Source organism: Urocitellus parryii, chromosome 2, assembly GCF_045843805.1.
Source record: "Urocitellus parryii isolate mUroPar1 chromosome 2, mUroPar1.hap1, whole genome shotgun sequence".
In the NCBI taxonomy this organism is placed as follows: Eukaryota; Metazoa; Chordata; class Mammalia; order Rodentia; family Sciuridae; genus Urocitellus; species Urocitellus parryii.
The window spans coordinates 174378693-174450781 of NC_135532.1; the positions used below are offsets into that span (position 1 = coordinate 174378693).

At 38.3% G+C, this 72089-nt stretch overlaps 2 pseudogenes; one reads left to right on the forward strand and one right to left on the reverse strand.

Annotated features, from left to right (window-relative positions):
* Positions 1–1261: 1261 nt before the first annotated feature.
* On the reverse strand, positions 1262–23511 carry LOC113187564 (sentrin-specific protease 5 pseudogene; annotated as a pseudogene).
* A 3566-nt stretch (positions 23512–27077) lies between these two features.
* On the forward strand, positions 27078–49501 carry LOC113187569 (TBC1 domain family member 9-like; annotated as a pseudogene).
* The last annotated feature ends 22588 nt before the right edge of the window (positions 49502–72089 follow it).

The following is a 72089-nucleotide window of genomic DNA, read 5'->3' on the forward strand; positions in this document are numbered from 1 at the left end:
GGGTCTCACTGAGTTGCTTAGGACCTTGCTAAGTTGCTGAGGCTGGCTTTGAACTTGTGATCCTCCTGCCTGAGCCTCTTGAGTTGCTGGGTTTCAGGTATGTGCCACCACGCCCAGCTTTTGGTTGTTTTCAGTTTTAAAATGTATGTTTATATAGTGGTATAACTAATACAATACAATTAATACATTTATATAAACATATTAGTACTCTTTTATATCCAGGATAAATTTCAAGCAGGGGGATGGATCAAAGACTGCCAAATGCCATATTGTCTTTTAAAAATGTTTATGCCAATTTACTGCCTGATGTAAACTTTGACAAGAAGGCTTTTTAAGACATGATGAAAACCTAGAAGCCATAAAGTTAAAGACAATTTTTACTACTAAAAATTTCTTTGAAGCAAAAATACAAATAATTTGGGCTACTGAAGAATTTGAACCTTTGAAGGTACAATTCTTATGACATTTACAATTAGTCATTAATTTAACACCTTTACAACTAAAATGATGCTGTGGTTTACGAAGGCAGAATTCTATATATCCTGCCAGATGTAGTGGCACTCCCAACTACTTGGGAGGCTGAGGCAGGGGGACTGCAAGCTTGAAGCCAGGCTTGGCAACTTAGCATGACTCTGTTTCAAAATAAAAATAAAAAGGGCTGGGGATGTAGCTCAGTATTTGAGCACCGCTAGATTCAATCCCAGTGTCAGGAAGGTTGGAGAGGAGTGAAATCAGTGTATCCTGCTTGTTGCTACACCCTTAAAAATCAGCATAGTGGCTGGTATAGGACCTTCTTATAGATTAAATAAATAAAATAGGAACATTCTGATAGAAAAACAGGCACAGAAAAACTAGGCAAAAAATAATAAAATGTTCAAAACATAAAAGATGATCAAACTTAAAAATGCCAAATTAAAACTCTCTTGTAATCCATAAAACTGGCAAAGCTGACTGGTTTAACTTCTTGGAAGGTAACTGAACAATTTTCTTAAAATTTTAAGCGTGAATACTCTTTCACTGGCCATTCTAATATCAGGAATTAACTTACAGAAACAAATATGTAAGTATCAAGAATTTCATTGCACTGTTATAAACAATTGGAAATCTTAAGTATCTATCACACAGTCAATCCATCACCAATCAAAATAATTTGTGGAGCTCTACATAATACAGCAATATAAAAGGTCTCAAGAAAAACATCCAAGTGGTTAAAGGGAAAGCCATGTGTGGGAGGGAAAAATAGGACTCATTATAAGAAAAGTTAATGGACAGCAAGTGTGGGCCAGAGGTTGGGGAGAATAAAGGAAGAGTGCATACCAGAAAGGCAGACTGAAAGCTGTTCATCGTCCACTGGAGATGCTTTTGAGTTGTTCTTCCCCCCTCCCAGTTGATTTTCTAGTTTGAGTTCACTGCATGCCAGGGGAGCTTCCAGTGGACTTTTACAGTAAGGGTGGTCCAGCAACTTAGAACTAAGAATGTTCTGCTTGAAAGATCCATCCTCTTCCATCTGGTAGGAGTTCTCATTGTGAACATTCTCTTCAGACACAGGCCCATCTACACTACTCACAGATTTATCTGCTGCGGTCACTAACAGCGCTTTTCTAATTTTCCTGATCCAGAGTCATAATTTCTTTTTCAGTTTCTGAAGTAAACGTTTTACTAGAATGATATTCTGACAAGGGCATGTCATATATCAGCTCTGTATATTCCCACTTAGGAGGGGAACAAGGTGATTGGTCCCAAGTGTATGTGGCACTGCCATTCTGTTGGTCAGGGAATGCTTCATCTAAATTAAGCTCCTTGTCCAAGAAAGGACTTCCTTTAGGGTGGCCATCAGGCATATGGGAGTTCTTTCCCTTCACCACAACATTGCTGTCCATATCTGGGAAGTATGGCTGATGCTGACAAGAAGGATCTTTAGGTTCTGGGGAAGAAAATGGGCTGCAACTGCCATCCTTTGTATTATCCCTAAGGGTCTCCTGGTGGTCCCCAGTGATCTTTTGTATTCATCTTCGCTGGATCTTTCCTGGCTGGAGAACTTTGCTTTTCTTTCTGAAGTGCTGGGATGTGAGAATCGTAGATTGAAATTTAATCATGGATAATTTCTCATATATCATAAGAAGAGACATTTTATTCTTCGATGTTGGTTAAGCTGGAACTTTTTTTAATCTGGGGTCTCCCACTCCTGTGGTGCTCTAGCCCTTAATAGCAGCCATGACAAAAGTGATTTCTCTTACAATTGCTCAGGGTGACCACAGTCTTGCCATTCTCACCTGGACTATGGCTTTTCCCAGTGAACTTCATGGGAAACTCAGAAGTCTGCGGCTCTGTCCTAGACATATGAACATAGGTCTGACCTAATGCTGGCAGGCTAAAAAATGCCTTCAAGTGACTCTCCACAATGTTTGTGGTCCGAGTTCTTTATGATGATAGCAACTTCTCTGTTCAGAGTTTCAGGAGACTTCTTGAAGAAGAAATGATGGGTTTAGTGTGCTTTCTCTTCACTTTAGAGGACAAAATACTAGCACTGAGTAGCCACACTAGAATTGGTCTTAGCACAAAAGGTTTCATTCTGACCATGATTTCTGGATTTGAAGAGGCTTCTTTCTATACTGGAAATGACTCAATTGTCTATTCCAAGTAAATGGCCATCTCAACTTAGCATTCAGAATGTGTAAGTGTTGGTGAAAGTAGAGTTTCTTAAAGCCTCCAAACCCAGTATTCCATTTTTCAGAAAAGGCTAAGTGGATTCCTTTCCTCTATAGAATTTTTTTCTTTTCATTTTTCTGATGTATAATGAGAACTTGATGTAGCTACAAAAAAGAAAATGTAAAGAAATGTTACATATTAATCTAAAAGTAAGGTCATGAAGGCATTCACAGAAATGAAGGCAAAATTTTGAAAGGAGAGCATATATATTATAATTTAGGACTACAAATAATAAAATGCTTCATGATCAAAGTTTTATTCACAATGAAAATTGAGGAAGAAGGAAGACATGAGCATTCTAACAACCCCATTTGCCATATATCTGCCTTGGGTATATATCAGTTTCAAAAATCATTTCTCAGGATGGAGTCAGTTTCTAAAGGAGTACATAGGATAGGGAGTCAGAAAAAGAGTTTCTAAGTGTTGGCTCTGCTTCTCATTAAGTGACATTTAATAAATCATCTAAATTTTGTGTTCTCATTTATAAAATGAACAGAGAAGGGAAAGGGAATTAAATACCATTTAAGACTAATTTAATATCCTTTTCTGTTTGTTTTTCTGTCACAGTGGGGATTGAACCCAGGGTCTCTAAAGGCCAGGTATGTGCTCCACCACTGAGCTACAGATCCCAGCCCCCATAGCTATTTATTTGTAACTTGCTCATAGCAAAATAACTTGTTTCCTTCAGTAAAGTTTTAAAAAGGCAAGTACTTTTGCTCTGTAGGGTCATCAACAGATAGATACTTCATCAATCATGATATCAGCATCTCAAGAGAGACCAGGCTCCTTCTTGCCAAACAAAGATCCTCTGAGTGACTGTGCAGGAAAAGGATTCCGTCAGGTGCTCTTACCAAATTATTCTGGCTCTCAAGTGAATATAAGGAAGAAGAACCAACACAACCATACACACACGAACTTAAGAAAATACATTGATAAGAGATGGGAGATGGGAATGAACGGCAATTAAAAGCAAACATGATTTACCCTCAATTTAATGAGATTGAATATTACTGAAAGTTTTAGACATCAGCCACTACATGTGGAGTGAAAGAAACACAAGACTACAAATAGAAACCAATGTTCTAATTTCAGCTGCTAACAACTTATTAAAATTTTCCCCAGACTGGGAGTGGGGGAAATATTTCCTTATTGTGTATCAGTTTTCTCTCAGAATAAATGGTGGGGATACAGGTATGCACCATTGCACCCAGCTGTACCCAGATTTTATATATGTGTGTATATATGTACGTATATACATACATAAATGCAATATATATGTATATATACATTTAGTTCCTGATACACCTTTATTTATTTATATGTGGTGCTGTGAATTGAACCCAGTGCCTCCTCATACATGCTAGGCAAGCGCTCTACCACTGAGCTACAAATCCATCCCTGTACTTAGCTTTTAAAAACACTTTTCCTCCCCTCTTCTCTCTCTACCCCCACTACTGTAATTCATTCCTCCCCCTTGTATTATTTTTCCCTTTCCCCTCACTTCCTCTTGTATGTAATTTTGTATAACCCTGAGGGTCTCCTTCCATTTCCATGTAATGTTTTGAACAACCAACAATTAAAAAAAAAAAAAACCACTTTTCCTCAGAGTGTTTTGCTGCAGTGTGGTTCCAGGTGAAAATTCTGACCAATGGGACTGCAATTGAGGGTTTCTGGAAAAGTTTCTGCTTTTTTTTTTTTACATAAGAATTATTCTTTCCTGCTTTCCTCTTTGTCTCTTGCACATCTTTGCTTTCCCTGCCTTACACTTGAATTAGAGGCTGGAGGTATGGCAATAGGCAGAAGGATATAGGCCTACACGCTAAGTATGGACAGAGCCACGTTCCTGTGGCCTTGCTAGACTATAAGACAACCAGAGGTGCAAGAGAAAATCCAGAGAATGCTGCCTCAGAAATGGAGGCACTCATTTGAAGAAGGCAGATTAACAGTGCCTAGTGTCACAGAAGTCATTTAGCAGGACTGAAAAGGGCTCATTGAATTTAGTAGCAGGGTGTTGAAAAGGGTAGTTAATGACATGTTGAAAAGATAGACACAGGGGCTGGGGTTGTGGCTCAGTGGTAGAGTGCTCACCTAGCATGCATGAGGCACCGGGTTCGATTCTCAGCACCACATAAATGTAAAATAAAGATATTGTATCTACCTAAAACTTAAGAATAAATTTTTTTTAAAAAGAAAAGACAGACACATTATGACAATGAAGAGAAAATAGTACATATAGTAGGTATAGTCTCCTCTTTCTAGAACTTGAGTTAAGAAAAGTCCAAGAAGTTGGTTTTAAATGCATGATTTGTGAACATGCTTTGGTTTTGCTGAGGGTTAGAGAGAGCATAGGGACAAATGGCTGGTGCAGCAGAGCCAGGATAAGCCTGTGTGGCCTGAGAACCTAGGAGGTTATAGAATATGAAGGGCAGGTCCTTGGTAACTTAGCTGTTGAGAGGAAGAACATCTTCCACTGACTGAAAAATGGCAAAGATGGAAACCAGAAAATTCTGGCAGTAGGGTAGAAGAAATTCAGTGTTGAGATGGAGGGATACAGGAATTGGGAGTCATGAGATAGCTTTGGAGAAAAAGGAAAGGAATAAAGACCTAGAAGCAAAATCAACAATTGTTAGTATCAAGAGCTTAATGTTTATCTGAGTCAGGAGCAGAGGCTCAAGCCTGTAATCCTAGTGGCTTTGAAGGCTGAAGCAATAGAATCATAAGTTCAAAGCCAGGCTCAGCAACTGAGGTCCTAAGAAACTTAGCAGAGGTCTCTCCTCTGGGTCCAGCCGTAAGAAGTTGGAAGAAGGACAAATTGAACATTCCTCAGCTGTTAAGGTTTTGCTTAGTACATAAATAAGGTTTTTATTCATTTTCATTTTAAAATTAAAAATTCCAAATTTGTATACAGTGTCCAAGGCTGACAATAAACTTCCCTATGTAAGTAAATAAACAAACCAATACTAACAGCTTAGAGGGTGTGGAATTTTTTTTTTCCTAAGACAAAATAAAAACCAGGTGATTAAAACTTGGCAAAATTCTTTTTTCTCTTTCTTTCATTTTATTTTTTATTTTTTGCAGCACTGGGGATGAAACCCAGGGCCTTGCTCAGATTAGGCAACTGTTCTTCCACTGAGCTATAGCCCTAGCCCTCAAAAGTTTTAAAACATCATACAGTATATATGACTAAAAGAAAAAGAATTTTGGTAAATCATTACATTTGGTAAGTTAAGTGAATTGGTCATTTGGCAATATTGCCTAAGAATACTTACAAAAAATGACAAACTACAGGGAAAACAATTTAATTTTAAAATATATTCAAAGTTTGATCACTATAAGCTAAGAAATTTCTATTTTGATTATATTGATCAGGATACAATCATAAGAAAATAAAACCATACTAAGATCCTTGCTTATTTTTTAGACATTTGAATCTAGAGAAAGTTGCAAACATAGTACAATGAATACTCACTTACTCTTCACTTATATTTACAAATGATTAAAGCTTTGCCACATTTGCTTTGTCTACATATAGATAGGGAGACAGAGATAATTATTGTTACTGTTTATTTGAGAGGAGGTTATAGAAATCATGATTCTTTACAATGTATCTCTAAAGATAGTCTTTAATATAAACATGCTAAAATTATTTTTATATTTTATAATATTTCCATGCTTTGGCTACAAATTCAATCTCAAAGGTCAAAACAAATGGAACTTATGTAATTATTATGGAAACATGGTTAATTGCAGTAGCAAATAAGACAATTCTTTTCTTATGGTTTCTAGTGTCATACATTCTGTACTTAAGAATGCTGCCAGCATTAGGCTCAAATAGTCTTCTTTCCTATACTTTGATTGCTCAAAATCATGCCCTATTATACTTAGTGTCATATTTGGACCATCACCACATTTTATGTTTCATTTTCCAAAAAATAGCCATAACTTTTAATAGTTTTATCTCAAAACCTGATATTTGGAGTGTTATAACTCACATTTGAGGCATGTAATTGTAACAGAAACAGCTTCTCTGATACAGGGGAAAAAATATTATGGTGAAGGAAAAATGTTCTAGTGTTTTCAAAGTTTGACAAATTTTATAAAAGTTCTACTAGATTTTCTTCTATTCATACAAAAGCAGTTACAGGGGGGAAAGAAGCAAAAAACAATTTAATTAATGTGAAATAAAAGGCAATGAAAAATAAATATGCTAATTTACCTGGTGCTAACACTACTACAACAATGATATGTGAAAACTCAAAAGCATGTTTAGGGAAAAAACCAAAAATAAAATAGGACTTATTTGGGCTTAACTTCATTTTGGGTCTCATTTAATTTCTTTCAGACTGGGGAACATGGTAAATGGTGTAGCCAGTGTTCTGTGAATTTTAAAATGACATCTTGAAAGACAAATTGAAACTTACAGACGAGTTCTCTTTGCTACTATATCTTGTAGCAGTGTTCTGTGTTCAACGTGGCCTGAACCTAAACGGAAAAAAAGAAAGCAGTAGATCTCAAAAGAATTTGAATCCAAGCAGCTATCATGCACTATAAAACTTTATAACCCAGTATGGCATGTATGTGAGTGCAGGAGAGGGGTCTGTGCTATTCTGCCAACACTTCTCTGTTGGGGTTACTGTATTAGAACAAGTGGCAAATATAAATTTATTACTAAATAACCAATTAAATTCTTATAAGAAGTTTGGGGCAAGAAAAGAAAAAATGTAACAAAGAACTAACCTAAAGTTGTTTCCCATATCACAGATGTAATCCCTGCCTCAACCAAGAGCTGTCTATGATTAAAGGGTAAAGGATTCTCTTTGGATAAAAAGAAAACACCATTGAGGCTTTTTAAATACCTTCAGGCCTCTTCTGAAAAGAAAAGTCACCTGATGAATGTCTTTCTGATGGCTTAATTTTTTTCCACTCCTGGTAAAATTAGCTGGGATGTTATTTCTGCAACAAAAACAAATGTATCATGGGTAATCTTATACCTTACTTTCAAACATCTTGGAAAAAATAAACAAAAATAGTAAAATTCATAGACTGAAAACATGATGAACATATAATAGACTTTAAATTGTTTACTTATTTACATGAAGGTATTGAGATTTGATTTACAATTATCTCCTTCTGCAGCATATCACATAACAAATTGGCTAATTTTGACTAATTAATCTTCCAAATATTCAATTCTCCAATATTCTACCTGTCTTCTGAAGACATTTACAAGATTACATTTTAATGCTATTTCCTGTTTATAAATTTGGTGAAAACATAAATTGACAGATTTGCTTGTAGGATTAGTAAAAGATAATCATACCTAGACACATGTCAAACTAAAAACCAAACATACAACTTGAAAATAACTTTTCCTTCAACTTTCTCTTCCTTACTAACTCAGAAACCTTTATATATTAGTATGAACCACAGAGATATACTCTTCCACTTTTTTATCATTTCATGCACAGAATAATGCACTTCATAAATTATATTTAACTTGACTTTCACCATTTCCTTTCTATTTTCTATATAAAGTTGAAGTATAGGAAGATAAAAATTCTTATTTATCTACTTCATAAACAGGTGCTTAATAGGCTACCTAATCCTACTTCCAGTGTTATAGATGATCAAAGGCAAAATTTCCCTAGTTAGCCTAATTAATATGTAAGTCTCATAAACAACAGATTCTTATTTGAGAAGGTCCCCTTTCACAAAACATACTACCAGATGATTCTCCAAAATGAAAATTCAGTGAAACTGCCCTTCTAGCCTTTCCATTTATACAAAGACCTCATTCTAGAATGTGTTGTTATGAGTTATCTTTATGAGATAAATAAATGGTATTGGACACTGAAATAATAAGGTAACTACATAGCTTGTCAGCTTCCTTTCAGCCTACTTTTATCCTTACAGAGAATAGAATGCCACAATAGGTATAACTTTTAGGTTTGTGTTATACCTTTTAAATTAGTATAAAACAATTTCAGCCTAAGAAACATTCATGCAGAATTTTTTCTTCCTAGTTTGCTTTTTGCTCAAAAAAATTTACATTATGATACAGTGTTTTAGTAAGAGACACAAGACTAAATAATCAATTCAACTTTCATAATTTCCAGTTTTGAATAATTCTAATTGAGGTGTTAGAAATTTTATCAGTTTTACAATTTTATTCTATTTGACAAGGCGGGTAAAAAAGAGGGATACTTAAGAAGTATTTATTAATTCAGGACAATGCATTATTGACTTATATCTGAGAAACTGGTTAGGGCTCTTGAGAACTGCTACAGGTTTCCTTTGCACTTCATTTTGTTGAGAAGGTTTTCCTTCCTTTTTTTTTTAATCTTTCTTTATTTATTTTTATGTGGTGTTGAGGATCCAACCAGTGCCTCACTCATGCTAGGCAAGCACTTTACCACTGAACTACAACCCCAGCACTTTCCTTCCTTTTTAACACTGGAAAGTATCATTCTATATTCTTTCAGAAGGAAAGAAAATATAATAATTAGATTGATTTTCATTAATAAATCCTACTACAGTAAACATTTCTGATGCAGAATGGACAAGAGAGTGACCACTGCTTGGATCTATAAATAAGGGTGATGAAGAAATTAAAATGACTTAAACATTTTCAAAGTGATTTTTGAAAAGACAACAGCCACATTATACTTAAAATCTGCGTGGTATTCTATGGGATGTGTAGGTGATTGGGAAATGTGATTCTGGAGCTCCAGAAAAGAATAAAAAACAGAGATGAAAATTATGGAATAATTTATATAAGTGTGAGTCTGATTCTAAGTGCTATGGTTTGGATAAGTGTCCTTCCCAAAGTCCATGTGTTACAGATGTCCCCAGGGTATTGCTACTGAGAGGTCAAAGAAGTTTCAGGAGTTAGGGCTTATTGAGAAGTCCTTAAATCATTGGAGGTGTGCCCTTGAGGGGTACTATGGGACCTCAGCCCTTTTTTCTTTGCCTTTTTGGTCATGAGGAAGGCAATTTGCTCTGCTATATGCTGTTGCAAAGGCCCAAAGCTACGAGTCCTGCCCTTCCCAGTCTTGGACTAGAACTTCCAAACTGTAAGCCAAAATATACCTTCTTTATTTATAAGTTACTTATCTCAAGATATTTTGTTATAATAACAAAAAGCTAACACATTAAGGGATAAGAGAGCTAAGTTCCAAAACAAATATGTGAAAAAGAAAGAACAGAGGTTATAGTAGCAAAGAAGTTGGAGTCAAAATAGAAGGGAAAAGAGGAAGAATCCATATCATAAAAATACAAGCAAATCTTGTTCCTTCACACATTAAATTAATCCACCATTAAAGCCTAATTCAGGTTTCGCACTTCTCTAAAGTCCTTGACCATGTGGATCATATCTTACATATTACTAAAATCCCCTGTTATATTAAGCATATGAGAATGCTTCATAAACATCCACTGACTACACAAGGTAAACAACAAATTCTTAATTTTCATAAACATTTAAAGGAAGTAAATGTAAAATCAAGGATAAAGACTATCAAGAACACAAGAGAAAAGCCACAGATCAGACTGATGGCCTATTCCAAGCTTTGTATTTTGTCTTTAAAGATAACCCCAAGGACCATCTTCCATGATGCTGTTGCTTTCCTTCAAGTACCTGGCACATTATCATCATATAATTGTGACAACTTTATATCTTGAGTTTACTAAACATAAACACTTATTTTTCTTGTCCTGTTTTCCTAAATAATACAGTAAAACAATTATTAAAATTACCATTTATAATATATTAGGGATTACAAAGCAATTTTAGATTATTTAACGTATATAGGAGGATATAAATAAGTTACCTGCAAGCACTACACATTTGATATAAGGGACTTAAGCATCTACAGTTTGGTATTTGAGGGGTGTCCTGAACCAATTCTCCACATCTGGAGGAATGACTATTTGAGGCTGTGGAAACTTAGATATTTTTCATGACTTGAAATTATTTTTATTTAGTTATTAAAATTTTTATATAACTCCCAAAATACTGCATAAAAAATAAAAATTAGCCAAGCATGGTGGTGCATGCCTGTAATTCCAGTGATTTGGGAGGCCGGGGCAGGAGGATTGCAGGTTCAAGGTCAGCCTCAGCAATTCAGCAAGGCCTTGAGAAACTTAGTGAGACCCTGCTTCAAAATTTAAAAAATAAAAATAAGAGCTGTGTATTAGTGCTTAAGTGCCTCTGGGTTCAATCTTAGATACCAAAAAGGAAAAAAAGTCTTCTCAAGTTTATTCACAAAAATGTAAGTACAAATAAAGGAAAAGGGTTTCTAACTCAGGATTAAGTCATCATTCTACTTGATCACATAGAGGTAGATAATTCATAAGACTAATCTCTTTTTAAATTCCAGTTGCCTTCCTAGCTGCAAGACCAGTGATAACTCCACAAGGATATCTTTTTCCACGTGTTACTCTTCCTATATGGTTCAAACTAGTTTAACCAAAACTTGTAGAAGGAAAAGAAGACACAATTGCATGATGTGGTGGCGTGCCCGTAATCTCAGCTACTTGGGAGACTAAGGCAGAAGGATCACAAATTCACAGCCAGCCTGAGCAATTTCGTGAAAACCTATTTCAAAGTAAAAGAAATAAAAATGGATGGGGATGTAGTTCAATAAAGAATGCCCTTAGGTTCAGTCTCCAATTCCTCAAAAAAAGAGAAAAGGAGAAGAAACAATATCAATTTAGGAATGCAGTTGTAAGGGTCACAGGATACTTTATTGCTCATAAGAGTAGATGAATATTTTATTACTTATTAATTCCATATTTTTTTAAATGTTTATTTTTTTGTTGTAGTTGGACACAATATCTTTATTTTATTTATTAGTTTTATGTGGTCCTGAGGATAAAACCCAGGGCCTCACACGTGCTAGGCAAGTGCTCCACTGCTGAGCCACAATCCAAGCGCCTAGTTCCACATTCTTTTGAATCACACAAAATATTTGATTTCTTAAACAGAGAATAAAATTTGATTGGGAAGGGTTCTGCGATAAATATTGAACTGCAAAGGAATAGATGATTTTCACACATTTCCTTTTGCCTTCTCTTCCGTCACTACTTTCTCAACAGGACAATCTAGACTGTATCTGGTAGACACTAAACACAAAGCCACTAAGCTCTGTGTGTGTGATGGGGGGGCGGGGGCGGGCGGGGTGCAGGGATGCTGGGAATCTAACCCAGGACCTGGTGCAATCTAGGCAAGTCCTGTATCACTAAGCCAAATCCCTAGCCCTATATGTGGCTACTGAATGCTTGAACTACTACTAGACAAAATTGAGATGTTACAAATAATGTAAAACATTTCATTAATGGTTTTATATTAATTATATATTAATATTTTGAATATACTGAGCTATATAAAATCTATAACTATGTAATTCACATTTTGTTTCTATTTGATAGTGCTCATCTAGAGTAGAATCATTCTCTCATCTCCCATTTACTTATTACTGCATTTGAATCTGTCTTCTTTATTTTCTGCCTCACTCTATTTAAATGCTTTATATCAAGTCTCCAATGAGTATCAATGTACATTACTTTAATTTTTGAGGCAGATAATATTACTGTGTTTTCCATCATGTATCTTATTGATTTAAACACTTTTTTCCTAATTACTAAAGACACATGCTCACTGTAAGAATTCTACAAATATATAACATTAGTTTCAACTATATTTAAGCAACTCAAAATTGACGAGTTCATGGCCAATACTATCAATATTACCATGAATATTACACTATACTACCATTTTGTAATAGTAAATATCTAGAAAGTGAACCAAATCAATCTTGTAGCAACTATAATTTTATATTCGATGTACTGTCTTATAGCCTTCATTAATATTATGCTATGAATATGATTCTGTTTTTATATTCTTTTATTGCATTATTTTTTAATATATATTTGATCCAAGACATTTCTTACTACTTGAGTCATTTGTTTTGTACATTTTTACACACATCTATGACTCTTTCTTCACATAAATTTCAAGAAGGTGAAATACCAGGTGAAAGAGTAAAGCAAACTCCTAAAGATTTTTACTTATATTGCAAAAATCTCTTCCAAAATGAGTGCATATATTTATATTCTGAAGAAATTAAGGGTGCTACTTTTTCTGTATCACTGACAAGTATAAACATTACCATTCTTAATCTTTATCACTTAGTCTTTGAAAAAAATCTGCCTTGTTTGATAGTTTGATTACTAGTGAGAATAAACATTTTCCATGTGTTTTTATGGCCATCTGTATTCTTCCATTCATGAACTGTCATGTTCATGAATCAGTTTCCTGTGGCTAAATTCTAAATTCCTTCAATATTTGGGCAGGGGGGATTAACTTTTCAAGAATTGATATCTTTACAGCACTGTATCATTCAGGAACATGGCATATCCTCCTATCTATAGGTCGTTATTTTGTCACTAATTGGTTCAGCATAGCTCCTTTAAATCTTGAATATTTCTTGTTAAACTTGTTACTATTTTATACATCTTGTTGTCAGTTATAAAGATTCTTTTCCAATTTTCATATTGTAATTCCTGGCATTACAAAGAAAGCTATTGAGGTTTTAATTCCTATTTTATAATTAGCTGTTCCACTGAAGTCAATTATTAATTTTTATAGTCCGTTTTCAAACTTTTCTTGGGTTCCCTGTTCCCCACCCCTGTTGGTGCTGGAGATTGAACCCAGAGTGTCATAAATACTAAACAAATACTGTACCACTGAGCTATACTCTCCAACCTGAAATTATTTTTTCCTTTAATATTCTTTGGATTTTGGGTGATAGTTATATTACCCACAATGATATGGTCTTCCCTCTTCCAAGATATACCTCAGTTTTTAAAAAATTTCTTGATGAAACATCCAGAAACTTCAGAGGATCATGCCAAATAATAATTGTGATAGAGGACATTCCCATCTTATTTTGGGGGGGGATATATTTAGAATGTTATCTGATACTATATATCTGCAATAATAATAAGTTTTGCAATTAGAAAGTTTCATAGTTAAAAATAGAGTTAAAATATTTTCTTTACTATAGGATCTTGTAGGGCTAATGTAGAGGATGGTTGCATATGTCAACTCTATAAACTTTTTGTGTGATGTCTCTATTAGTAATTTTGAGACCAGAGTTCAATAAGGCAGTTACAAATGCCTATGTTAAGATGACTGAACCATTTATCAATTTATTGCCTTTTAGCTTCCAATTTACCTATTACTGCCCTGCCTCTGATATCGGAAAATTATTTTCTTATCACCTAGCATAATGTTAAGGTTTGTCAGTACAGGGTGCCGAAGAAATTCGAGGATAAAAGGGCTTTTCTTCCTCCAGTGTGCTTCTCAAGGTGTATTCCTGTGGCACAGGACACCAAGTGATACCAACCCTGCCAAAATGAGTCAGACTAATACTAGGTGAGGTCAGAGAGTCACTGATGGCACAAACTTTGAGTGATGCTTTAAATTTTGTGCCTTAGGCATCTGCCTAGTTCTTGGCCCTATTTATTCTTTCAGTGAATTTAAGCTGGTCATCCCCATAGGCAGCCTTCCAGTGAGTTCCATCAACATGGGAATTCAAAAACTTCTTTCTAACCAGAGGGCCATGGCCTCACCCTCTCCAACAAGGTCAGGAACTCAGAAGGAGGAAGTGGGGAATCTTCAAGATTTATTCCTTTCTCAGGGGCTGGGGTTGTAGCTTAGTGATAAAGTGCTTGCCTAGCATGGGTGAAGCATTGAGTTTGATTCTCAGCACCCACATATAAATAAATAAAGGTCCATCAATAACGTGTACACACAATAACGTGTGTGTGTGTGTGTGTGTACCTTTTTCAGGTGTTCTGCCTCAGTCCTATTGTTATTAATTTTATAATTAGAAAAAAAGCAACAAAGACATAAATTCTTTAAAATTTTTAACAAATAACTGCTATTTTGTGTATGAGTAAACCATGTTGGAAAACTTGTATATTAAACTTGTATATTAAATTTGCTATTTTTATTTGTATTAAAATAAAGTGCAAATTTTTAGGCACTGTGCTAAATACTTTATATGGCTTAAGAACCTGAGGTTGATACTAAAATCTTAATCTTGCAGTTGAGCAATGTGAGGCAAAGAACAATGATTACTGAGAGGTCACAGTTAGAAAAGAACAAAGTCATGATCTAAGTGCAGGTGGGTATGGCTCCAAAACTGAATGTATCTCCAAACTGAGATATAAAAATTAAAGGGGAATAAAAGGCAGAATATAATCAATAATATACTTCTAAGGAGAAAAAAAAAACAATTATTATAGAAAAAGTAGGCTCTAAATTTGGTATTACAAAATGGGCAATATGAATAGGGAGACAGACATGAAGATTCCAGGTTGTCGTGATTAAGTACAAAGATATGGGCAACCACAGCATATTGAGAGACAGTCTAGGGAAAAGAATAAAAAGTGAATGGACATGTAGAGCTCAAATCACAAAGGGCTTTAAATAGGGATAAAGATTACTGTGACAAGGAACAAGGAGATCACTGTATTCACACTCAGGCTACAATAACCTAAAAGGAGTACTTTGGAATTACTGAGAGACAGAAACAGAAGGTGGTAAGACCGTTTCAGTTGCTACTGTACCACTCAAACATAACATGATCAAAAACCATGAGGGAAATAGAGAAATTTGAAGATACTTCAAAAGAATGAATTAATAGGGCAAAGAGAAAGATTAAAGGGAGAAGGAATATGTTATGATACTACAGTATTAAATGAGACTGATGAGAAAGTCTCATTAACAGGAATAAAATTGATTAAAACAATAAAAGTAAGTGGTAGAATACTATCCCTTTGTGCCTTCTATTTCTATTTGTTTATAGTACATCATTCCCGTACATATCATTCTGTTCACTGTCTTTTATTTCTCTCTGAAATAGAAGAGAGAAAGTTTCCTCTTTTATATCCCTAGACTAATTACTCCCATGAATTTCTTTCAGACATTCATCCTTTGCTTCAATTGTTTCAGGAGCTTTTGGGAGGTAATTAAAGCCACAAGGTGGAGCCCTAATGAATGGGAATGGTAACCTTATAAAAGGATCCCCAGAGAGTTCTCTATCCCTCTTTCTTCCCTGTGAGGCTGTCAAAAGACACCCATAATCTGCAACCCAAAACAAGCCCTTACCAGAACCCAATATTGCTGGCATCCTAATTCAGGTCCAACCTATAGAACTGAGAAATAAAACTTCCCAGGTTTACAAGACACCTAATTTTAGCAGCCTAAACTAAGTCACTACTTCTGCTTCAATCTATTTAAATTTTCACATCATATAGATTCAGGAAAAGTCTACTGTATGTTCATGAGAGAATAAAAACACTAGTAAGGTCTTGTGGACCTTTGAGTTTTGGGGATTCCATTGAGGTGCCCAGAAAACATTTTGAAAACAATTGCTTGCGCTTGCTTTTACTTATAAAGGTACAGATCAAGGGGGGTTGGTAGGTACAAGATTTCAGTGTGGGAGGAGTCTTATTTTAGTGCTTGCTTCTTGGTGTGGCAGGGGTTTTGCAGTAGACAGTTTATTTGGCTCTTGGCAGGTTATGCCCATCTCTGGGTGGCTGATTGATCTTAAGGTTGTGAGTTAAACCTGGCCAGTATGATCTGGGCATTCTCAAACTGGGGGAATTTCACCCAGGAGTTCCCAAAAAGAGTAGTCTTCCTGCCTTAATGGCTCAAACAAACCATAATTTATATGTATATGGCCTCCAATATATTCCCCTTTCTTTACTTTTTAAATGCAAGTGGTAGGCAGTAACTTGGGTTCCCAGATATTGGACTGAGGGTACAACAAACTTTTATCACAATATAAAAAAGAATTAGCAGCACACATATCATTCCAATAATATACCATGCAGAATGTTTCAACATGTTTCTAGAATTAAAGCCAATTAATTCATGAAGTCTTTTTGAAAGACATATTTTAACTTTTTAATTAATTTATTTTTTAAATTAATTTTTTAAACAAATGGAACAAAACTTTTCATTTCTCTGGTTGTGCATGATATAGAGTCACACCATTTGTGCACTCATACCCATATATAGGGGTAATAATGTCCATCTCATTCCACCATCCCCCACCCCACAAACCCTCTTTTTCCCTCCCTCTTCCCTCTGCTCAATCCAAATCTATTCTTCCCTTGCCCCCTCCCTATTATGGATCAGCATCCACTTATCAGAGAAAACATTCAGCCTTTGGTTTTTTGGGGATTGGCTTACTTGGCTTAGCATGATATTCCCCAACTCCGTCTATTTCCCTGTAAATGCCATGATTTCATTTTTCTGTAAGGCTGAGTAATATTTCATTGGGTATATATACCAGTTTCTTTATCCATTCATCTATTGAAGGGCATCTAGACTGTTTCCATAGTTTAGCTACTGGGAATTGAGCTGCTATAAACATTGAGGTGGTTGCATCGCTGTAGGATGCTGCTTTTAAGTCCTTTGGGTAGAGACCTAGGAGTGGGCTAGCTGGGTCAAATGGTGGTTCCATTATAAGTTTTCGACGGTATCTCCATACTGCTTTCCAAAGTGGTTGTACCATTTTGTAATCCCACCAGCAATGAATCAGTGTACATTTTTCTTCCCACCATTGCCAGCACTTATTGTTGCATGACTTTTTGATAATTACCATTCTGACTGGAAATAAAATCTTAAGAGTAGTTTTGATTTACATTTCTCTAATTGCTAGAGATGTTGAACATTTTTTCATGTTTGTTGATTAATTGTATATCCTCTTCTGAGAAATATCTGCTCATTTCCTTAGCACATTTGGATTATTTGGTTTTTTGGGGGGGTATTAATTTTTTGAGTTCTTTATATATCGTGGAGATTAGTGCTCTGATGTGCATGTGGTAAAAATTTGCTCTGATTCTCTAGGCTCTCTCTTCATTAATTGTTTCTTTTGCTGAGAATAAGCTTTTTACTTTGAATCCATCCCATTTATTGATTCTTGATTTTACATCTTGTGCTTTAGGAGTCTTGTTAAGGAACTCAGGACCTAAGCTGACATGATGAAGATTTGGGCCTGCTTTTTTTTTCTATTAGGTGTAGAGTCTCTGGCCTAATTCCTAAGTCCTAGATCCACTTTGAGTTGATTTTTGTGCAAGATGAAGTTTCATTTCTTTTTGCTACGTATGGATTTCCAGTTTTTCTTGCACCATTAGTTTGAAGAGGCTATCTTTTCTCCAATGTATATTTTTGGAACCTTTGTTTAGAATATACAATTATAGAGATAATTGTATTTATGTGGTTTGTCACTGTGTCTTTTATTCTGTACCATTGATCTACATGTCTATTTTGGTGCATACCATGCCATTTTTGTTACTATTGCTCTGTAGTAAAGCTTAAGGTCTGGTATTGATGCCTCCTGCTTCACCCTTCTTGCTAATAATTGCTTTGGCTATTGTGGGTCTCTTATTTTTCCAAATGAATTTCATGATTGTTTTTTCTATTTCTATGAAAAATATCACTGGGATTTTGATTAGAATTGTATTAATTCTGTTCTGTGCTTTTGGAATATTAATTCTATCTATCCAAGAGCAAGTTAGATCTTTCCATCTTCTAAAGTCTTCTTCAATTTCTTTCTTTAGTATTCAGTAGGTTGTTGTTAGGTTAATTCCCAAGTATTTTATTTTCTGGCTATCGTAAAGGGGTTGGATTTCCTAATTTCTCTTTCAGAAGATTGGTCACTGATGTAAAGAAATGCATTTGATTTATGGTTGTTGATTTTATATTCTGCTATTTTGCTGAATTCATTTATTCTAGAAGTTTTCTGGTGGAATATTTTGGGTCTTCTAAGTATAGAATCATGTCATCAGCAAATAGTGATAGTTTGAGTTCTTCTTTTCCAACTCTATCCCTTTAATTTCTTTCATCTAATTGCTCTAACTAGAGTTTCTAGAACTATGTCAAATAGAAGCGATGAAAGAGGGTATCCCTCTCTTGTTCCAGTTTTTAGAGGGGAATGCTTTCAATCTTTCTCCATTTAGAATGATATTGGCATTGGACTTAGTATAGCTTTTACAATGTTGAGATATGTTCCTGTTGTCCCTAGTTTTTAATAGTGTCTATTTGAACATGAAGGGGTGCTGGATTTTGTTGAATGCTTTTTATGCATCTATTGAGATGATCATGTGGTTCTTATCTTTTAAGTCTATTGATGTGATGAATTACATTTATTGATTTCTGTATGTTTAACCAACCTTGCACCCCTGGCATGAACACTACTTGATTGTGATGCACTATCTTTTTGATATATTGTTGAGATTTCAATTTGCCAGAATTTTATTGAGAATATTTGCATCTATGTTAATTAGAGATATTTATCTGAAGTTTTGTTTTTTTGATGTGTCTTTGTCTGGTGTTTGGTATCAGGCTAATATTGGCTTCATATAATGAGAGTTCCCTCCTTTTCTATTTCATGGAATAATTTGAGGAGTATTGGTATTAGTTCTTCTTTGAAGGTCTTGTAGAACTTGACTGAGAATCCATCTGGTCCTGGGCTTTTTTTTGTTGCTAGACTTTTGATGGCATCTTCTTTTTATTTGCTTGAAATTGCTGTTTAAACTGTGTATATCCTCTAATTCAGTTTTGGTAGATCACATGACTAGAAATTTGTTGATGTCTTCCAGATTTTCTATTGGAGTATAAATTTTTAAAATAGTTTCTAATTATCTTCTGTATTTTAATAGTGTCTGTTGTGATATTTCCCTTTTCATCATGAATTTTAGTAATTTGAGTTTTCTTTCTCTTCATTAGCCAAAGTTTTATCAATTTTATTTATTCTTTCAAAAACTAACATTTCATTTTGTAAATTTTTAGAAATGTTTCTTTTGTTTCAATTTCATTGATTTCAGCTCTGACTTTAATTATTTCGTGTCTTCTATTACTTTTGGTATTAATTTGTTCTTTTTCTAGGGCTTTGAAGTGTAATGTTAGGTCATTTATTTATTGATTTCTTATACTTTTAAGGAATGAACTCAATGCAATAAACTTTCCTCTTGGCACTGCCTTCATAGTGTCCCAGAGATTTTGATGTTGTATCAGTATTCTCATTTCCCTCTAATAATTTTTTTTAAAATTTCTACTCTAATGTCTTTTGCTACTCATTGTTCATTCAATAGCATGGATGTCTTTAGTCTCCAGGTGTTGGGAGTAGCTTCCATCATTTATCTTATCATTAATTTCTAATTTCAATCCATTATGATCAGATAGAATGCAGGGTAGTGATGGAGTTGTCTGAGATCTCAAGGGCTGTGGTGGAGCTGCAGATGTTAAGGGGTTAATGTACTCCGAGCTCTTGACAGGCCAGAGCAAGCAAGAACAGCAGACTGTTCTTAGGACCTGCCCAGTTGACATGGTCAGACTTGCCATAAGTTCCTCTTGAGACTGTGGACTTGCTTCATGTTTTTTCCTTGTGGTGATGTTATCTGGGGAATGTTCCTGTTTATGCTTAGCTGCTAGTATAGATCCAGGATAGAGATTAAGGAAATAAATGTAAACATAGCATTGTTTTTAAAAAGATATTTTGGTACTTTGTCCGCCTAACCGCAAGATTGCATTCCATGTTTGGAAAACCACTGCAAACTATAAAATGCTGTACTTGCCAATAATAAATGTCCTTAGCTGCACCAAGCTTTGGATCCCCTGTGTCCCTTCTTTCATCTTGCTTGGCTCTTCAGTCCCCATCAACAGGGTAGTATCTCTACATTTTTGTATTTGCTGAGAGTAGCTTTGTGGGATAATATATGATCTATTGTAGAGAAGTACTCATGTGCTACTGAGAAGAAAGTATATTCACTTGCCGATGGATGAAATATTCTATATATGTCTGTTAAGTCTAAATTATTGATTTTATTATTGAATTCTGTAGTTTGTTTAGTTTTTATTTGGAAGATCTATCCAGTAGTGAAAGAGGTGTTTAAAGTCATCCAGGATTTGTGTTGCGGTATGTCTGATTCTTGAAATTGAAAAGTGTTTGCTTGTTGTATGTAGATGCTCCATTGTTTGGGGCATATATATTTACAATTGTTATGTCTTGCTGATGTATATGGTTCCCTTAAGCAGTATGAGATGTTCTTCTTTATCCCTTCTGACTTTGGCTTGAAGTCTACTTTATCTGAGGTTGGAAACAACTGCTTGTTTACACAGTCCACTCAAGTGGGATGTTTTCCCCCAACCTTTCACCTTCAGTCTATGGATGTCTGGATGTCTTTTCCTGTGAGATGAGTCTCTTGAAGGCAGCATATTGTTAGGTCTTTAAAAAAAATACAATCTGCTAGTCTATATCTTTTGATTGATGAGCTTGGATCATTAATATTTAGGGTTATTACTGAGACGTGTTTTGTATTCCTGGTCATTTTGGTTTATTTTTGGTTTTAAAGTTGACTTGGTTTCTCTCGATTGGCTTTTCTTTTAGTGTACTTCCTCCTTTTTTTTTTTTTTTTAAATTTCAGGACCTTCTAGTTTTAAAGCTGTGTTGAAAAATCTGTTGATCCTAACTGATCTCTCCCTATATGTAATCTGATTCCTTTTTCTTGCAGCCTTTAAAATTCTCTTTATTCTATATGTTAGGCATTTTCACTATAATGTGCTCTGGTGTAGGTTTGTTGTGATTTTGTACAATTGGTGTCCTATAAGCCTGTTGTATTTGATTTTCTAATTCATTCTTCAGGTTTGGGAAATTTTCTATTATTCCATTGAATAGATTAGATTGTTCATTCCTTTAGTTTGTATCTATATACCTTCCTCTATCCCAATAATATTTCTAAAATGATTTTTTAGTTGTCAATGGACCTTTATTTATTTATATGTGGTGCTGAGAATCGAACCTGGTGCCTCACAAGTGGTAGGCTGAGCTACAAACCCAGCCACCCAATTAATTCTTAAATTTGGTCTTCTGATGTTATCCTATAATTTTGGATGTTCTGTTCATGGTTTCTTACCATCTTTACTGATTGGTCAACTTTATTTTCAAGATTATATATTTTATCTTCATTGAGGTTCCATCTTCCAAGTGATCTAGTCTTTTGGTGATGCTTTCTATTGTTTTAAATTTGGTTGTTTCCTTCATTTCAAAGATTGTTTTTTTTTTCCCCAGAATCTCTTTATTGAAGTAATCTTTTGCTTCCTGAATTTGGCCACATAGCTCTTTATTGAAGTGATCTTTTGTATCCTGTTTGCTTGCTTATATCATCCTTTAGTTTGCAGAACATTTTAATCATGTACATCCTGAACTTCTTCCCTGACATTTCTTCTACTGTACTGGCCATGGATTCTAATAACATATTATCTTGGCTTGTTTGGGGTACTTTCTTCCCTTGTTTCTTTTATATTGTTTGTGTGTCTTCCCTTCTAGCAGTGAGGTCCCTAAGTTTTACAGTTTCTATAAACTTATAGTATCCCTGCAGGTATACCTATAGACTATAGGTAGACTTATAGTATCCCTGCAGGTTTCGAATACCTCACCTTCAAGGGAGACATCAATATTAACAGGTCCCAATGCAAACAATATGGAGCCTTAAACCAAATATCTCTTAAGACATTTACAATTTTGTTGCAATAAGACAGAAATGATGTGTTTTATTATTATCTACAATATAATAATAGGTTTCTGAAAGCGTCTATTGTTTCTAATGGTGGACAAAAAGAGAACTGGCACAGGATGAGATGTTAAGGAGGTAGGAGGTGATGACATAGAGGTTTTAGATCTTACGAAGTGAGTGTGAGGGATCAGAAGTTGGCTGAGAGCAGGAGAAAACAGAGAGATTCTTAAATGACAGAAAAGTGGGAAGAGATTAGACAGAGTAATCTACTCTTCAGACATCTCAGTCCTCAGTAGCTGATTGCATGGAAAGTAATTATTTGCTTCACAAATGTTGGGGATGCTAGGGCGGGAAAAGAGAGAGGAAGAAAGAGAAAAATCTTAAAGGAAAATTGAATGAATGTTTCTGTTGGAGTTCAGTATTTCCCTGTTTCCTTTCTCATCCAGTAGGTGGGGTTGTCTGTTGTTTGCTGGAATCTCCACCTACAGGGGGATGAAAGTTATTAGTGTGGGAGGGTTGGTCCTGGATGCAGAGCTCCTGGAGGTGGTACTTTCCTCCCTTGTTTCTTGGTCCTCACTGGATCCACTGGAAGTATACCCCAAGGATCTCCTCTGGGGTACATCTCCACTTGCATGATGTGGGCACCTAGCCTGAGCCCCTAAGATTGCCTGTAGACCCCACAATTCCTGGTCTCTAATTTGTATCTCACATGTCCCCCTACCCCACCAGGCTTTGAGACCTGATGATCGAGATCATCTTTGAGAGCTACAGGCCGGCCACATACCTGCAGGTGCTGTGCTGGGTTAGTGGCTGGTGTGGTGGTGGTGGTGGTTAGGGTACTATAGGTACCTTGATATTGCTTCTAGGTCCCAGCCAGTGTCACAACATGGGAATTGCCCCAACTAAAGATAGCAATGGTGGCAGCAGAGGTAACCCAAGATGGCGATGGAGATGTCTTAAGATGGAGGCAAATTTTTCTAGAGATGGGGCTGCAAGGATTGGCTGTGCGGTGGCATTGTGTGGTGTGTTTGGGGAAGCAGCACTGTGCTGTGTAGTAGGCAACTATCTCCAGACCTTGTCCAGGGTCCCCAGGTGCAGGAATGGGACTATGGATGGGACTACAGCAGTAGTAGCAGTATCCCAAAATGGAGGCAGCCAGGGGAGCCCCACATTGGTTGAGGAGGAGCTGGAGAGTGGCGGGGTTGACATGGGCGCGGGCAGGAGTCTGGCTTGGCCTCATGAAGTCTTTTTTTTTTTTTTTTTTTACTTTATTTATTTATTTATTTTATTTCTTACATACATGACAATAGTGGAATGCATTACAATCATAATTATCCATTCACAGCACAATTTTTCATAACTCTGTATATAAAGTATGTTCATGAAGTATTTATTCAGCTAGAGATGCAGAGTCCATGAGATTGTTCCTGCTTTTCTGAATATCCTGGATGTTAAGATGTAACTCTATAAGGTTCAAACTATTATTACTGCTATGTAAAATACCCATTAGATGATTTGTAATTTTTTCCCAATCCCATTAGGAAGTATTATATTTGGCTGTAGTAACAGACATATTTATAGTCAACATGGCATTTAAGCCTTTGTTCAAATTAAAGGGCAGAAAGCTCATAACTGATGTTTATGATAGTAGCTCTCAAAGCATTTTAGTCACAATCTTTTCATTAATGTTCACTTAATTATACAGGGCTTTGGAATTATTTAGAGCCAAGTTATTTTTAAAAATGAGCTTAGATTACATTACTTACAAGTCACATGATATTTATCATTTTTTTCCTCCCTATATTTATATTTCAGTAATTAAAGCGTAAGGAGATTGAGCATAGGCTTGTAGGCCATAGCAGGAACCTTCCTTGTAGTTCCTGTCAATAAAATTATGTATGGAGCCATCTGTAAGATGGAGAAAATCTGAAACGATAATTAAATGCCAAAGATCTTTTTTAATATCATCCTCCCTGAAATCTAGAATATTACCAATGAAACTTTCAGGGGTCACAGCATTGTGATAGAATGGACTATGCCTCAGGTCAGAAACTTAGCAGGATTTAAAGAGTAAAAACCTTTAAATAACTCTAGCTTATTGTGTTAATTATATATAACCAATTTAGTTACATGTAAACTTTTGAAAACTATTTTGTATAAATTTTGTTTTACTTATACTATAGGTTTTTACTTTACCAGGTGAAAAAATCTTAGATCCTATACAACTGACAGAAATTTAATTCCCAGCACCTTGGTTCTCAGTGAGGACAGAAATTTTAGACCTTTTCAATGTTAACCAAATTACAAACATATCTAATGTTTAAATGTATTTTAGTTAAGAGTGTTTGATGTGTTTATATTTAATAGACAATATTTCAGCACCCAATAAATGACATTTTAGCACTTTGACTTTGTAAATTAATAAGCTCTTTTAATAAAGACTTATATAATTAATCCCATTTACTTTAAATTTAACTTACTTATTCTTAACTGTAAAAGCCAAGACACTAAACAAATGTAATTAATAGTATTAATTATCTCTTTCCTGTTGAAGAAAATTGTTAGAAGCAAATGGACGTAAATTTTAAATATTATAGGAATTAACAACTTTATTAATTATTTGCATTTTAAAGACATCTTTATTGCTATTTACTCAATTTAAATTGAATCTTAAGTCACATGAATTAAAGGTATCTGAATCCATTTTTTAATTTTAAATTATAAGCATGCTAATTGATTTATAAGTTGATTTTGATATCATGTAATGCAGACATAATGTAAAGTATTATGTATACACATTTACAAATCAAATAAACAACAAAAAAAGTTTTTTGTAAGTGGAGCTCCAAAGGTTGTAAGTAATGGTATAAACACTTATCAAAGCTTTTATTTGATTTAACCTGTTTAGGAATTTAAGATAGTTAATTAAACTTTTAAATGATTTAAATATAAGGCAGGCCTGCTTTGATAGATAAGCCAGGTTGAAATCTGACAATTATGAGACACTGAAATAAAGTATTTCAGATTGCTGGCTTCTTGTCCTAATAATTGTGAGACTTACCTTTATCATCCCTGGAAAAACAAAAAATAATCCCTTAAAAGGCATAATTAAAATGTCCTTTATTAACTTCAGAATTTTTCTTATTTAACTTTGGCCAAAGACAATCTAATTATTTGAGAGAATAGGAGAAAGCCAGTGGTTTCCCATGATGAGCTTGCTGGTAAAACAATGAATTGCAGTTTATTAATTTAAGATTATGGAGATTCAGGTTTTAAGCAGAAGCATTTGGCATTGCATAACGGTTACCCTGTTTGTCTCACATGCCAAAGGTCTCTGGGTCGAGATCAGCTTGTAAAGATAACTTTTTTAAAGGGAGCTTTTAATTAAGGAAGCAAAAGAAAAAAATCACAGCTGAGATTTCAATTTTCTTCTGTCCTAATGCTGTAGGATGAAAAAGGTTAGCTCTTTTTTTATTCTTCCTTTGTCCACTCTTAAGAGATGCAGGACTGGTGGGGCAGGGAGGAGGGGTTAGAAAAAAGCCAACAAAAACCAAGTGGGGGAGAAGACTGGGGTTACTTTGCCATTCATTTGTGCACTTTGCAGGAGATTTGAAACTCCATTGTCATCCCTATTGCCCATGCCACTGGCACCTCCGACCTGCGCATTATTTCTTCTCTTATCTTGCTGGTCTAGCTCTGAGGGGTTTTGCCTGGGTGGGAGACCACCTGGCAATAAGCAATTAATATCCCCTTAGGGCGGGTAATATTCCATGAGTTTTTATGGGCCAAGTCTGCAATTTCCTGTCTGTCTTGCCTGGGGTTAGAAAACCTGTTGCTTCTGCAGCATGACGAGTTGTTGTAGGAGTGTACATATTTAAATTATAAAACTTGCTAATTAATTCTCCTATCACAGGTTTGAGATTTTCCCTGAATTCCTGGTTAGGATCCTCTCTCCCAGCATCTTAAATTCTTGCATCTAACTCGGCTGGTTAAGTTTTACTTTCAGCTAGATTTTCCTGTAGAGTTCTTGGTAGACAAAGAAGTGTGGGAGGTGGACAAGCTAGGCAGGCAGGCATTCTGACTGTATCTGCTTGACTTAAATCAACCAAGTTTGTTACCACTTTTAAGAATTATAGAAGTTGTATTCTCTTTACTGAACTGCCACTCTGATTATGATCTTAAGTGTAGCTGTATAGATTTTTTTTCCTCTTTTTAAAGTTTGAATTCCCTGTGTCTATGATCCCACCATTTGAAAGATTCCTCTCTCTCTCTCAGTAAGATATTCCATGAGCGTGGGCTTCTCCGCCCCCAGGAGGGCCAAGCACCCACCTGTAATTTTCCTTTTCTTCTGAATTCCTTGCAATTGGGGATCCCCTGTTCCAGGCACCAATATTTCATAGCCCGTGTGGGTGAGGGAATAGGTACCCATGAGAGGGATGGGCTAGGTGCAAAATGAATGCTATGAAAATAATATACCAGAAATAAAGAAAAAATAACAAAAATATTTTGAAAGCAGGGGTGACTGCTTGATCTGGCCAGAGGGGTCAGGCTTCTAACAAAGAAGAAACCTGTACTTGCTTTATTTATAGAGGTACAGATCCAAGAGGATCAGCAGGTATAAGGTTTCAGTGTGGGAGGAGTCTTCAAATCGCCTGCAAGTTTTAGTACTTGCTTCTTTGTGTGGCAGGGGTCTTGCAGTAGACAGGTTATTTGGCTCTTGGCAGGTTATGCCCATCTCTGGGAGGCTGACTGATCTTCTAAGGCTATGAGCTAAGATGGGCCAGTGTGATCTGGGCATTCTCCAACTGGGGGATTCTACCCAGGAGTTCCTGAAAGAGCAGCCTGTAAGGATTCTGGCTGTGGAAATGTACAGGACAGTATTCCTCTGGTGAGCAAACTCCTGAGGAGTAACAGGCACCCTTGTTTTCCACACTTGGAATATTCTGCAATTTTTCTGAGGAACCAGTAAGATAACTAATACATATGCAATGCCTAGCTGCTGTGGCAATGCCTGCATGAGGAGGCTCTGTGCTAGAGTCTTATCAGCCTCAACCTTGATCTCAAGCACTCAGCTCCTGGGAATAAAGGAGCTCTTGTTAGACAACCACAATTTCACCAAGCTCTGCAGTGCCTGAACCTGTCTAATTACATAATAGTAACTTGAGAGCTACACAAAGCTCCTAACATTGCACATTGCAACTACAGTATGTAACTGAGGAATAAGCTGCATAATGCTGTTAACTCTGTAACCTACCTAATGACACAATGAACAATAATGTACTATTGATGCCAGTTATCTAATGTAACCTATTGATATAAATAAGGCTGGCACCTTGGACAAGGGGCTACTCTGCCACTCTGCCTTTCTGTTATTCAGCCTCTGCACCTTGCTTCTGTCTCCTTTTGATTTCTTACAGCAGCCTCCCTGCCTTAATGGCTCTAACAAATCATAATTTATATACATATAGCCTCCAATACAGACTATATAGCGATATTCATATACTAAAAGGGTTATCATTTAGAAAAAGGAATTTGCTTCCTATAACACTCTAAAAGTAACAACAGAAAGGCATGTTTTAATTCAAATTAAGAGAATTTTCTAGTAAGTAGAATCATTTCCAACAATAGAATAATTTGTCTTGTGAGGTGGTATGCTTTCACAAAACATTTAAAATGGAGTTAGTTATTCTATCAGACAGACTCTCACCAGGAAGAAGCTAGAATCTCATGATATATAAAATCTTTCCCAATTCTAAACCCTAAGTATGATTGACTATTTATATATTGAGGTTTCTTTAAAATGACTTAATATTTTTAAAAAACAGTATCACCACTTAAGAAAACTTAAATTTTTTTAAAACAAGGTTTTAAGTATGTGCTAAAGACAGTATGCTAGACTCTTATCAGCCTCGACCTTGAGGCAGATCAGTGGGATCCAGGGGAAAAAGAACGAACAAAAAAGAGGAGGAAATACAGAATGAATTTAACAAAATTATGGTATGAGCATATATAAATATATCACAGGAAATTCTACCTTTATGTATAAATAAAAAGTGCCAATCAAAATAAATGAATGAGGGCTGGGGTTGTAGCTTAGTAGTAGAACACTTACGTTACATGGATGAGGTACTGGGTTAAATCCTCAGCACCTAAAAAACAAATAAACAAAGGTTAAATTCTTTTAAAAAAATTAAAATAAATGAACAAGCAAAAGGAAGATCAGTAGAAAAAAGAGAATGGGGGAGGGGAACTGGAACTGCAATGGAGTAAATCAAATTCCATGCATGTATAACTTTGTCAAAATGAACCTTTACCAAGTATAATTATAATGCCCTAATAAAAAAAATAAAGATAGTATACAAAGAATCCACAAAAAACAGCATTTCATTAAATCTTATTTTCAAAGCTTACCAAAATTCTGCTGGGTTGTATTCTCATCTTGAATTGCCACATACTAGTTTGCTGGAGTTGTCTATTTACTCTTGGAAAACTCTTGCTTCTTTCCTTCCTTTTGATTCAACTTGATAATATCAACTACAACAGAGAAAATGCCATAATTATTTTCATTTTAACTTACTGACTAAATTACTCAAGTCTGACTTTTTTAGTTAATAGATTTCCTATGTCCCTAACTTCTCTTTTGAAAGCACTGTCATTAAGATGTTAATAATGATGAGATAAAAGCCCAAATCCCAAGCCTTTTTGCTTGGTGTTCTGAAGAAAGTTTTTGTAGGAAAAGTTCAAAGTAATAGCCTAAACAGATCTACTAACAAATGAAGACTTCTACTGTCCATAGCACTTGTTTCCCTAATAAATATAAATAAGCAAAAAGTCATTTACAAAAATTATTCATACTGTGCTTACTTTCATAATCACAGAACTCTCCATTTTACAATGATGACCACCTTTTATTAAAAATATAGGCAGTCAAAAACTAAGTAAACCATTCAATTATAGACCAAAATTTCTAAATCTCAACTGAACAAATATTTATTGAGTATGTACTTTGTACAATGATTGTATATGTAAGGCTATGCTGTAATAGAAACAACAAAAGTATAATATAATCCCTGTTCTAAAAGTATTGATGAAATAGATGTGCAAATAACAAATGTAAAATTAAATTCCAGCACCGATGTTGAGAGCCACAGCTGAAGGGGCCCCAGCAAACTTCCAGCTGCCAGCTGATTGGCTCCTCTGCAGGGATGCTCATTGGGCTGTTTCCCCGCCCTTTCAGACCAGGGAGCTGCTCATTGAGGGACTCTTTTGGCTCCACCCACACAACCCAAACAATCTGCCTCAAGAGCAGGAGGAGTGGGGGGTTGAGAGGCTTGTGGGAAGCCAGTAGTAGCAGTTGGGCTCTGAGGGAATTCCTGAAGAGCTTGTGTGGTGCTGCATGTGTTCTAAAAATAAAGTTCATTTCTGCTTGATAAGTGGCTCATGAATTTTGCCCAGCCAGACTGCAGCACACCATAATAAAGGTACAATATTTTTTAAAATGCTACTAGTTCACCTCCTCTAGCAAAGTCCCTCAGAGTTACTTTACTTTTCTTTCTACATTGACTCTGTAATACTGCTCATTATTTCCAAAAAACACTTTCAAACAACTCTAGGATAATTCGTAAACATCACATTGTGCTAAAATCACAACAGAATAGTGTGAAGATCAGAACACTAAATGTACTCCAGATTCCTATTTATATCTGGTTAAAGGATACTAGAACCCAATAATACTTTCTCTAGTCCTAACTCCAATATTAATTTTAAGTTTATAAAGCAAATGAATCAAAGAAACTGTACATACATAATCAACAACTTCATAATAAAACTTAACAATGATTAACCTCAACTATCTTTTCCAAATTGCTTTAAGTACAAATAATCTGACTAGAATCAATCTTTTCTAAGTCAGAAGAAAATATAATAGATTATAAGGATCAATGCTAATATATTGTGGCTCCACCTCATCCATCTGTAATCTTTAAGACCCTTACTCCTATTCAAAGAATTATTCACATAAAATACTTCAAATCTCCCCAGAGTACTTTGTTGTTATAATGGCTCACATAGTATATAAAAACAAAATGCAGTGCTTATTGTGTACCAGAAACTGTTCTAAACAGTTTGTACCTGCATAGTGACTCATTTAATACTTACAACAAACGTATGAGGTGGATAAACTATCACCTTTTAACAAAAGAGACACAAATACTTTGCCCACATGTCACATGGTTGGTAAGTGAGAGAAGCAGCAGCATCCCCACCTGAGACAGTATGGCTCTGAATTCCATGCTGCTCATCACTAGTAGTATAATCCTCAAGGGGGTTATTATGAAGAAAAACCAAAGCAACACATAAAAAGCACAGTCCAGTGCCTAGGACTCAATAAATATTGTTAAAGACTTTCTTACATTTAGGTCAAAAGAGTCTTTCTTTCTTTCAAGCATTTTACTGACTAGCAGTGAGACGAGACTTGAAGGCAAGCAGATTATTTCCGATAATTTAGTTAATTCCCACACTGGGTTCTGACCCGTGGCAATCCTAGAACACAAGAGTTCTTGACTTTTGACCAAGAGCTTTCCAGATTAAACCATAATGAAAGAGAAACAACAACAACAAAAAAAAAAAAAATGGAAAGAACTGGCAACTAAAAGAATGTTTTCAGGCCGAACACTATCCTAAATATCATCCTTAAAAAGCTTACACCTCTAAATCCACTAGTCAGGCATTTACTTTACAAATCTCTGAAATACTGCATGAAAGAGAAAGAGCAGACAGATCTGATTACATCTAATACCACAACTTGAATTTCGATAAAAATGTAATTTGGGGCCAGCTAAACCAAACACCCAAAGGCTGGGGCCTCCATAGTGTCAAATCTAAATTTTTAACGGCTCATTAATCTTATCTTTTTTGGTCCTGGGGATTGAATTTAGAGTTCTCCACCACTGAGCCACATCCCTAGCCCCTTTTTTGTATTTTATTTATAGACAGGGTCTTACTGAGTTGCTCAGCGCCTCGGTTTTGCTGAGGCTGGCTTTGAACTCACGATCCTTCTGTCTCAGCCTCCCAAGCCAGTGGGATTATAAATGTGCGCCAAGGCGCCTGGCTAGCCAATTCTTTTTATGTAATAGCACCAAATCAGGCCACCCTTCTTATATGTGCGGGACCCTCCGCCCCTTTCCCCCACCCCGTGCTCTACCTGGCTTTTAGCGATCCACGTAAATCCCTCGGTTTTTATTATTTCCTTTTTCTAATTAGCTAATAACTTTGGGGCCACGATAGGGAGAATGTGCTTTTCTAGACACACCTAATAACACACGTCTGATGCGCTCCTTGCCTAACGATTATTCTCACAGAGCTCCAGGGCCCGGGGGCGCCCGTCAGCAGCCAGTAGGCCTGAGCGGCTGTGCCCAACAAGCCCTGGCCGGGAACCACTCTTCTAAACCCATCACAGACCCAGCTGGGTCTTAGGAAACCACAGCTCCCCCAGTTCCCACTCCGATAACGCCCCCGGCGAACACGCTCGAGGGAAACCCGCGGAGTTTCCCTGACAAAGAGCGGGGTAACCGGCCAGTGGTGGCGCCCCTCTGGGGGACACGAGGGTACACGCACCCCAGGACCCTCCAAATCTCCGGCCCGCAGCGTCCCCGTCCCCACGGCCCCTCGTCAGAGAGAGCCTCCACTGAGGAGACGCCGGAATCCCTAAGGCTGGACTCCGGCACCCGGGGTCTAGCTCCGGGTGCCCCTCTGGACCCCCAGCTCGGTTCCGCCCACCCGCAAGAAAACTCGATCCGCAAACGCGGCCAACGGCCCCCTTCCCCCACAGACCGCGCCACTTGGTTCCACCCACACCTCCCCCCTCTCCTACTCGGTCCAACTCGACCCCTCACCCAAAGACATATCGATTTTGTCGAGGTTTTCATTGGTGCGGGCTTTCAGTGGTGACGACATCACCAACCGGGTACCAAACCGGCTCAGGGGTGGAGATGTCGCGCTGGAACAGTCAGCCACTTCTCACTCATGCAGGCACTCTAGCTGCACCTAGGGAGCGCGCATGCGCGCTGGCCTCCTCGCCCTCCCACCCCGGCAGCCGGCGTGGAAAGGGGCTATCGAGACTAGCTGTTGGCAAGAGTGACTCACGCCAGCGCTAGCTCCCAGCAGACCTCGCCCGCCAGGGCGAAACAGCAGAGCCCCTGCCCTGGGCGCTGGTCGGGACCGCGGCTTTAACAGTTCGTCTTTCGGCCCCAGCTGGGAGATGCTAGACCCTGAGCACCTTAAAATCACACGTTTTAAATGATACCATGATACTCCGTGTCCATCGGTCCTACTTGTGGAAAGACACGCCCCACCACCGCCGCCGTGCTTCGGTACTACCTTAGTAACACCTCATCTTCCTTGAGAGTGAAAGTGCCTCTACTTATTCAGCTGCGTTTTTCTCTAATTCATTTGCGCTGGGAATTGGTAGGATTCGGGTTTTTTTTCCTAGTTATTCCTATAGAAAAACATTAATAATTGATAAATTCTTGCATAATAACTTTTCCTCTGTTTACAACATGTGATTATTTCCCTTCTAACTTCATTTTTCTCCCTCAAAGCGCTCATGTGGAAGCATTGGGGTTATTTTATCCGTATAACAATTTAAAGCTATCTCAGACATTTGCATCTGAGGAAAAACAAACAAAAACCCCAAACTAACATTGGCAGCTATTCTGTCCACCAAGAAATCGCGATCATCTTTCCAATTCCTAAAATTTCTTTAATATAGAAACAATCCAGAACTTTGCGAGGACCTAAAGTGTCTCAAAACCATGGTAGCCTATGCTTAATTCACAATGTTGTCGTTTCCAACTTCAGCAGCAATGACACAATTGGATATTTTTTTGCTTGGGGATCCCACATCTTTAAATATTTCTTATTTTGTACATTGAGTTTGTTAATAACTTATTTTCCAATGTTTATTAACTACAACAAAACCCATCCATGTCCCATCTTCCCTTTCCTTGTCTGAATTCAAAGCAGAAGGTTGCAGTGATAACTTTGGAGTTACCTTAATAATAAAACTACACATGAATGTTCTTTGTAACTGTAACATGAATAAAACCAAGAGCCATTCCAGGGAGTTGCCACTTAATTGTAAGCAAAGAACCATGACATTTGTGTGTGTGTGTGTGTGTGTGTTTGTGTGTTTGTGTGTGTGTGTGTGTGTGTGTGTGTGTGTGTGTGTGTAAGCAAGCCTGGATAGTCTTGAAAAAATGTAGAGTGTTTATTAAGCTTTTGGAAATTTCATAAGTAACTCTTTATTCTCAAAGATCAAGTTGGCTTTTTTCCTCCGGCCAAAAATATAACTATACAGGAAGAGTGAATCAGTCTAGGACACAGGGGTCAAGGAATAGAAGAAACTTTAATCTTGAAGGAAGGTTTTTTTTTTTTTTTTTTTTTTTTTTTTTAACTAAGAAAGACCCTAGAAGGGATGAAGATGTATCTCAGTGGTAGAGCACCTCCTTAACATGTGTGAGGCCCCAGGTTGTAACCCTAGTCCTGCAAAAAAAAAAAAAAAAAAAAAAAAACCAATAATAATAATAAAATTCAGCTTGTCAAGAATAATAATATAGATTCTCTTGGCACAGAGATTTTGTTTGTTTTCTTTGGCAGAAGGGTCTTGATTTTACTACTCCACCGTATAACCTCCACCCTTTGCTGGACTGCTAACAACTAGGGAAAGTGGGTTGTAGACATAAAAGTCAGTGGAACACCTAGGTTTTATTGAGTGATATCTTTTTCACTCACTTCAGTCATTCATCATGTGAATGACTTCTGGGCCTTATACTCCTCTTCAAAACAAGAAAGTAGTGTTACTCATTATATAAGTTATACTAAGTAAGTTATTTTTAGGATTCCTTACAGTTCTAAAACTTTCTTCTCACAAGACACTTTCCCCCACATTAGCCTTCTAGCCTTTCTACATTAGAAATAACTTCTACAATTTCTGTTCACTTCTAGGAATAAACCTTAGGTTAAATTCCAATTTTATGGGCTGGGGTTGTGGCTTAGCATGTGGGGTTGTGGCCTAGTATGTGGGAGGCCCTGGGTTCAATCCTCAGTACCACATAAAAATAAATAAAAAAATAAATGTATTATGTCCAACTACAACTAAAAAATAAACATTAAAAAATTTCCAATTTTATGTAAGAAAATTAATGTACTTAATAGTTAGAAGCATTTTGTATGTTATGTATTTATAGGACAGATAACAAAAATCCTAGATATATAAAAATCCTCCCCACCATTAATATAATATAGATTTCCTTCTCTTTTAGTCTTCTGATCAAAACTTAAGCCCTAACCCAAATATTAACTCTAAAAAGACATGCCTTAATATTTTCATTAAGCAATTCTTGCTGTTGTGTTATGGACTTTCAAGTTTCTGCCTGGGCTTAAGGTCTTGGAGTCTCAGAGCAATCTTCCTAGAATCCAAAGGGAAAAGCAAGGAAATAAGATTGAGGCATTATGGGTAATAGTAGGTTTGATTACACGACAAAGCAAAACAAAATAGCAACCTGAAAAACACAACAAAATGAAAAAGGAGACAAGCCAAGAAATCAGAACTGGGCTTGTCCAAGAAGTCTTATCAGCCAGCAATAAGTGCTGGGGTTAAAGTATCAACCCTGCAATTTTTCAGGGGCATGTGTCTCAGCTATTAATTTAATCATATATTCATCAAGCACCAGGTAATAGGCCTTAGAGCTAAAATGGTAAGCAAGATGGATACAGTGCCTATCTTTTCACAGCTTGTAGAGCAAAAGGTAGTTTCTAAGCACCTACTATGAGTAAAGCACTATGCTGGACACAGGAAGACAGCCATTTGGTAATTTCATTTTAGTGAAAACAAACAATTCAATTCAGTCACCCTTTTTAGATGCTTGATTTCATAGTGTAGTAGGACAGGATTTAGGATAGTGGGGAAAATAAAGGACCCATTAAATTTGGATTTCAGATTATAATGAACAATTATTTAGTGTATGTCTCAGGTTTTAGATAAACCATATTTTTTATAACTAGACTGTTTTATGAATATTTTATTTATCTGAAATTCAAGTTTAACTGGGAGTCATTTTTATTTGCTATATCTGGCAACCTTAACAACATACCATACCTTCCTATTAACACTTAATATAGAAATCTACATTCTCTCTGACCAGCAGACTACCACTGGAGCCCAGGCCCAGCCCAGACCACCCACTCCAGCCCACACTGGACCCAGGCTCACGGTAGGCCTGGGTCTACCCTTCCACAGGTGGAGCAGACACCCACTAAAGCCTAGCCTCTGGCACAGAACCACCCCTTCTGACCAGCAGACTACCATGGGAAGTCAAGCCCAGTAGCCCAGATCCACCCACACCGGACTATATGGGACCCAGGCTCACAGTAGGCCTGGGTCCACCCCTCCATTGGCAGACACCCGCTGGGGCCCAAGCTTTGGCACAGAACCGCCTCTTCCAACAAGCAGACTACCGCCGGAGCCCAGGCCTGGCTCAGATCCATCCACACCAAATTGCCCAGGACCCAGGTCCAGGGTAGGTCCAAGTTCACACCCCCTTACCTGGAGCCTAAGCTTAAACCATTTCCATCTTGGGACACTGCAGTCATTGCCATAGCCTTCCCCACACAGTAGCCCCTAAATTTTTGACAGCAGACAGGGCCCAGAAGTAGCTGCATATTAGAGCAGGCATCCCAAAGGGAGTGTGAGGCCCACCCTTTCAGCCCCATCTCTGGAAGACATTGCTTCCATCTTGGGGCACCTTAACTATTATCTTGAGTTACCTTGGCTATTGCTGCCATCACCTTTAGATGCAGTAGCATACATTGAGGGACACCAGCAGGGTTTGGAAGCCCAACATCAAGGTGAGGTACAGACAATCTGCATGGGTACTATAAGAATATAGGGAAGAAACTGTAATATCTCAGATCCACACTTCAAGAAAGGGATACACATAGACAACATTAAAAAACAAGGGAGGAAAGTGCCCCAAACAAACCAGGACACTATAATAACAGAACCCATGGACAGTGAAGTTGATGAAATGTCAGAGAAGGAGTTCAGAAGGTTCATAATTAAAATGATCTGGGAATTAAAGAATGACCTAAATGAGCAAATACAGGCAAAAATTGATCACTCCAACAAAGAGAAGAGAGAGTAAATATAGGTAGCAAAAGATTACTTCAAGTGAGAGATAGAGACTCTGAAAAAAAAGAAACAGAAATCCTTGAATTGAAGGATACAATAAATCAAATAAAAAACTCAATAGTAAGCATAACCAACATACTAGATAGCTTGGAAGAAATAATGTCAGATAATGAAGACAAAGTACACAATCTGGAAAGTAAAGTTGATCACACAGTGAAGAAAGTTAGAAACCATGAACAAAACATCCAAGAATTATGAGACAGCATCAAAAGACCAAATCTAAGAGTTATTGGTATAGAGGAAGGCACAGAGTTTCAAACCAAAGGAATGCACAATCTCTTCAATGAGATAATATCAGAAAATTTCCCAAGCATGAAGAACGCATTGGAAAACCAAATACAAGAGGCCTACAGGACACCAAATGTACAAAATCATAACATATCTACACCGAGGCACATCATTATGAAAATGCCTAGCATACAGAATAAGGAGATAATCTTAAAAGCTGCAAGAGAGAGGAATCAGGTCACATATGGGGGGGACCAATTTGTATCTCAGCAGATTTTTCAACCCAGACCCTCAAAGCCAGGAGATCATGGAACAACATATACCAAGCTCTGAAAGAAAATGGATACCAACCAAGAATCTTATATCCAGCAAAACTAAGCTTTAGATTTGATGATGAAATAAAAACCTTCCATAATGAACAAAAGTTAAAAGAATTTACAAGAAAGCCTGAACTACGGAACATCCTAAGTAAAATATTCCAAGAAGAGGAAATGAAAAACAATGATGAAAATCAGCAGAGGGAGGGATTACACTAAAGGAAAGTCTAATCAGAGGAGAAACCAAATTACATTAAATATCAAAAATAAACAAAAATGGCTGAGAATACAAATCATGCCTCAATAATAACTTTGAATGTTAATGGCCTAAACTCATCAATCAAAAGACATAGACTATAAAGACTAGCAGATTGGATAAAAAAAGAAAAGACCCAACAATATGTTGCCTCCAAGAGACTCATAGAAAAAGACATTCACAGATCGAAGGTGAAGGGTTGGGAAAAATCATACCATTCACGTGGACTGAAGAAGCAAGCAGTGGTTTCCATCCTCATATCAAATAAGATAAACTTCAAGCTAAAGTCAATCAAAATGGACAAAGAAGGACACTATATTCTACTCAAGGGAACCATACACAAAAAAAGACTTAACAATTATAAATATATATGCCCCAAACAATGGAGCAGCTATGTTTTTCAAATAAACTCTTCTCAAGTTCAAGAGTCACATAGACCACAACACAATAATTTTGGGTGACTTTAACACACCTCTTTTGTTACTAGATAGATATTCCAAACAAAAGCTGAACAAAGAAACTATAGAACTCAATAATACAATCTATAACTTAGACTTAACTGACATATACAGAATATTTCATCCTTTAACGAGAGAATACACTTTCTTCTCATCAGCACATGGATCCTTCTCTAAATAGACCATATACTATGCCACAAAGCAACTCTTAGCAAATATAAAAAAGTAGAGATACTACCCTGCATCCTATCAGATCATAATGGAATGAAATTAGAAATCAATGATAAAATAATAAATAAAATCCACTCTAACACCTGGAGATTAAATAATATGCTGAATGAACAATGGGTTGCAGAAGAGATCAAGGAGGAGAGTAAAAAAATTTTAGAGGTGAATGAGAACACAGATACAGCCTATCGAAATCTCTGGGACACTATGAAAACAGTCCTAAGAGAAAAGTTCATTGCATGGAGTTCATATTAAAAGAAGAAAAAGTCAACAAATAAATGACAACAATACATCTAAAGCCCTAGGAAAAGAAGAACAAATCAACACCAAAAACAGTAGAAGACAGGAAATAATTAAAATCAGAGCTGAAATCAATGAAATTGAAACAAAAGAAACAATTGAAAAAATTAACAGAACAAAAAGTTGGTTCTTTGAAAAAAATAAATAAAATTGACAGACCCTTAGCCATGCTAATGAATAGAAGGAGAGAGAAAACTCAAATTACCAACATATGTGATGAGAAAGGAAATATCACAACAGACAACTACAGAAATACAGAAGATAATTAAAAATTATTTTGAAACCTTTTACTCCAATAAAATAGAAAATATTGAAGGCATTGACAATTTATAGAGACATATAATTTTCCCAAATTGAATAAGGATCATATACACAATTTATTTTATTTTTTATATTTATTTTTTAGTTTTAGGTGACACAATATCTTTATTTTACACTTATGTGGTGCTGAGGATCAAACCCAGTGCCTCATGCATGCTAGGCGAGCACTCTACCACTGAGCCACAACCCCAGTACCTATATACACAATTTAAACAGATCAATTTCAAGTGACGAAATAGAAGATGCCATCAAAAGTCTACCAACCAAGAAAAGCCCAGGACTGGATGGATACACAGTAGAGTTCTGTAAGACCTTTAAAGAAGAACTAATACCAATACTCTTCAATTTATTTCAGGAAATAGAAAAAGAGAGAACACTTCCAAACTCATCCTATGAGGTCAATAGCACCCTGATTCCAAAACCAGGCAAAGATACATCAGAAAAAGAAAACTTCAGGCCAGTATCTCTAATGAATATAGATGTAAAAATTCTCAATACAATTCTGGCAAATCGAATACAAAAACATATCCAAAAGATTGTGCACCACAATCAAGTGGGATTCATCCCAGGGTTGCAAGATTAATTCAACATAGAGAAATCAATAAATGTAATTCACCACATCAATAGACTTAAAGATAAGAATCATATGATCATCTCAATATATGCAGAAAAAGCATTTGACAAAATACAGCACCCCTTTATGTTCAAAGCACCAGAAAAATTAGGGCTAATAGGAACGTATCTCAACATCATAAAGGCTATCTTAGCATAGGCTAAGTCCCAGGCCAACATCATTCTAAATGGAGAAAAATTGAAGGCATTCCCTCTAAAAACTGGAACAAGACAGGGATGACCTCTTTCACCACTTCTATTTAACATAGCTCTTGAAACACTGGCCAGAGCAATTAGACAGATGAAAGAAATTAAAGGGATACACATAGGAAAAGAAGAACTCAAATTGGCACTATTTGCTGATGATAGGTCCTATACCTGGAAGACCCTAAAATTTCTACCAGAAAACTTCTAGAACTAGTAAATGAATTCAGTAAAGTAGCAGGATATCAAATCAACACCCATAAATCAAATGCATTTCTGTATATCAGTGACAAATCCTCAGAAAGGGAAATGAGGAAAACTACCCCATTACAATAGCCTCAAAATAAACAAATACATACATACATACATACATACATACATACATACTTGGGAATCAATGAAAGAGGTGAAAGGTCTATATAATAAAAATTACAGAACCCTAAAGAAAGAAGCCAAAGAATACCTTAGAAGATGGAAATATCTACCTTGCTCTTGGATAGGCAGAATTAATATTATCAAAATGACCATACTACCAAAAACACTATACAGATTTAAAGCAATTTTGATCAAAATCCCAATAAAATTCCTCATAGAAATAGAAAAAGCAGACATGAAATTCATGTGGAAAAATAAGAGACCCAGAATAGCTAAAGCAATCCTAAGCAGTAAGAGTAAAGCAGGTGGCATCACTATACCAGACCTTAAACTATACTACAGAGCAATAGCAACAAAAACAGCATGGTATTGGCACCAAAATAGATTTGTAGACCAATGGTACAGATTAGAGGACACAGAGACAAACCCACAAAATTACAATTATCTTATATTAGAAAAAAGGTGCCAAGAACATGCATTGGAGAAAAGATAGCCTCTTCAACAAATGATGCGTCGAAAACTGGAAATCCATATGCAACAAAATGAAATTAAACCCCCATCTCTCACTATGCACAAAACTCAGCTCAAAGTGGATCAAGGACCTAGGAGTTAAACCAGAGACACTGCACCTAATAGAAGAAAAAGTAGGCCCAAATCTCCATCATGTCAGATTAGGCCCCATATTCCTTAATAAGACTCCTATAGCACAAATATTAAAATCAAGAATCAATAAATGAGATGTATTCAAACTAAAAAGCTTCTTATCAGCAAAAGAAACAATCAGAGAAGTGAATAGAGAGCCTACGTTTTAGGAGTAAATTTTTACCACACGCACATCAGATACAGTGCTAATCTCTAGGATATATAAAAAAAACTCAAAAATCTTCACATCAAAAAAACAAATAATCCAATCAATAAATTCACCAAGGAACTGAACAGACACTTCTCAGAAGATGACATACAATCGATGAAAAAATGTTCAACATTTCTAGCAATTAGAGAAATACAAATCAAAACTAGTCTAAGATTTCACCTCACTCCAGTCAGAATGGCACCTATTATGAAGACAAACAACAATAAGTGTTGGTACGGATGTGGGGGAAAAGGTACACTCATACATTGCTGGTGGGACTGCAAATTAGTGCAGCCAATATGGAAAGCAGTATGGAGATTCCTTGGAAAACTAAGAATGGAAACACCTTTGACCCAGTTATCCCACTCCTTGGTCTATACCCAAAAGACTTAAAAATAGCATACTACATACAGGGACACAGCCACATCAATATTTATAGCAGCTCAATTCACAATAGCTATACTGTAGAACCAAACTAGATGTCCTCCAGTAGATGAATGAATAAAGAAAATAAGGTATATATACACAATGGAATATTATTCAGCATAAAAGAGAATAAAATCTTGGCATTTACAGGTAAATGGATGGAGTTGGAGAACATAATGCTAAGTGAAGTTAGCCAATCCCAAAAAACCAAATGCTGAATGTTTTCTCTGATATATATAAGGATGTGATTCATAATGGGGTTGGGGTAGGGGAGCATGGTAAGACTAGGCAAACTGTAGATAGGACAAAGGGGTGGGAGGTGAAGGGAGGGGGCATGGGGGTAGGAAAGATGGTGGAATGAGATGGACATCATTACCCTAAGTACATGAATGAAGACACAAATTGTGTGACTCTACTTTTTGTACAACCAGGGATATGAAAAATTGTGCTCTATGTGTGTACTGTGAATTGTAATGCATTCTGCTATCATATATAACAAATTAGAATGAATTAAAAAAAGAAAAAAATGTATTTAAATAAGTAAATGTAAAGAATAAAATGATAAATGTTTTGTGAAAGTCTTATTGACTTTCGAAATTAGAGAAATAAGGGATAACCCTTTCCCCCAAATCCCTATAGAGCTCATTGCAATGATGACTTTAAGGGGATAGTCTATTATTTATTTTATTGGACAAAGCAGCTGTCTTCCTTCCCATTCCAGTCTTCCACTTTGGTGACAAGCCAGGGAATTCTGTGCCCTGTATTGTCATATATTAAGGATGCAGATGGGAACAAATTTGATGTCAGTGACCCAACACAATCCACAACCTGGCTGCTCCTGTGTTCTCACCAGCAGTGTTTACTCTCCATAAGACCAAAAGAATCAAGTGGAGTCCTCACTTATCATTTGATCACTAAAAAGAGCCTCATGGAAGACCCGATTATGACCAGCACTAAAGCTCCTGCTAACAGAAGCAATAGACACCTTTTCCCTGGCTCATCTCCTCCAAGATTGTTTTATTAAAACCAGAGGCATGCTAGAAGTGATGGCACATGCCTGTAATCCCAGGGGCTAGGGAAGCTGAAGTAGAAGGATTTTGAGTTGAAAGCCAGCCTCAGCAACAGCCAGGCACAAAGCAACTCAGTGAGACCCTGTCTCTAAATAAAAGACAAAATATGGCTGGGATGTGGTGACTCAGTGTTTGAATGTCCCTGAGTTTAATCCTCAGTAGCCTCTTCTGAAAAAAAAACAGGGGCTTGTTTCCTATTAGCTCACTTACTTCTAAGACCAATTCTTTAGAATGAAGGCCCTCATTGGCATTGGCTCAACTGCTTTCCATACTTAGAAAGATGAATAGCTTTGTTACTAGAGTATGATAAAGACTCATCTATTTTCCCATAAAATTCCCAGGCACAACTACAAATAATCAAGCCACTTGCTTAACATCCTCTCATCTTAGTTAGGGACCATGTCTTCCCCCAGCACAAAACCCATTCAGCAGGTGCTCAGTAAATGTCGAATAGTTGAAAGAATTAATTTTATGAACCAAAAAATTAATGTGAAAAGTTTTTATTATTTATAACACAGATTTATAGACTGCAGAAGGATTACACTATTTAAGAGGATGGGAAAATGACTACAGAATGGTCACGAAAAGCCTATGCACGTATAAACTTTTAAGGATGAGAGGATTTTCCACTTGGATTTGAAGGAAGCAATGATAAAGAACAGCATGGGCAAAGCCCCTGAAGGGAGGAATATGAAGAGAATTATAGTAAATAACTTTGGGATGGTGAATTATGGAGAAAGTTAGGAAAGAAATTCAGACCTTTTTTTTCCCCCTGTGAATAATTAAGAGGTATTGAAAGTGCTTTGTAAAGGGATTGATATGTTCGAATCTATTTTTTCTGGCACATTAATTTGCCACTAATGCTTGAGATCATTTGGAATAGGAAAAATTGGAAGGAGAGAAAATGAGCATGAGAGAAATATGTTCTCATGCCTCTGTGTTTATATATTACTTTTTAGACTGATGCTATGGTTATTGTGCATAATTACATATTTATCTTTCATACTTGAGAAAGCTGACAATTATTGTATCAGAACGATGTCTTTGTACTTCATGTATTATGTGTTTATTTCCTTTCTGTTTAAATTTTTTAAATCTTCAGAAATTTCCATGCTATATCCTTATGCAAGGGTTTTGCCCACTCTTCCAGCATAAGTGGTGTTTGGGAATTGTCAATCAAAGAGAAGAGAATTGAATCTTTTCAGCTAAGGTGGGTGGTTCTCAACTTTCATCACACATTGAACTCATCTGGAGAGGTTTTTGAAACCCCTCAATGGCCCAAGCCACAACCTGGATCAATAAAATTACAGTTTCTGCGAGTAAAATACAAGTATCAGGGTTTTTCCAGCATCATCTGGTAATTCCAATAACAACCAAGGTTGAGAATCACTAGTTTGGATTCCTTCTATTCACCTGAAAAGTCTCCATCAAGAGATAAACCTTGGCTTTCTGTACTTTCTGATCACAATGTGAGCTGCTTCCCTCAACCACACACTCTACTGATGTTCAGCCTCATTTCAAGCTCCAAGGAATGGAGCCTACTGTCTACCGATGGAGACCTCTGAATCCATTAGTGAGTGAAGGCATTGTGCTATGACTGAAAATTCCAAATGACATTTTTGAATCTGTTAAAAACATAAAGGTGCCAAATGCCTGGGAGGTCAGGTGTCTCCCAAAGAGGCAGAAAATCAGCCAGTGGCCTCCTGGTGGGTACCCTTGATGTTGTGTTGGACTTTAGTAACTCCAGTTACTGAATCCTGTACCAGACTCCAGACTCCCTGCTCTATTGGACCATTGCCTATGGTGGCTCCAGGAAGGAAATCAATGAACCCTGGGAATGGGTGGAGCAGAATTTACTGCAGATGCTCTCCATCTTCAAAAACAAAAATGATACTACCATATTGGTGAGAGGAAGGATATAGGGCATCATTGCAGAGTATTAAAAAATCAATGACGTCAGTGGCCCCTGACTAAAGAAAAGGTACAAGCAGCCCATGACCTGGTCAAACAACAATTAGCGGAAGGACATATACATCCTTCTGTATCTCCCCATAATACTCCCATTTTTGTCATCAAAAAGAAATGCGGTAAAAGGAGATTACTGCAAGATTTAAGAACCATTAATAATGAAATGGTCATTATGGGACCTGCTCAATCGGGGATTCCTCAATTGTCTGCTTTGCCAAAAACTTGGTATGTTTTAGTTATAGATATTAAAGATTGTTTTTTTTCAATTCCAATTCATCCTGAGGATAGTCCACATTTTGCATTTACTATCCCTGCACTGAATTATGAAGGTCCTGATCAGAGATATGAATGGAAAGTACTCCCTCAAGGAATGGCTAACAGCCCAACTATGTGTCAAATTTATGTTAACAAAGTAATCCAGCCACTTAGAAATCAAAATCCTGAACTACAAATATTTCACTATGTGGATGATGTATTATTAGCACACAAAGCTAAAAACACATTGCTAGAATGTTATGCCACACTTATAAACTTATTAAAAAAGTATAATCTAGAGATAGCAATAGATAAAGTACAATTAAATTTTCCAATTAATTATTTAGGAGTTCTATTATCCTCGACCATGGTCCAGCTACCAAAAATTCAAATACGAGTAGATCAACTCAAATCACTTAACAACTTTCAAAAGTTATTAGGAGACATAAATTGGATAAGGCCTTATCTAGGTATACCAACAGGAGAGTTGGGACCTTTATTTGATATCCTAAAAGGTCCATCAGATCCAAATTCACCCCGCATGTTAACACCCGAAGCAAGAAAGACATTAAAAATAATTGAAACATATATGGAAAATATGCATTTGGATAGAATTGATATAAGTTTGTCTTTATTATTTATTGTACTACCAACAAAAAATATTCCTACAGGAGTATTTTGGCAAGAAGGTCCATTATTATGGATACATTTATCTTATTCTCCTAACACTATTCTTACTAGGTATCCTGAGGCTGTAGGACAATTAATACTCAAAGGAATAAAAGCAGCAAAGGGAGTGTTTGGAATTTCTCCCAATAAAATTATTACTCCATATACTATGAATCAAATTGATGAATTAGCTAATGAGTTAAATACTTGGGCAATAATCATGTGCAAATCTAATGTTTCATTTGATAACCACTTACCATCTAATCCCTTATTGTCTTCTTGGTCATTGCATCCTGTAATTTTTCCAAAAATGACAAGAAAAACACCTATCATGAATGCTCCAAATATATTCACTGATGGGTCAAATAATGGTACAGCAGCAATAGTTACACCTGATCAAACTTTTACATTTTTAGTACCCAAACAATCAGCTCAAAAGGTAGAGCTTAATGCAGTATTACAAGCTTTTGTGATGTTTAAAGATTCTGTATTTAATTTATTTTCCGATAGTCTGTATATAGTTAATGCTATAGTATCCCTTGAAGATGCTGATAGGATTTCCCCTTCCTCTATTGTTTTCTCTTTGTTTTCCACTATACAAAGTCTAGTCTGGGACAGAAAAGATCCATTCTTTATAGGACATATCAGGGCACATACAGGATTGCCTGGAGCCCTTAGTTTGGGCAATGATTTAGAAGATAAAACTACACATGACATACATATTTTCTCTACACTAGAAGAAGCTACAAATTTTCATTAAAAGTTCCATGTCAATGCTAATACTTTACAAAAGCATTTTAAAATAACTAAGAAACAAGCTAGACAAATAATAAAACAATGTCAAAATTGTGTGACCTTTTTACCACAAGTTAATCTTGGAGTCAATCCTAGAGGATTGATATTAGGTATCCATATTTGGCAGATGGACATCACACACTTGCCAAAATTTGGAAAATTAAAATATTTTCATGTTACAGTTGATACTTCTTCTGGATTTTTGATGGGTTCCCTTCATGCCGGAGAAAAAACTAAAGATGTTATAGCTCATTGCTTACAAAATTTTGCCACTGTGGGCATTCCAAAACAGTTAAAAACAGATAATGCCCCTGGTTATACTTCTACCTCTTTTAAACAATTTTGCTCAACATTTGGCATTACTCATATAACAGGAATCCCATACAATCCACAGGGACAAGGCATAGTTGAAAGAGCTCAAGAAACTATTAAAATGTACGTATTAAAGCAAAAAGAAGGAATTGGGAAGGGGTATATATTCCCCAAAGATAAACTTAAAATAACTCTTTTTACTCTAAACTTTTAAAATTTGGATTCATCAGGACTTAGTGCTGTGGAAAGGCATATGTGTCCAAAAAATGTACATAAGCCCAAGGTACTTTGGAAGGATATTCTAACAGGATAATGGAAAGGTCCTGACCCAGTAATTGTCTGGAGTCGGGGGTCTGTTTGTGTGTTTCCACAGGAAGAACAGCAGCCGATTTGGATTCCAGAAAGATTAACTAAAGCGATTTCTACAGACCAAAAAGAAGATGATTTGGCTCAAATCCATAACAGCTGATATCCAGAACTCCAGTTTGGCTACCCTTACATCTGCGACAGAACCAGGATGCTTTTTTCAATATCTATTTTATTATTTCCCTTTCCCACATCATAAAGTTCTATCTTGTTTTTTGAGCTCATATAGACCTAGGTTAATGTTTTGCTGATCAGTTCTATTTTTTGACTATAGAGTTTTTAAACATTGCAATGGAGATTTCACCTGTAAAAAGTTATAAGGCCTTTACTATTATGTTATGTGTTGTGTGCACACTTGTGTTTTATGTTGTATGTTTGTACGTATGTATGTCCATATATCATATATGATGAGCGCTCATGAAAAAATGGATCCAAATATTTTTTTTTATTCACGTGATTTAAATGGTTTAATTTAAATTGGGTAAACAACTGTTGAGGATTGTTTTAATATGTGAACAAAAAAGGAGGTTAACAGATCTGTTTGTTTACTTTCACCTTTCCTTTTCATTATATTTAATAATTCACTTCAAGATAATGTAAATTGTTAAGAAAATTTTTTTCTTTTAGTGCCTTCTGGAATGTTACATAATTTTTTCTTTAGCCATTATTGCCAGAATTCATATCTTCATCCCAGTGCCGGTGAAGACAAAGATAAAACCAATCTACAGCTTCTGCAATAGCCATCACTGAACTGCTTGCACAACTTGCCTGGACTATGTATCACTTGTATGCATTGTGAACTCACCTGTATGCATTGTGAACTATCTGTTGGTGCAGCAACTTGTGGTAGTGTTGGGGTATTTTTGCTGATGATGTCATCGGTGGTACAATTTTTCCAAAAGGAGCCGTCAATTGGCTTGGTGTTATCTTTCTCCCTTCTGCTTGTCATGATCGTTCAGCTAAAATTTGGGGGCCAACAGAGGTGAGGCAAAGAACCTCACCTCTCCCCCCCCCCCCCCCGCTGGTACAAAGACCTATCCACAGGTGTGGCTGTTTACTGGACCGGTAGTCAGTGACAGGTAAGATCCAATTGCAATTGTACCAACCTAAGACAGGAGGCTGATGCTTTGAGGTCAGCTCATCCGATAATGGGTAAGGACCATATGTACTATTGGACAACCTAAGGCAGGCATGGTCCCTAAGCCACATGCTTGTTGTTTAAACAGAGAGGGGGAGATGTTGAGAGCCACAGCTGAAGGGGCCCCAGCAAACTTTCAGACTGCCAGCTGATGATTGGCTCACAGCGGCCCCAGCAACTTCTAGCTGATTGACTCCTCTGCGGTGATGCTCATTGGGCTGTTTCCCTGCCCTTTCAGACTACGGAGCTGCTCATTGGGGGACTTTTTGGCTCCGCCCACGCAACCCAGCCAATCGGCCTCAAGAGCAGGAGGAGTGGGGGAGGTTGAGAGGCTTGTGGAAAGCCGGTGGTGGCAGTTGGGCTCTGAAGGTTTTCCTGAGGATCTGTTTTGTTTGGCCTGTGTGGTTCTAAAAATAAAGTTCGTTTCTTTTGACAAGTGGCTCCTGATTGTGCCCAGCCAGACTGCAGCAGAAGATGATGACATAGAAAAGTTTAAAGAAGTCATTGTGAAGTTTCATAGGGTGTTTGGGATGCCTGAAGAAGAGAAGCTCATCAACTATTAGTCTTGCAGCTACTGGAAGGAGAAAGTCCCCTGGCAGGGTTGGATGTGCCTCAATATTAACCACCTGTGCTTCTATTTTTTCTTTATGGGGAAGGAAGCCAAGCTGGTAATCCAGTGGGTGGACGTACTCAGCTTGAGAAGAACGCCCTGCTGCTCCTATCTGATGGGATCAAAGTAAGCACACATTCCAGTGAACATTTCCTTTCCATATTCTTCAACATCAAGGAGACATGCAAGCTGATGGATAAGATTGCCAACACAGCTAAGAGGCAGTTCTTAAAGCAGAGGCTTTGAGCAAGATGATCCCTGCCCAACTCAAAGAGAAGAAGAAATCTCTTAAGAAGGTTGTCTGTTCTGCAACATGATCTTCATGGAAGCCAAGAGTGAGAGATACTGTGCCCTTTTCCAGCTGCCCAAAGATGAAAAATTAGATGGCTACACATACTGTGCCCTCTGGACTGCATTTAACAAAATGCATATTTTAGGCTAAATGTTTGTCTCTACAAGTTATATCTGCTTCACCAGCAAGGAGGAAAACCTATGCAGCTTCATAATCCCACTCCAAGAGGTGACCATTGTGGCAAAGGCTGATAGCTCCAGTGTGCTTCCCAATCTTCTGTCCATCAGCACCAGGAACAGGATGACCTTCCTATTTACCAATTTGAAAGATAGAAACTTTCTAGTGCAAAGGAGCTCAGATTTCCTGAAGCAGACAACTTCCAAAAATATACTTGGACAAAGAGTTTGCAGGAAGCTACAACAGTTCAGATGATTAGGTGTATTCTCAGCCCAGCAACCTTATTTCCTCCACCAGAGAAGCATAAGCTCAGATGAAGAGCTTAAGTTTAACCTGAATGGCAACAGTGTCCTCATAGCCACAGACCCTAATACCATGTATCAGGGGCAGTCTCCTGAGGAATTCAACCAGAAATGGGCCAAAGAGTTTTTGAAAGAGCAAACTTGGAAGATTCACTTTGCTGAGTATGAGCAAAGGATGTGTATGTACCCGACAGAAAAAAAACCTGAGAGCTGGTGTTGAAGGGCATCCCTGAGAGCATATGCTACCGGGTGAGCTCTGGCTGCTACAGGCGATGGCGAGAAGCACTCCCTTGGGGCAGATGGAGGACTTTGAGCTGGAGGACTCTTTGCCCCGCGATAACAGGGCCTGCACCTCCTTGCTGACCTTTGATGACCTACACCAAGGACGACAGCTCCATGTTCTCCTACTCGTGTGCTGAGTACCGGCTGGCACAAAGGACAAGCTGCACTGTGAGAACAGCAGGGAGGACACGGAGCTGGTGCGCAGCTCCGTGTGGTCAAGGCACACTAGCGCTGCCTGGGAGCACACGCTGCACGTGGTCTGGGACTGGGCCATCACCTTGGAGCAGTTCCTGGCCTCGCTGCTCACTGAGCCTGCCCTGGTCAAGTACTTTGACAAGCCCATGTGCATGATGGCCAGGATTATCAGTGCAAAAAACATTTGGGTAATGGGCAAGCCCCTCAGTCTGACTTGGGTGCCTGTGCTGAGGATGGGAGAAGGATATGTTTTGTGCTGGGGTCTCTTTTTCTTTTAAATTAAATTTTTGTTAGTATCTGGCTTAAAGCCTAGTGTTTCATAATGTAAGACAATAAAAACTTTTGAGAAATATTTAAAACACCTCAATGTAGACATAGTACACTCTTGCTGGGGGAGGGCGTTCCCAGAATACCACATATTCAGTGAATTCTCAAAACAGAAAATTCTGTCAGTGACCATATATTATAACTTATTAATATTACCTGTTGAACTGTACCCATTGTTTAAAGGAAACAATGCTGTTAATGCTAAATAAGGTAGCAGTCGTTTGTGTATTGTGAATTAGCAAGAACTTTGGGAAATAATTCATGCAAGACATGAAACTTGCAGTAAATCATAAATTATTATAATTTTGAACTGTTTTTGGCAATAAAACAGGCAGCATTTGGATTCTCCATGTTTTTAGAGTGGAATGGAGTGGGTCATGTTTCTGACTAGTGAGGGGCCTCAGGTGACTATCCTAAAGATCCACCTGTACTTTTACTGGGGGCTTTCTGAGAAATACTTCCTCTCCTTACCAACATGTGTGCTGTTTGCATAACCCTGGTATTACAATGATCTTGTATTATGAAAAGGCAATCATTTTTAAAAAATTGAAACACATATGGAATATGCAAAATACCCCCCAAAACTAGGTGGTAAGAAAATGCCTAAGATTTGAAAGTCTGTGATTCAACTCAATGCATTTATTTTGCATACTATGAAATGATAGGTGAAAACGTGGCCTTCACAAGGTTACATAGCTTGTTAGTTGTGGTGCCAAATATAGAACACCAAGCTCCCTTTTCTCAATTCATTGTGGGATCTTATAAAACTTATCATAGAAGTAGACAGAAGACTAATCACATGGCATGGGAATGTGGACATATTTGTGCTCATAGCTCCTTGTCTCATCTCCAAAAATAAATGGTTGCATATGGAGAAAACAAAAAGCCATGAACCAGAGCTCTAGTGCACTTACTCCACGGTATTATGATAATAAATTATAATGCTAATGCAATTACAGTAGAATTATAGCCTTCCCAGCACCTAATAGAGCTGTGTGCATATTTTTGAGAAAGATGGATGGGCTGGCATCTTAGGCTGCAGAAGTAAGATCAAAAGACTCCCATCCCTGATCCTGCCATTGATTTTATAGCACTCTCATTAACATGATACCTCTAATTCCATTCCTCTATCATTCCTCAGAGGTGAAGACACAGTTTTAGAGTGTAAATAATTAGATCCTTATAATCTAAGGTGACAAATATTCCATGCCTCCAATTACCATGAATCAGGACACATAAATCAAAGCCTCTGTATAACAAATTAAAATAAATTTTAAAAAATCAAAGCCTCTTTTGAGGATGTGTTCATGAGCAGGAAAACATGATTACAGAATGAACCTTCTTTGTGTTTTCCTTTCTTCCTCTTTCCTCCTTTTGGCTTCTGCACAAACTTGGCTTTGAATGTGAATCATCAACATAGGGTGATTATATAAATTGAGACATTTTTGTAAAAGAGGGAGGAAGCTTTTATACCTGGACAACCAGACCTCACAGGAACAGTCCCTGGTATACAAGGACACATTCTTTCTATACTGGAGTCCTAAGGCTTCATAGTAGCAGTGTTGATCTGTGCTTTGGTTTTCATAAAATGCTTTTCTGTGGGTTGCTCAATACTGCTAATGAGATATTGCAATGAAAAATAGTAAACAATACAAAAGGTGGCTACCTTTTATTAAGTGCCTATTTTATGTTCCTAAATATCTGGAGTAATGATTGAGAATGTTAAATTGTCTACCACAATTTGACAAATCACTCTGTGCCTAAGTCTTTAATAAATTTTAAGCACGGTACAAAGTAAACATTCAAAGAGATGGGCTAATATTACTGTATGCAAATTCTTTTCTATGCATAATAGCATAAATTCCTTTCAGGTAATGATGCAGACATTGTTAACTCAATTTTTAAGATGAGAAAACTGAGGCTCAGCAAAGATAAACTCTGCTGAGAGCCATAGCCAAGTCCAAATGACGCATGGCATTTTTGCCAGAACGGAGTGGTTGAGAGGTGACGCCAGCAAGCCATTGAGATGATAATGGTTATGTTAAGCTGTGTATATTAGACCCCTGCTGTCTGGCTTGAGGGGATTTCCGGAGAGTTCCCATTGATTGGGGAAGTGCTGGAGGAGGGATTTTCCAGTTGGTGGTTCCTGGAGGAGCCGCGTGGGGGGGCATTCAGGAGAGTTCCCAGGGAGCGTGTGTGGAGTGTGCTGGTGGAGTTCAGAAATAAAGTTTGTTCCTGCTTCAGTGGCTTGTGATTTGTGCCCAGCCAGACTGTGGCAAAACTCCTTCTCTGAGGTCATATAGAATTAACACTTGTATTCGGGCTTAAGCTTTGTTGAACTTTGGCTTATATACTTATTAATTTATACATTTTCCCAGTTGACAGTTTTTAGTTATTTCATCTTGTTTGTTCATTTGCTATTTACTTATACAAACTCACCTTATTTCAAATATATTTATATTAGTTTACAAAAATACATCCATTCTTTTGTTTTAATTATTAATGTATTAATTGTACACATCAATATGATTCAGGATGATTTTCCATACATGCATATACTGTGCATCTTCTTAGTCTACCCTCACCCACATTCCCTCCAGCACCATTCTCATTAACATGTGGGGCTTTTGGGGGGGCTGTTAACCAGGAGCACTTTACCACTAAGTCACATCCTTAGCCCTTTTTATTTATTTTTATTTTGTGACAGGGTCTCTCTAAGTTGCTTGAGGGCTCACAAAATTGCTAAGTCTGGCCATGAACTTGTGATCCTCCTGCCTCAGCCTTTCTAGCCACTGGGATTATAGGCATGCACCACCACAATCAGCTTGTTACATACATTTTTAATGGTGTGCTGAGAAATCAGGAATAAAAGAAATAAGTGCAGGGAAAAATAAGATGAAGTTGAGAATGAAGCTGGTATTTGAAGTGTGAACAAGTTTTTATTGAGCACATTCACTCTAGCTGACACTAGATGGGGATTGGGAATTAGAAGTAAAAAGATAAGTTCCCTTCTCTTCATAAATTTGGATTCACATGGAAGAAATAAATATACAAACAAACAATTGCAATGCTGTGGGGACAATTGGAAACAAGGTATAACACCCAGTAAGTAAAAGCATATGAGGAGGAGCCATGCCATCCTGTATGAACAATGCCCACCGTGATCTGATATTTTCCTGGCTTTCTAGTTACCTGTCTTTCCCCTCTGGAATGTCAGCTTCAAGAGATCCGTCACAACAGTGGTCTCCCCTCTGCCTGGATCATTGATTGCCACATTAGAGGGGCTCAATAATGAGAGAATGAAGAAAACTCACAGAGATTTTTAAGTATTATCCCCTTTTGCACAGCTTGAAAACTGCTGAACCATCCCAGTTCTGTCTCCCCTAGACCTTGGAAGTGGCTCAAACAAGTAGTTGCATCAAGAAACATTGAAAGTAGAGGTTTGGAAATTAGAAGACTCAAAATCAGTGTCTTGAAAAGGAGATCAGTGAGCAAACCTCAACCCCAAAACGAAAGGAATGGCCAGTGCCAAGTTCAAGGCACTGGCAAAGGCAAGGGTGGTAACTCTAAGGAACCAGCATGTCAGCAGTGAGTGATTTGTTCAACTTGACATAACTGGTAAGAAGTCACTGCCGAGATGGTACAGGGAAAAAAAGAAAAGAAAAAAAGAAAAAGAGAGAAAGAGGTTTGGAGCTCAAAGAAGGAAAAAGAAAGGCAACAACAACAACAAAACAACAGATTTCAATAACAGAGAAAAATTGCTGTGTATTAATCAATGCATCATTAAAATGCACTGAGACAATCTGATGGCCTTAGCCTTTTGAAAATTCACTTGCTTTAGTGTTCTTTTTTCACATTTTCTTATATAGATACATCATCATGAGTCTGGGAAATCAGCTTGAGTCAGAGAATAATTCTTGGCAAGGGTGTGGAAAATCCACATCTACACCTCTTCTCCCCACTGTAACAGACAGAAGAAGCAGTCACTCCCTTTCTTGAGACTTTGGGTTCTGCTTGTGTCAAATGAGGAATTTGGAATCATTATTACCAAGGTTCTTTCCAGCTCTATTTTGTATTTCCAGGGCCCTTGACAGAAATAGGAGACCTAGTTCTGGTCCCAATTCTGTGTCTTATTTTTGGCTCAATTCCCTGGTCTCTGTCCTTTATTTCTAGATCAAGTTGGGATAAAAGATAGACATTGGCATAAAGATTTGGTTTTGAGATCCTCTTTATAATCTCTTGTTTATAAGGCAGTGCCATTACCTGCTCTCCTTCTTTTCCAGTTCCTGTGAAGATCAAATGAGGTCATGCATATGTAAATACTGAGCTAACTATTAATTGCAGTAATATAAAAGAATTGAATGTTCTTTCTGCAGTTACTATTTTTAGAAGAGACCTGCTAGGCTATTTTCCAGAGAGGTTAAAACCTTATCTTTCCCTGGAGGATAAGTTAAGACAGAAGTAGAGGTAGAAAAAGTCTATGAATTTTTTTTTTTGTTATGCCAAGGATTGAACCCAAGGCTTTCTGCATGTGAGGCAAGCACTGTACCAACAGAGATATACCCCCAGCCCTGTATTTTTTTTAAACCACTAATAATGATCCCTCAGTTGGCTAAGAATAAATTAAGATGAAATATAATCTAGTGAAATGAAATAATATAATTCAATAAAATCATAGGAGATGTAGTGTCTTACGCAGTTGAGAAGACAGCATAGGCATCCAGAAAACAGGAAACAGCACAGTAAATGAGGATGTACACTGTAAAGGGCAGAATGACCTAGGTACCTCAGTTTCCCCATCTGTAATATTAGAGGGAAAACTGGGAGTGCTGGGTTGACAACCCAAATGGCAACATTGACTGCATCCCTGGAAACCATCTAATGGTGGGTGCTGGGCAGCTTCAGTGCCAGTACACTTTGTACACCTACCTGATGCCTGCCTGGCATGACTTATTCAGATCATAGGCCAATTTTTAAAAAAGATGCCAGAAATCTTTAGTATAATGTAAAAAACAAAACAAAGCAAAACCCCCCCAAAACCTCAATTTTAAAATGCTGATAAATGATTTTTTAAAAAAATCAGGCCTAGCCTGAATTCTTTGACAGATTTTAATTCCTAATTCTTCTTTCTACTCTAACTTTCCAAGAAGGTAGGAGACACACATAGGTATAGGAGTTCTGCCTGAAAATAAATCTGTATGTCATGAGGCCACCCTAAGTAGCAATAGTAATAGCAATAACATTAATATCTTATACATACGTAGCAACCACTTGCAAATCACTTTGTGCCTGTCTTTTCTTAAAATTCTCACAGAACTCCTGTTGCTAAGCCAGATATTGAGGAAAATAAATCTAATGTAGGTTAAAGAACTGGAAGAAGATATCATGGAAGGTTGAAGACAATTTTTGGACTGAAGGCTAAGGTCTAAGGTGTCATGGATGAGGATTTTTCTGCCAGGGTGACAGCCATATAATGGGGACTATTTTCCCTACTAATATCTCCATATCCTCTGAGGAAGGGGGATGTTGGGATGAAGGACAATGCACAAAAGTCACTGCTCAGGAGTTGGCATGTTAGAGGGAAGCAGGCAGCAAAACTTCCTCCTGCAGTTGCCCACTCTGGGTTCCCAGGTCTTGGGAGGAGTCCTGGTGAGTGACAAGTCATCAAAACACTGGATGAGCCAATACAAGCTCTCAGAGGCATGGTCAGAGCATCCAGACTGGTGGTGTAGACAGTGGGAATCTCAGGCTAGAAGCCATTTTCCAAGCTGCACAAACTCATTTCAATATTGGAATAACCAGTAAGGCTATAACAGAGCATCCAACTCTGGCTGTAAAGAACAACAAACTTTTAATAGAAGAGTTCTTATTGGAAGATTTTCCAGAGCAAACACTTAGAAATCTTATTCTGTGGGGCTGTTTATTGGAAGACATGTTTTGGATTGACAAGACAGGAATGAAGCAGAAAACCTATGAGGTCTAAGTTCTGCAAGGATCATGGTTAGGAGAATCACATGATCTGGCTTGCCCTGGATGCTTTCAGTACCTGAATTTGCCTTTCATTCTCAAGAATATGAAGTTACAAAATTTTCCAGGGAACATAAATGAAGTATATGATGTGGTTTCTCTACCAACTACAGAATGTGTGACCTGTTTTGGAGGGAAAGAATTGATACTAAAGTCTTTCAGGCATAGTAAGAGGCCCAGAGAGTCTTGAGTCGGATGCTGAGGCTGATTTTGGCTTTTCCTGGTACCAGTCACATGGCAAGGCAAATCCCTTGTTCAGAACTTGTGCTTCCTCTTGTAAGCAGGAGCTAGAAATAAGGTCAAACTCATGAGACTGAAAACCAGGTCTGAAAATCATGTAAAAGTATCCTGTACACTGTGAAGGAACATTCTAGAATAAGCTATCCTTCTGGCAGGAAGTGGAGGAAATTAATCAAGAGATATAAGTGTGGCAGGTGTCCATGGAAACTGACTCCCAAGAGACATGCTGATCTTTCCACAGACTTACAGTTTCTCATTGCCTAGGTCTAGCATCTACTTCCATTAGTGTCTCTTCCCCTTCTTCCCCTTTTTAATTGAGAAACTACATTTCCTCATTCCCTGTAACTGTATCATAGGTTGTTGCTCTGTTTCTTTCTTATTCAACCATGTAATATTTTTTCCAAGCTCGCTATAGAAGTGGGCCCAGCAAAATCTGGTTGCTGGGTGGAAGTCAGTTGCCTGGATTTAGATCCTCAATAATTTTTTAAATACTTAATTAACCAAGCCCATGAAAATGTCTAAAGTATAGCCATCCTTTCTATATGAGTAGTGACATCTCATAAATTATGGAATTTGTGGATTGCCTGAAATCCTATGTGAAGTGTTAAAGACAGAAAATGTTAATTGTTTGAATGTGCGAAGACCTGCACTCATATGCATATGTGTGTTTTAATGGTGTTTTCCTGGGAGGAAATATTTCACTCTAGATGGGCTCATGTGCATACACATTCCTGTCACCTTAGGAATGGTCACCCAGCTGTTGCCAAGTACATATCTCATGGTTTTTGCCTTCATAAAGGAATAAAAAAACCAAATTTATTAGCCATTGCTATTTAAAATCACTAGCAGTTTCACTGAGATAATAAATCCTAGATCTACTTGCCAGGTTTTCTGCAATCCCTTTTATTCTTATGTGTTCAGGACAAAAAGACGGGAAGGAAAGGGAGAAGTTGTGATAGAATAAGGAAGAGGGTCTTTTCTTAAGGGGCAGAGGGAAGAAGTAAAGATTGGGATTCTATACGTTATGACCTTTATGCCATCCACCCCTCAGAGCTGCTCACCCTTATCAATGACACTTGAAAATGTTATTGAACACTCATCTCCTGCCATGGACTGGACAAAACCTTAGCAAGATTATTTTATTTAACTATTCACCCAGCACAAAGAATGGGAGTAATTCATTAGAGACCTTGTGTCTAGTGAACACATGTTGATCCCGCCTGATGCTATAGTTCTCTTTTAGAGACTCCACTTGTCCACAAATATGTACCACATTCTAAGAGGAAAGGAGAGATTTTGACTCCCATGAACCTCAGAATCCATTTCTATATTGATTCAGTTCTTTATCAGAAATGAGATGGATACTGGTTAGTGGATACTCTCAGATATCCACAATCTAAACTCCCTAACATGACCCAGGAGGATCTGTCTAATGTAATCTCTGACATATCTCAAATCAAAGCCTCTGCCTTTAGTAAATTTTAAAATGGCCACAAACCCTTTTCAGCACTTCCCACTAAGAGATGAAGTAATTTTCCTGATTTCTTGAATCTGGGCTGAGCTTGTGACTAGCTGACCCATAGAACATGGTACAGGTGATGCTGGGTACTTTCTGAAGCAAAGCATTTGTTTGAAGGGCCTTTTGTTTGTAGCTTCTACTCTCCTTCTTCCAAATGCTGCCTCCATGTGAGCAAGCTGGGTTATGGTCCAGCCAGGAATAGGTATCAGTTGCAGGAGTGAGACCCTCTTAGACCATCCAACCCTGGTCCAGCTACCACAGCAACTGAAGCTGCAAAAGTGATATGAGTGATATTTTAAGAAACTGAGCTTTAGGGGCAGTAAAACATAACTGGAATACCCAGGCTCACCCTCAGACCTTAGTCTTCAGCCTCTGTGGTCTTCTTTTAATTCAAGAACATGCCATTTGCTGAGAACCATTAGCCAAGTAGGTATGACAATTTCCTTGCCAGCGTACCCCATGTTGCTTAGAGGAAGGACTCCTGGAACTGGACTTGCCTTGGACATTTGCAGTGACATTGCATGTATGTTTGAGAAAGGTGACCCTGCTCAAGGACCAGGGTGGATCCGGGTAAGGAGGATCCTACTGGATTAGGGCGGATCCAGGTTTAGGGTGTATCCTGCTGGGAATAGGGAGTATCCCGCTCCTTGGGTTTAGGGTGGTTCCAGGTTTAAGGTGTACCCTGCTGGGAATAGGGCGTATCCTGCTGTCTCAGGCACACGCCTGCCCGCTCCCAGAGTATTTGGGATTCAGAACATGGATTTGGACAGAACGTGAATTTCCCCAGAACGTGTTTGTAGAGGGCCGGTGAGAGTTCGGGAATAAAGAGTTGCTGTTTGAATCTACAAGGTGTGTGGTGGCTCATGATTTTGTGCCCAGCCAGACTGCGGCAGCCATTGACTTTCTCACCTCAGGGATTCTGCAGATTTTGTTTCCTGTGCATAAAATACTTTCCTCTTTCAACCTGTCAAATGGTTTACTCTGTCTTATCATTCAAGACATAGCTTAAAATATATTGCTGTGGAATTCCGTTACTGAACATCTACATAACAGAGATTTCTTATCCCGCACTTTAGCCCTTGCTTATTTATTTGCCATTGCAAATATCACAATCTGTGATTATTTTGTACTGTTTTTTGCCTATGTTTCCCCTACCCAAATGTAAATGTCATGAGAATGGCTGGAGACAATGTCCTTTTCTCCAATGTATCCCAAAAGAGTCTCCCCATCTTCCCTTGGATCTTTTTAGTATTTTTGTGCATACCTCCACTCTGAGCACTCTCACTTCCAGTAGCCAGAGTTGCCTCTCCTTTCTGAGGGCTGCTTTAAGTTTTTTGGAGCCTAGCTTGTGTTGTCTGCACCAAAATACACACAGAGAGAAGGTTGAGAATTTTCATAGTCTTAGTCAATGTGCTTTATTTATTAGGTATAAATAAGTATTCTGGCTCTCTTTTTCCCAGTCAGGAAGATGCTGAGGTGTGACCTACACTTCCTGAAGTTCCCCTCCATGGCAGCTCCTTTGCTGGCTTCATTATGGAATTCATACTAGGTGCATTGAAACCTTGACTGGGTCCTTTCCTACTTCTCCAATTCTGGGTAGGGATTTCCAGTATCAATTTTTAACAACCACTTTCCCACTAATCCTTGTGACAGAATCTGCTTCCAGTGAGGTGACAAAGTGTCTTTGAGGTATGAAGTCATTGAAGCAGCTCTTCAATTTTCATACATTGGATTTTCACATTGCTACCCTTGAACTGACAAATGGAATTCAGATATCCATTGTAGTAAGGTCATCTTTTATAGCCGTGTTTGTGCAATTATGTTAGGTTTTATTGCAGTGTGCCCTATTGTTTTATAAAGATGATTGGGAAGTGTAACAATGGTGCTGATAGTAGCATCATCTGAGTCAAAGATGAATCTGTTTGGTGCTGAAAGCTGAGAATGATGAATGTTGACATGTTGCAGAGATTGAAGCGGGTCTTGTGAAGAACCAGTACCAAATTAAAGAACTTATAGGGAATTCTAGAGATAGATCTTCCAGAAAAGTATTAAAAATGGGACTCCTCAAAGTATCCTTTGGAGAGGGCTTTAAAAGTACAGAAATTATGAATATCAGCACCAAAAATTCCAGATTCCCCAAAGCAGTGAAGTTTCTGGAAGCAAAAAGCAGTTCTCAGGGATGAACTTCCTTTGGGCTCTTTCATTGAGAGGAGGAATAGTTTCATATTCAAGTTTCACTTGAGAAGTATTTGGGGAAAAATTTAAAAATTCTACCAAAGCCACCCTTACTGTCTGTCTCACTTTGCAGTCCCTACTCACTCTTGTAAAAGTCACCACCAGCCAGATGTCCTCCTGCATTTTAAGATAAATTTGCTCTCTTTACTAAGTGCTATTTTAAATAAGCTGAAAAAGTTAGGTTTTCAAGACAAAGAACTCATACAAGGTCATGAATTCTATTTGCATTTTGCATCCAAACCAATTGCTAATAATAATCATTATTGTAGAATTTTAAATTTTATGAATGCTTATGGATTCATTTCTTGGAAAACAACCTTTCCATATCACATTTAGGGATGAGTTTTTTTTAAGTTTTTGTTTTATTTTTAGGCTGTATTATGCATGACAGAAGAGATCCCATGTTGTGATGGAAAGAGACAGAGATCAGAGCTCTGCCACTGATGTAACCTGCGTAAGCCAGTCTTCCCAGGTCTCAGTTTACTCAGTGACAGGGCTTCCTGCTCAAGGCTGTGGTGAGGATTAAGGTAAGTGTATAAGGCACAGTTGGCACTCATCTGATCTTGGTTCCCTTTGTTGGTAGGAGTCACACACACAGTTGGTTTGAAGAATCTGCCAACATGTTAGCTACCATGGCCTGACGACAAACCCAAAGACAAAATGAAGACAAACTCAGCCTAACACAGAAGGCCCTATATAATCAGATCTTCATGTATCTCTCAACCTAAACACACTCTGCTTCCAAAGGAGCACATGGAACACCTCCTGAAAAGTGCCAACTCTTCTCCCCTGCAAAATGTTCTCCTTAGGACTCAGCTCAAAGGAATCCTTTCAGACCACCACAGTACCCACCTCCTCCAATCTGGGAAAAGTGTCTTTCCCACACAGTCTTGCAGGAGCCTGAGTCTCCTAACATGATACTCATCACATAGTTTTATAAATCATGTCAGTGTCAATCTCCTCTGCTAGACTTTAACTTCCTCAAATAAGGGTGTCATTTTATATCTGCAGGCTCTGCACTGGCAGAGTCAACTAAATAAGAACTGAAAATATGGAGGGAAAATGCATTTGTACAGAACATGTAAATATTTTCCTTATCATTGTTCCCTAAATGACAACAATTTACATAGTATTGGGTACTATAGGTAACCCAGAGATTAATTAAAATACATGAAAGAATGTGAGCATGTGCAAATACTGTGCTGTTTATTTTGGGACAGAAGCATCTGAGAATTTTGGAATTCACAGGGTCCTGGAATCAATCCCTCTAGGGAAATCCAATGATGAATGTATATCTTCTCTGGGTATGTATACCATTGCCTCTTCCAAGATCTTTACATATGGAACTTTTTATTGCAATAGCACTATGAGATTCATATCATCATTAGCCCATAACAATTAGGAGAGAAAAGTGGGAGAAAAAAGAAAATGCAAATAATTCTCCCATGTTCAAATGTCTGTCAAAACCAGCTGGCTCTGTGACCTCCATACCATAACTCTCTCTCTCTAATCCTGGATCCAGAATGTGAGGCCTGAAGGTAGTCAGTCAATCAACTAAGGAGGAGGAAGTTATTCAATACTGGGGAAGAAAATGAGATCTGGGAAGGGATACATGTAGATTGAGACTCAAACTTACACCATCTTATTTGTTCAAAAGATGGCAAAGAGCCAGCTAATAAAACCTAGAGTTTGGAAGAACCTGTTACCTCTAATAATCATGAGTTGATTCTGGAGTAATGGTACATGCATTACCTTGGGAAGCAGGCACTTGAATTGCAGTGTCTTAATAGATGATCTGCCTCTTGCAATACCTCAATTGTCTCATGTAATTTGAATTGTCAACCTGATTGGATTAAGAGATGCTGATGAAGCTCTAAAAAATGACAAATTCATGGAATTTGCAGGGAAATGGATGGCACTAGAGCAGATTATGCTTAGTGAAGCCAGCCAATCCCTAAAAAACAAATACCAAATGTCTTCTTTGATATAATGAGAGCAACTAAGAATAGAGCAGGGAAGAAGAGCAGGAAGAAAAGATTGATATTAAACAGAGACACGAGATGGGAGGGAAAGAGGGAGAAAAGGGGAATTGCATGGAAATTGAAAGAGACCCTCATTGTTATAAAAAACTACATAAAAGAGGTTGTGAGGGGAATTGGAAGAAAAAACAAGGAGAGAAATGAATTACAGTAGATGGGATAGAGAGAGAAGAGGGGAGGGGAGGGGAGGGGGGATAGTAGAGGATAGGAAAGGTAGCAGAATACAACAGTTACTAATAGGGCATTATGTAAAAAGGTGACTGTGTAACTGATGTGATTCTGCAATCTGTATTTGGGGTAAAAATGGGAGTTCATAACTCACTTGAAACTAATGTCTGAAATATGATATGTCAAGAGCCTTGTAAGGTTTTGAACAACCAATAAAAATAAATAAATAAATAAATAAATAAATAGCATCTGAAAAAAAAAAGAGATGCTGATGATTAAGAGGCTTCAGGGTGTGTTAATGAGGGTGTGACTAGAAATGATTGGCATGTGAGATAGCCAACTGAAATGGAGACACTCCCTAAGCATGGGCAGCACCATCCAATAGGATGATGGCTTGGATGGAATAAAAGTTGGAAAAACAAGGAAGCAGCAGCAGATGCAAGCTTGATTCTTCTTGAACAGGTTCTTGATTGCTGCTGCGATTGTCTGAGGATTTTGGACTCTCACTTCTTCACTCTTCCAAAGTAGACTCTACCAGTGATTCTCCAGGGAGTTTCGAGAAGCCTTTGGTTTCAGACTAGGGTAGCACCAATGACCCCTCTTGCTCTGAGGCTTAGGCTTCTTGGACTGTGTAGCTATTGTCTCCAGCCTGCAAACAGCCATTGTGGACTAACCAGCTTCTGGTTGTGTAAGCCAACCTAATAAATCCCCCTTTTATAAGCATACTTCCTGTTGATTCTGTTCCTCTAGAGAACCCTGATTAATACAGTCTCATCGACAAAAATAACAGCAATCATGAAGTGGGCCTTTGAAGCTCTTGCAACCTTTAATGGTCTGTGATCCTGGAGAGAATTTGTGTTTACTGTTCTATTGCCTGTCAATGGTCATCTGCTAAGCACCTCTATCTCAATAAAAATATCAATACAGACTTGTCAGAATTTTGATGGAAAATTTGCAGAGGCTTTACTAAATCAAATCAAGACTTTTCAGCCCCTTCTCCAGATTTTATACATCAAAAGATTAAATCACACCACAGCCTGGATACCACCTTCCCTGATCTATTCCCCCTTTACCAAAAGCAAAAAGCCATGTTCCTACTTTAGGATGCACTTCTTAGGGCCTGGCCCAGGTTTTTTTTTTTTTCATTCTTGGATTTTCAAGCTGATTTTACTTTTGGTATTGTAATTTGCCTCTTTATATATACCCCACCCTGCCAGACCAAGAATGCTTCCCAAGGAGGACAGAGCTTGATTTTCTCCTTGTAGCCATAGCTCCAATGACAGGCCTACACAAGTACATAGGAAATCTGTGCAGTAAATCTCCCAGCCTCTCTTACAGACAGGGATGTAATTTCAGCCTTTCATGCTGAAGCATTATTCATTGAATAAACTTTTTCTCATACTGGGGATTGAACCTAGGGCATCCCACATACCAGACAAGCCCTCCACCATAGAGCTGTATACTCGTAACTCCAGTCCATCAATTTTCATATGAACATAAAATAGTGTTTATCTCACAAGACCTCAGTCCGTAAGGAAAGAAAATAAATAATCATTGAAAATCAATCATAAATGAATAATAATTTATGGCTCGGTGGAGTCTTGTGCATCAGAAAAAATAAGATCAAGGCAAAACTACAAGGGGAATAAGACTCCACTGGGACTTCTGTTCCAGCAGAAGGGAGACTCAGCACCAATCAAGAGAGTGTCAAGTGGCTTTCCAAAGAACATAGTTTTATTCCTCTGAAAGGGTGGCAGAGGTAGGTTAGAGTTTAAAAATGTTAATTGGCTTTAGATACATTTTAAAAGGTGTTTTTCTTTTCCTGTGGGAGCACTGTAACCCTGAGGAAGGCAGGGTCAGTCAGTCATCCTGTTGCCAAATATTATATGTCCCATATTGTTGCTACGCCTATTTAAACATTTCTGCCTTGTGATAAGGATGAAGTCCTGTAGTTATTAGAAGAACACATAGGTTAAGAGTAGAAGGTGGCTCAAATCATGGCAAGTAATTAATATATGTGGAGGGTCTTGGAAATTTGCTGTTTTCCTGGCTGCTCAACAATTTTATCCTTTAGGTTGGTTGTCCCTGGAGAGTCATGTGACAGTATCCTGACTTTAATGACACATTTGGTTTCTGAGGCCCATAAGACTATTTGAATGTGTGTGAGACCAGAGATGTTGAAAATAAATCAGGATCTGGATTTGTTCCCCCAGTGTTAAAGATTGAACACCTGAGAAATGCCAAGGCTAGAGCAAAAAGTTTTATTTTAAGTATAGAACAGAGAGACAGACAAAGACTCCTCTGAAGAGAAGGGGATCCAAGTTGGTGCCTGAGGGAGTGGGTGTGTCCTACTCCTTTTATTCTTTCTTCTTATGCCCCTCCTCCTCTTATTTTGCCTATGTGGAAAAAGGTGAGAAAAGAGCAGGTGCTTCTCCATACCTGCCCAGAAAAGGCAAAAGGGAGCTGCCAAGGAGGTACTTTATTAACAACTCCTTATTGGGGGAAAAAAAATCCCTGAAGGCAGGTAATCTTGGCAACATGGCAACAGGTTGGAGGAGGAGGAAGTACTCTGGAGGTGTTAGCATTTTATTTCCTCTTGAATCAGCCCTCATCCTCTTGACCCAATAATTTCCTAGACTGACTGTCCTTTTTCCCACCCCCCACCTTAATCCCTCCCATCTGAGAAGGGAACTCCATACTGCTCATAAGGAAAAATGGGCGTTGACCGCTCTGGCTGCTTCAAGCTGAGATGGGGCGATGGTGGGCAAGCAGTTTGGGTTTCCCTTTTAGGAATATTTTTGGGTCAGTCGAGAAGTCCATGTCAAAAGTCTGGTTTGGAAGAAGAAGATTGTAAAGTCATCTGGGAAGTGGGAACTTCTATGAGAGAAACAAGAAGATATGAGTACTGGAATAAGATTAATACAACTATAAATGCTGCAACATGTGAACATGCCAATGAATATGATGATGAGGAGAGAAATCAGTAACCTTTCACCATTAGGTGCAAGAACTAAGAAGTTTTTCCCATAACAAGGTCAGTGAGGACATGGCTTCTATTTGGGAATGTAAATCTTTTATGATATGAGCTTCATTGTCAGAGTTATCAGGAATATAAACATAACACTTAGTTTTTGTAATGTTGCAGATACCCCTATAAAATATACTTAAAATATCCAATGTCATCTGATTTTGTAAAATATCATCCTATTGGCATAACCTCTCTGTTTAGTAGAGATCACTTTATCTCTGTTACTTAGGGCTATTATAATCATACTAGCAAACATAGATTAAGCCTACCTATGTATGAGGTTAGGAAGATTTGTAGGCCTTAAATTGACAACTGACTTTATAAAAACCTGATTCTGGTATCTCTTTTGATAGTTATCAGGCACTCCTAAGAATCCCTCTTTTGTAGCCTCCAGTCATATTCTTGGTGGGGCTAACACAAGTGTACATCTTAAGTTATATTAAAAGAACTATTCTCTTTTAAGTGCCCAGCTATTGCTGTATTTTATTATAACTTGTTTTTCTAGGTGTTTAAGACCAAGATGGTCAACAGACAATAGTTATAAAGTTCCTATCTATGGTTTAGAGTCAGCTGAGGGCTGGGTATGATATAGCTCAGTGATAGAGTACTTGCCTAGCATGTGTGAGGCACTGTGTTTGATCCTTAGCACCACATAAAAATAAATAAATAAATGTGTTGTGTCCTTCTGCAACTTTAAAAAGAAATTTAAAATAGTCATCTGAGTTCCCTTAGGAGGTCACTCTTGGGAATTTGAGAGCAGCCTCTTAGCTCATTTAGTGCCATCTGCCACAATGGGTCAGGGTCTTATTGACTAGGTGGCTTCCCTGGGAAGCATCAGGGATGTCTCCTTCTCCGATAACACTTCTCTGCGGTATGTGCACTGGCTGGCTTTGGTCTCATTGATCTCCTTGATCAGGAGGGTCATGTGGCCCAGAGTTGCAAAGCCCTTAGAGAGGTACCCTTGTTCCCTAGGTTCAAGTTGACCTCAGGTGCTAAGAGCACTTTTACTTCTTAACTTTAGTCTCCAAATTTTGGTCTCAAATATCTGGCAAGCCAGTTTCACCAGTCTTGAAGTAAGAGTACTGGGTTTTAACTTTAATGTCTATAAATTTAAAACTAATTACTCTTTCATTTAACTGGGGGTTAGTATTATTTCTGGAAGTCAGCCTTACATTTTGACTGTCCTTTAGGTGATAGCCTATTACCTCAAATTAATTCAAGTTGTTATATTAGAAGTTATACTTCTATAAAATACTAAAGACAATAGTTATAAAGTTGACAAGAAAAATAAAATGCAAAATTAACAAGAATAAAAACATAGCTTGTATAATAGCTATGACCAAGAAACATAATTTTTATAACCCCAAACTTTAAACTTTAGTTTAAAGAACACCAGCTTGGAAAAAAATGTTTTTCTAACCTTATATTTTAAAGATTTGTATACTTGAAAGATAGGAATATATCTATTACCAAGAAGCCAGTAACATCACCACAATTACACTGATATTCTTATATTAGCCAAGTTTAGCTTTTAAAGAAAATTTTAGATTCTGTAATGTAGTATAATACTCTAAAATAACAGTTGTTTAACTAGAGTTGTTTGAATGCTAATTATTTAAGGCTAGTTTCTCTAAACAATAAAACTTAACTGATACAGGAAATCATTTAGATAAGAACAGATTTATGTTTTTAGAGCCCCCAACTGAAACCAGTCTTGAAAATCATGATCAGATCCTATTTACCCAATGATGCGGATTATGCATCAAGAAACACTGAGGCAAGAGCAAAAACTTTTATTTAAAGAACAGAACACACACACACACACACACACACACACACACACACACAGGGAGTACCCTAGAGAGGAGGAGGTCCAGAGCTGTACCCAAGGGAGTAGGGGTTCCTGCACCTTTTGTAGACTTTAGGTTTTCTTTCTTCATATTTCCCCCTTTTCTATTCATGCCTATGTGGCCAAAAGGCGAGAAGGGAGCTTTGGGGGCTACCTCTCCCTGTTTTCCATGTCTTCATAGAAGGCAAGAAGCTGAGCCATACAAGGGTGCTCATTAACAACTCCTTGCTGGGAGGAACAATTTCCTGGAGGCAAGTAGCCTTGGCAACAAGTTGGAAGCGGGTTAAGTGTGTTCTGAAGGTATTAGTGTTTTATTTCCTTTTGAATCAGCTCCCATCTTCCTGACATGATCATTTATTATCTACACTGACTTTTTACCCTTGTCTCAATGCCATCAGCCCTGATCTATTTTTAATCAATTTAATTTTCCTGCCCAGGCATGGTGGCACACACCTGTAAACCCAGTGTCTTGAGAGACTGAGGCAAAATGATCACAAGTTCAAAGCCAGTCTCAGCAACTTAGTGAGATGCTGTCTCAAAATAAAAAGGGCTGGGGATGTAGCTCAGTGCCCCTGGGTTCAATCAAACATCTGTGCAGTTGTTGCATCTCAGCACAGACTTCTCAGTCATCAGTGGTAGGAGTTCTAGAGTGAAATTGATGTCACCTGGCTCACAGACCTCTGTAATCACTTCCAGAGAAGCCACAAGTGTTTGGCCATTTTCAGCTCCAATTGGGATGGGAAAATGGTTTCTACCCCTCACCAAGACTTATGGTGGGAAGAATCTGCCAAAGATGGAGGATTTCAGAAGCTGAGTGGCCAATACAATGACAAATGTTAGTACCATAGTGTAAAGGTCGGGCGAGCGTCAGAGGAAGAGACCACTAAGAGACTATCTCATGCAACAGCAAGGGGTTTATTGGGGGTCCAGCAAGCTGGATTTCAGAGCTCACTTGAATAGAGAAAATAGCCCCGAGTACAGCTTAAGCAGAGCTTATATACTTTCCTTGGAGAGGGCAGGGAGGGAAGTTCATTGACAGGTCAGGGTGAGTGGGCAGTTTGCATGCAACCAGGTAAGGGAGTACATTGTGCAGTTTGGCAGTTGGGGACAGCACATTCTGGGAACAAGATTAGCAAACAGTTCTCAAGATTATTAACCTTTCAATAGAAACCCAGTTATTTTCTCATAACATGCAGCCCCCAAGGGGGGGCAGTAGAGGGATAGGACAGGGACTCAACAATGTCACAAGTTGTGTCTGAGTAGCATGATTTGTTGCCTAAATGGTCCCAGGTGGTACTCCAGCCAGCAGGTGTAATTACAAGACAAAAAGAAGGGGGGCAGGGCTCTGCCAAATGCATCATCTTTACTTTTATTGAAAAGGCAAAAGCTTTTCAGAAATACTCAACAGACATTTGCATATGTCTCATTAACAAGAATTGTATCATAAAGCCCACCCCAGAAATAAGGAAAACTGGGAAGATTGCTACCTCTTTCCCCAAACTGGAACTGTGTTATAAAAAAGAAGTGGAGATAGGATAAGCAATGAGCACTGTCTGCGTCAATTAGCACTGGGCCTGAAATAGGAATTAGAATCACCAAACTTCTCCCCATGCCATCTCCCCAGAGGCCACGTTATATTGTCTCTGTATTGGCCTGCTTTCTGTTGCTCTAACAAAATACCCAAGATGAGGTTTATTTAGTGAAGAGTCCAAGATTTTGCAGCCCCTGTGATTGACCTTTGGTGAGGGTCATATAAATCGGTAAGCGGTATCATGGTGGCAGGACATGCAAAGGGTAGAGATAGAAACTGGGGAGAGACCAGTCTTGCTCATTTTATAACAACCCACTCTCACAGGAACAAATGGGGGCCCATGAGAAGTACATTACTCCTTTATGAGAACATCATCCCCAGTGACCATATTACCTCTTAGTAGGCCCCACCCCTCAAGGTCTAACACCTCAACACTGCCACACTGAGGACCAAGCTTATGGCCTATGAACCTTTGGGGGAAAAACCACATCCACATCATCACAAGCTCCAACAAAGCCAATGTTGTATGAGCCAGATGTCCCAGTCTACAACATGTGTGTATGTCTGGGTGGGGGATGGTTGCTCTCAGAAGTCTCTGGAAGCAGCCAGAGCCCACATTCTAAAACCTCTGTGAGGTCACACTTGATACTTCTTTCCTTCCCTGCTGTAGTCACGGCACTCTGGGTGCTAACCCAGAAGAGATAACTGGTGGTTCTTATTTCTCTGAGAACATGAGGCCTACCTAACCACACCATCTCAAAGGATGTCATGTCCCCACCCAACATCTGCTTGGATATTTCTGTTTTTTCCCAAGCCTCTTTGCTGCTTTCAATGTAGCACTGCTGGTCAATTTTCAGTGACCTCTTCTTCACTTTTCTGTGTATCTCCCATGCAAGCTGTCAGGTTTCTTACAAAGAGATAGAGGGAAAATAGAAAATGATGGTGCAGAGGCAGGGAAGTGGAGAGAGAGGATCAGGAGGGGAAAGAAGGATATAAAGTTAGAGGGAACCTGATGTGTAAGCACAGAGGTCTAGAGAATCTGATGCATTTAGGAAACTGAAGGTGGCTGATAATGCTGGTGACATTTGGTGGTGTCTCTGTGGTCTGTCCCTAGTCTGGATATTTAGATCTGTCCTTAAGGTCTGTGAGTCTACCTCTGGTGAGCTAGGCCTCATGGGGAACTCTGGGTTGCTCCAGAATAGAACCGAGTCTGGCTGTGTTTTCAGTTGCAGGTGGCTGGCTGAGAATGGGGAGTGGGACTTTCCTGTGGTTATGGGTTTTCTCTTTGTCCTTACCTCTGCTGTCAAATTTTTCTGAATTTCTCAGACCCTAGTATCTTGCATCAAGGCAAGGCCTCAGACCCTGGGAGAAGGAAGTGGCACCCCAAGGGCTGATTCCTACAGGGGTGATTTCTAAAGTGCTAACCCCAACTGTGGCCTCAGGATCCCTTCTCTCCATGTCATCATTACTTAGACCCTTGCATTTCATTTCCCAAGCCACTGAGGTGAGAAGAAACAGAATCTTGGAGGTTTTCCAATTAATTTAGAAGGGAGGGTAAGAACAGCAGACTCTTCCAAACCACGCAGTTCACTCTTCCTCCTCCTCATTTTTCACATGACTCCAAGCAATAATCACTATTACAAAGGGTGACACTCTAGAGAGAGGTCTTCTGACTGGAAACCCCCTTCCCTTTGACTGCTGCCCATCTGAGTTTGCTCAATAGGGACTGGGATTCCCCTCCCCACCTCCTCCCCACTTTCTTGTTTCCCAGTGATGCCATGGGGCTGTCCCAAGCAGAAGAGTGTTAGAAGGGCCTCCTGCCACTGCCCAAACCTCTTCCATGCCAGGCCTCTTTCAAACATGACCCTAGCACACAATATGTGACATGGATGTATTACAGGACCTTCCAAATGCAGTGGTGCCAAAAGTGCTGCTTCCATCACCAGCCCTAGGCATTCCATTATCCCTCATGCAACATCTGTGTGGAGTACTCCTCCTTCCTGTCCACTCACTAACCCATCACTGGACACCTGGCTAGAACCAGGAAACTCACATCATAAGTGGACCAGGGATGGGTATAAGACCATCTTCCAGGACTGCTAAAAGAGGCTCTCAGTCATACTTGGTCACATAAATATGTCATCGCTTCTGTCTTTATGAGTCCTGAGAAGCTGGCCTTGCTTGCACAGGTGCTGACAAAGGGCATCACATCTGTGCTGATCCTGGTGGAATCAGGGAGAGGAAAGGCAGTGCCTGTCCCATCTCCTGGCTTGCGGATATTAAAAACCCAGACATTTAGGCTGCGGCTGCCCTCTTCTGGGGATCTTTGTCTGTCTTCCTCTGAATGTCTGAGTTGGAGGGTTTCCTGAGTTCTGCTCATCTTTCATATACACACCCTGCATGGGTTTACAAGTGCTGGCTGGGCAACGGTGGTGTTCTCATCCTTATCCAGTATCTGAGAAAATACAGCCCCAGAGTTATTCTATATCCTGCTCTAAAGATCTCATGACAGGTGACCTGATGAGCCATGGAGTCCTATGTTCTAACAATGGAAATGCCAGTTTCTCCCTGGAGATGGGAGTCTGTGTGTAGGGCCAAGAGCCTGTGGCCTAGAAGGCTGGGATGGGGGAGGCCTTAGGATTTGGGGATGATGGAGGCCAGGCTAGATATATCCTCAAGGCCTGCCACCTTTCCCCTAAGACTTTGACCACCATTGCAAGTGGGTCAATAACTGCATTAGTCATCGCAACTTCCATATCTTCCTGCTGCTTGTGTTCCTTTGCCTCTTCCTGGGTGCCCTGATGGTTACCTGTGTGATATTCCTTGTGAGAAGGGCATGAAACACATGCCCTTCTCCATGGACAAAGGCAAAGTCATATCCACAGAGTCCCAAGGGTCCACACTAGGACGAGCATGGGCAGTGGGGAAGAAGGGGTGGACAGTCAAGGAGCAGGGTAACCGAGGGCAGCGCTTACAAGGATGGGCTAAGGGGAGAAGCCACTTGGGAGGATCTGTGCAGAACATTTTGAAGGAGAGGGGGGTTAGGGAGATAGGCGGGCTAGGATGGACTGTGGAGTTAAGAATCTAGCAAGGCCAAGAAGCAGGGTAACGAAGGTTGAAAAGGAACAGGCAGGACAACAGCATGGTGAAGTGAGGCTGTACTTGGGGGAACTGGACTAACAATCCAGTCCAGGGAGGAAAAGTAGGTGGGTGGGCTAGCTGGGGCAGAGCCAGGGAGGGTGGAAATGTGTCAAGGGGTGAGGCCAGTGAGGAACTGTCCTGTGGCCTGGCTTCTTAGCCCACATACAGCTTCGAAGTGGGTGTGCCACCACAGGCCTCCTGCTGCTACTTATCCTGCTACTGCTGATCCAGGCCTTGGCAGTGAGCATGCCAGGAGCCCCTACAAGGGCCAGGCAAGTGGGCGAGTGTGTGTGCCATGATACCCAGTTGTGTGGAGGCATCTTGCACATCTGAGACTCAGCACTTTCTGTGCTTTCTCTACTGCTCTTGGCCTTAATGGTGCCTTGTGAGTCCTTCCAGAACCACCTTTTAAGATGCAGCTCAGAT